The sequence below is a fragment of the Mus musculus genome, chromosome 6 (assembly GCF_000001635.26).
Source record: "Mus musculus strain C57BL/6J chromosome 6, GRCm38.p6 C57BL/6J".
In the NCBI taxonomy this organism is placed as follows: Eukaryota; Metazoa; Chordata; class Mammalia; order Rodentia; family Muridae; genus Mus; species Mus musculus.
In genome coordinates this window covers 49,623,856-49,695,944 of record NC_000072.6, presented here as the reverse complement: position 1 = coordinate 49,695,944, position 72,089 = coordinate 49,623,856, and the positions used below count along the sequence as shown (strand labels likewise).

Genomic DNA, 72,089 nt, shown 5'->3' with positions numbered 1-72,089 from the left:
ACACTCAGAGAAAACAAAGGAAAGTTGAAAAATGTTTATATAGATTGTCTCCAAGACTCAAACGGTCACGAAAGTCAGAAGAATAATATAAATTAGGAGTTGAAGAAATATAAGAGAATGAGGTTTGCTGTGATTATTAGAAAACAAGAGTGAAGTTCAGTAAAAGGTATTCAAATTATAGGGGGAGGGGCTGTGCTTAAAGTTATTGTAATAAAAGCTTGCTAACAATCTTCATCTATGTCCCCAAAAGATGCAGATTTTATCCAGTCATAATCAGGTTTTAATTAAACCACTAACAAAAAAACTCACATATTCAATAGCTCAGATAAAAATACGCATTATTTCCATGACAGATAAAAAGCAGGCAGATAGATGGAAGCAGACACAGCCCTGGTCCCTGCGAACTCCAGCTGTGGCAGAGCTCAGCCACCTCCTACACAAAAATCCTGCTCCATGTTGGGGACTCCATTGTCATGCCACCGTTTCCCAAAGCCAGACAAAGACATGTCACAGCATTATATACACGATAACCAGTCAGCTTCTTTCCTGAAACACTCACATACACTGCTAAAACCCACCTGGGCAATGGCAGCACCAGAAGACAGAAACAAACAAAACCTCCTGGGAGAGGGCAGCAGCCTCTGCCCCATGAAACTCAAGTAACTTTCCATAAACCCATGTCTCATCCTCTAAAGTGCCTTCATTGGTAAATCAGTTCTGAACCAATCGTTTTTTTCTTCCTATCTTTGACATTTAATTTCACACCATATTCACTCTCCAGGAATGAGGAGGACTGCCCACACACTCACGTGAGCACTAGAGTTGTAGAGAAGGCGAGAATAATGCAGCGCAGCCTGGGTGGTAATGAGCTTTAAGGGCCTCATTTAATAGGCGTAATGAAAGCAATCAACTACACTTATTGCCAATACATTACACACCATGGCAACAACTGCAGAAGAAGCAAGGTGTAGATGGGACAGATCAGAGGGAAAGAGGGAGTGCAAGGGCTCACTTATTCTTCATTCTCTAAGCTCTTGTCACTGCTGTTTTTTCACTCATCTTTCTCTAAGAAGAGAAAAACTAGAATGAAATGAAGGGAACCTAATGGGGATTTATTAAATATAAAAGGCAAGTGAGCCTAAACAAAGGCGTTGCTTAAGAAGAGGTGAAGAGCCAGCTGGCATGGCTTTGACTACATAGATTAGCTGGTGGCTGATGAGACCTCAGAAAAGACTAATGAGATAGAAAACCCACAGGCCTCCTAAGAGCCATTTCATCTGCTTCATACCCCCTAGCCTCAGCTCCCTGCATGGGTTTGTATTTCTCTGTGGTCATGACTGTCCCTGCTGTTGCCTCTGCCTGTGGTGCCTCCGATCCACCCCTCTCCTTCCCTTGTCTCAGGCCAGGAAGTTACTTCCTCTGGGTCTTCCCACATTCTGCCTTTCAGAGTTAGTGACATTCCCTCTTGCTCCCTCAGCCACAGCCCCTGTTACAGAAGCCATGCTGTTCATATAGGCTGGCTCACCACCCATTTTGGATTAGTATCCTTTTCAGTGAGCAGACACTCACTGAGGACAAGAACCACACCTCCTCTTTTGTTTACCTCTGTTTTTCACTCTTCCTATAGGAGTGTTATTCAGACAGGAAGTCTTCACTAAATGTTGCCACGCCTCCAAACAGAACGTTGTATTTCTAGCTACTCACCCTGGTCATCTATTTGTCCCCATCACTCAAAAATCTCACCATACCTGCCTCACAAACTATGCAGGAGAATCTTCTGTGAGAGTGTTTGAGTCACAGCTGTGAGAAAGCTAACACCCAGTTTGTCTATCAGGAAGGTCATATGGATGTAAACTGCTAATTCATATACTAATATGCTAGAGAGCTGTAAAATGAATGCACTAATCCACACTTAGAAATCAATTCTCAAAAAAGCACTAAAGAATCACAATAGGTAAGCTACAATGCGTTTGTGAAAACTGTATATCATTGTTTTCTTTCTTTGTATTTTTAATTAATGTATTTTTATGTGCACTGGTGTTTTGCCTGCATGCATATCTATGTGAGGGTACCAGATCTCTTAGAACTGGAGTTATAGACACTTGTGAGCTGCCATGTGGGAACTGGAAATTGAACCCAGGTCCTCTGGAAAAGCAACCAGTGCTCTTAACTGCTGAGTTATCTCTCTGGCCTCCATTAGTTTCTTTTATTTGCTTTTGAAAACTCTTGTTGTGTTGTTCAGCAGGGAGGTGGGGGTGAGAGAGCGGGTCATAACTCAACTAGCCTATCCCAACTATCTGGAATTACAGGCGAGTACCACCAAGCCTGACTTATATGTATTTTTATCATATTTGTCTGTTTGTGTGTTTGTTTGTTTGCTGTGTATTTGAATCTAGCATCTATTCAATGACACAGCATGTGTGTAGAGGTGAGAGGAAAGCTTGTGGGTATGGGTTCTTTCCTCTACTGTGTAAATTCTAGAGACCGAACCCGGGTCATCAGGCTTAGTGACAAGAGCCTTTACCCATGAGCCATCCTAGCCAGCATCTTATTATATGTATTTTCTTGTCAATTTAAAACAAAAACGTTTAAAACTTGTGTGTGTGTGTGTGTGTGTGTGTGTGTGTGTGTGTGTGCGCGCACGCGCCGCGAATGTGAGTACACACATTTGACGACAGCTCATGGAGGTCAGAAAACAATTTCTCAGAAGTTAACTTTCTTTTGTTCTTGCTGCCCCTTGCTAGCTTCAGGGCTTCCAGGTGCTGTCCCTCACCTAGTGTGATGTGATTCCAAATGTGAGCAAGGCATCTGCATCCTGCTTTTTATATTTCTGGGACTTGAACTCAAGCTTGCTGGACAAATGTTCTTACTTGTTAAACCCTCACATCAGCACCTACGCTTACATTTTTTTTTTTTGAAGAAAAAAATAAAATGATGAATAAGAATTTCTTCCTGGGGGTTCACTTGCCCTACAGATCTGTGTTTTATTTTTATAACCTGTCTTGTGACTGCATTTGGCTCCGATCCTTACAGTTATCAAGTTTCTTTCCTGGAGAAGAAGCTCAAATCTGACAATCTAGACTCCCCTGAAGACTCTCTGAGTAATTCTTCTTTGGCAAAGTGTGAGATGAAAAAGAAAAAGAGAAGGAGAAGCTGGAGAAGGATGCTAATAGCCTTTAGCCTCTAAGGAACTATTTAGAGTGCTCAGAGGAAATGGAATTTAAATGTATGGATTTAAAACCCTAGGCAGTTAACTATGGATTCATCCATCACTGAGTAAGGAAGTATCAGGAAGAAAGGCTAAAAATCTCAGTTCCTAAACAGGAGAGCTCACTGCCTCCTCCATTTGACACAGAACATTACATTCAACCCACCTATCCTGTACCCAGAGACTGGGGAGAAATGACACAGGAAGAATGTTAAACGAGAAAGCACGAAGCCTGAGCTTCTAACAACCCTCAGCTTGCTGAACCTCCGGATCCATTTTCTGACCTTTCCTGGCCGGTTCTAAGTGGAAAGGAGGTGAGCTTCCTGGGCTGTGTCTGCCAGCATTACCCTTGTTGTGTGGCTTCCAGCTGGCTTTGCTGGTAAGTGCCAGAGGGTGGGAGGAAGGGAAGCAGATATCTTCATCATTTCCTTCCGGTTTTGATGTCGTGGCTTTGGCTATCACTAAGCCCTGTACATCTAAGGGTTGGGCAGAGTCTCTGATGACTCTGGGTCTCAGGGGATTAATTTAAGAGGAGCTATCCCCCTCACTACTGCAGGCCTAGGGAAGTTGATGGCTTCCTGCTGATTCCTGCTGTTGTGACTCTCAGGATCCTTATGGGTTGCCTATTTCTGCCTATACCTCTACAAATAGCAAACTCTTTCAGGTCACTTCAATTAAACATTCAGATGCTGAGAACCTAGTGGGAGGAGCTTCAAGTGGAGACCACAACTGTCCCTAACAAAAGGAAGGCACCTACTCATGTTACTCCCTTGGGCCCTCAGCACACCATTGAGTGAGGAAAAGAATCGGATGACATTGAAAGTCATTGAGAGTCTACAGTTAGTCCCAAGTGAGTTTTTGCAGTTTGTTTAAACCTGCTCCTTTAGAGGAAAAGGCTAGGCGTTTGCCTTCCAGGTTTCATTGCTCCCAGAGAGAATATTTCAAGAGTGAATTTGAATCAAGCACAGGCTGTTCTGAATGCTTCCTTCAAATTTCTTTTCCCTCCCTGGCTCTGGGCATTTGCAAAAAGAGGCTAGAGTGTTCCATCTGGCACTGAACATCATTACAGGAAGAGGGGATACATCTCTGCCAAGACCTTCTAAGCACCAGGGCCACCAACCAGCTTCTAGAAGCCCTAAGCCAACTCTAAGTCTCCTGTCCAGCCTCCCGCCCCCTTTTCCAGTGTTTTCCTTCAGTTTGCCACACACATCGCTTGACTCATTATCTGTGTTTTTTAAGGACTACTTCTGAGGTCCATCATAGGCAAAATCATAGACGGTTGGCCCTACAGGCCTACTAGTTTATACAAGGAGCCCACCAGCTCTAGGGCTAATTGCTGACCCTTGAACCCAGTGTCTGGAACTCATTGGCCCTCTAGACTGGCAGCACATCTTCTGGATCAAGACCCCACACAAAGCATCCAAACATGCCCTACACTGTCCATCATGGCGCCTGTGGAATGGGTGTGCAGATGGCACAGATGTCATCTAGAGTGTTTCTAACAAGGCATAGGTGCAGGCTGCTATAACGAGTTGGGGTGACCTAAATGCTTGCTTCATTTCTGAGGGTCCATCAGAACTGCACAAAACTTGGTCCTGAGCTGGAGAGAAAGCACAGAAGTTAATTTTTCAGAGCACCAGAGTTTGGTTCCCAGTACACAGGTCAGGAAGTTCATAGCCTACAACTCCCATTTCAGGAGATCTGCTGCCATCTTCTTGCCTCCTCAGCTCCCTCAGGTGCACACACACGCATGCGCACACAAATAAATCTTTAGATAAAGCCTTGATCCTTCTTGACATCTTCCATCTCAATATTCAGAAGAGGATTAGGGGTACTAAAACCTTAGGAAACCTTCTGTTCATCAAGTTCCATTTCACAGCCTGGAATCTTAGATCTTAGCCTCTTTGCTTCTCCTGGGCTGTTCCTGAAACTCAAGATCCCAGGCATCCCTTTCCCAACACCCTGCCAGGAGGAGAGGTGCTGAGCACTTGTTTCAGGAACCCACAGCCTCCGCTGGTTCTAACCACTCCAGACAGAGAGGCATCTTCTGGAGGGGAGAAAATGCCTTTTATGTTCTGCCCAAGACATATGATGTGTGCCCTGAGTTGACTCCCTTCTCTGAGACTTAAGGCTTTTGCAAACAGAAGCATTGCTTTCTGCTCTCTGCTCCATCATATCCTCTGAGGCAAGCACAGGGCAAGTCTCCAGTGGGAAAAGGGCAGAGAACAAAGCAGGAACACAGACTAGTGACGTGAAGCACCAGAACAGCACTGTTCTTCCCCAAGAGCTGGTTTCCAGCCATTCCACACTGCTCAGTTCCATTCAGTCTCAGCCTCCAGACACCATAGGGGAGGGACCGCCTCTCATCTAGACAGACAGTTAGTGCCACTGGAGGGTAAATATGGTGGGAGCCCTCAGGCTTTAGATAAAGAGCACTGCCTTTGCTGAAGGCACACCCAGCATCTGAAGGCAAGCTGCAGCTCTACCAGATATGAACAATGGAACTTTAGACCTCAGTCCCCTCAGATATAAAATGGGTATAATAGAAGCCCCAGGTCTGTCACTAGAGACAAGAGAATTGTTCACAAGCATACACACACACACACACACACACACACACACACACACACACACACACCACCCTCCCTGGCATCCAAGAAACGCTCCAGTGACCCTGCCTTCATTATTATTCAGACTACCTGCTACCCATCCTCTAAATTCGAGTCTTCTAGAAGTGTTCTGGACACTTCTTTCCTGTGTGGATCTACAAAGACAAGTCACATTAGTGTGGCAAGGATAAAATGTGTCAACATGGTTCAGTGGTTTAGTCTCTAGAACCATGACATTCACACTGTGGTCTCCTGATGACATGCAGAATGACAAGTCACTCCTCGGCAAGCTGGTATCGAGCACCCAGTGCACTCCAGGCTCTGCAGCAAGAGGCTAGGGCTACAAGGACATACTCTCCTCAGCACTGACGGACTCCTACAACAGACAGACCCATAAAAATTATGCATCTTTCACAGCTCCAGCACTGCATTAAAGTCAAGGACAATGTGATTGATGGGTCAGTTTTAAACATATCCATATTTACCATTAAAATAAGCTCTAAAGGCAAATCCTCCAGGCAGAGAGGTTAGACCTTTGACGGGGGTGAATCCAACTATAGGCAGGGCTGATCCTGACTCCCACACAGAAGGTTGTGGAAGGCTCATAGAAAACAGGACTTTTAGACTGAAGCTTGGAGAATAAACTGAAGGCTTTCAGGAGGGCCTGAGGAGATAAGAAATGGAAAGATCCTCACACTGCAGAACACACAAGGAAGAAGAAAGTGAAAACGGAGTCGTGAGCAAAAATCAGGGCCTCGAGAGACGTTGAGGTCACATAGACAACTGCATTTGGTGCTGCTCTGAAGCCGTTGAAGGATACAATGAAATAAATGGTCACATTTCATTTAAAGTAATTCTGGAGAGAAAGAGGAAGAAGCTGCAGGTCACATGATAGAGAAAACTGGAAGATGACAGTCACAGTCTAGGTGAGAGGTGGCAAAGACCTAAAAGGAAGTAAGTGGAAGCCACCATAGGGTGCCTGAGATGCAAAAGTGATGTTGTTTTATTATTTCCTGTGTTCTAAGACCTTTAACTGACTTAAGGCATTCAAACCTTTAGAGGCCCTTTGTGTCAAATATAATTATTATTCCTATTCTTCTTGCTGTTGTTTTAAAAGATTTATTTCATTTTATGTATATGAATGTTTAGCCTGCCTATATGTATGTGTACCACCAGCATGCCTGGTATCTCCAGAAGCCAGAAGAGGATGTCAGATCTCTTGGAATGCAGTGACATATAGTGGTAAGCCAACATGTGAGGCCTGGCAACAAAACTTGAGTCCTCTGCAAGAGCAACAAGTACTCTTAACTGCTGAGTATCTCTTCAGCCATCTTTCTGTTTTTAAGATGGGAAAATGCAGCAGAGTGGCATGGGTAATAAACATTGAGAAACAAGGTTCAGACGCAGGCTAGGCTTGTTCCAAACTCAGGATCACCGCCATACGGGGATCCAGACTTCTAGGGGAGTCAGCACCCCGCCTAGGGGGCTTTGACAGAGGAAGAAAATAATTGCCTCTACACATGGATAACTGAATGAGCAAGGACGATGAATGTTGCAGGGAAGAGAAGCAAGCTTGCTTGGGTATGGACGTTCACATGCCCACTAAATGCCTGCAGAGATGGGTGGGGGCATTGGGAGGAGCTGGAGCCTTTGATTTCTCAGTGTAGCATGGTGGCTGGTGCATGCAGTAGGTATGTGCTCAATTGGAATTTCAGGCACCTTCAAAGGAAGCAGCCTACATGGAAGGAGAAATGTAGGAAGAGAAGTGGATTAGCTATGGAGTCCTAGAAAGATCCAACACAGCAGAAATACACTGAGGAAGGCCACCAACCGGGTGTTATGTCAACACAGTTAAGTCCTGCACATAGAAAAAAAAAAGAAAGCAAGGCTTCTTTTTTTATGTTATGATGTAGATATTAGCGTGGGACAGGAGTAGAAAATAAAACATGATCCACACTGATCACAGTTACCAACAGATAGTTATAATGTGCACCAAAGTGATTATAAAAAAAATTTCCCCAAAGAACCACTGACATAGACAATGAGGAATGCAGAAGAGGGAGGCACATCTTGCCCATAAGCAATGCGTCCATACCTAAAATGAATGTTGTTCTCAGATACTTGCAACACATCTGTCTGTCAGTCACCTCCCATGTCGTCTGTCAGCAGCTCCTGACATCTATTTGACAAACGAGGTACGACAGATGCAGCAGGTGCCATATGGAAAAACGATGGTGCTGGAGCCAGATTATCTGGGTCTACACAAACAGGCAGGGCTGGGGTACTTATTGCTGATTTCGAAATTCTCAGAACTTCCACAACAGAAACTATAAGGACCAGAGCACACATCCCCACTATAAGGACCAGAGCACACATCCCCACTATAAGGAACAGAGCACACATCCCCACTATAAGGAACAGAGCACACATCCCCACTATAAGGACCAGAGCGCACATCCCCACTATAAGGAACAGAGCACACATCCCCTGCATGAGACAGGGCTGCAGGTGCTCGTTCATGTCTAACGTTTTAACTAAGGCAGTATGCAAGATGGCGTTCTTCCCTTCTTTTTCATTTACTTCATGTAAATGCAGCCATGCATTGTCCATAGGGTTTATCATACCTCTGAAGCCAAATCCATAGGGTTTATTATGCCTGTGAAGCCAGAATCCATAGGGTTTTCTCATGCTTGTGAAATCAAATCTTATTCTGGCATCTTCTCCAGCTAAGTACTTGAAGTCTCCATTCTTAGATTTATTTAAAGAATTAATTTTTACCCCTGTAGCTGATGAGTTACCAGCACTGTATCTGCACTATTGCTGTAGTTAAACCTACTGTGATCATAACTTTCATCCCCATCTCTCGTAAGCATTGTGAAATCCACAAAGCTATGTGAGGCACAAAACCCAAGTTGTACAACAAAGACCCTAGTACTTCCCAGTGTCCCACGAATTAAAAAGCAGGAAGTGCCCCTTTCCCTGTAAGCGGGGGTTTCTAAGTTCCAGCAACAGTGAGGTTGGTAACTTTCATCCAGAGGAAGAGGGGAACATTTTCTCTGTTCCCTGGAGAGGAAAATGAATTATTTTCTGTTTGTAGCTTTCACACACCTGACAGCCAAGCTGGGCTTTGGGCCAGTGAATAACTCACTTGTTCAGTTAATGCCATGAGGAAAGGACCGGCTGCCAAATGAGGTGAGCTTTTTTGTCAAGACATCTTATAAAAGGATCGTAGATTAGAAATGTCATGGGCAGCGTAGTTTCCCTCTGGGTAATACTTGATGCTGGGCTCTGTGGTGCCTCAGAGGAACTAAGGAGGATTCAGTGTGAAGGGCATAAGGTTCCTGGCTAGGCTGACAAAAGCCTCTGGAAGTGGCCATGGTGCCATGTAGGTTGGGTTTGTGACCAGAACTGAAGCAAAGGCAGAACGGGGGACTGGGGGAAATCCCAGACATAAAACCCAACTTAGGCAGCAACTTGAACTGCTGTTTCAGTCAGAGAGCCTGGCCAAGCCATCTCTCTTTCCCATCTGTGGTACCAAGGGCTGGAGCTACAACGCTGAGCTGCTCTGGGGACTCAATCCTGTGCTCTTCAACTTTCTATTGCTCCGATGAAAATAGTTTAAAGGAAGAAAGATTTATGTTAGCTCTCGCCTTTAACTATCTCCAGTCTTGGTCACTCTGCTCTATGGCTTTGGACCTGTATTTCCTAGGTTCTATGACTAGTGCAGCAATTCAGATCGATGTGCAAGTCTCTATGGTAACTCTTGTCCTTTGAGGTACTCAAGCGAGGTCACAGAGGAATCCTATTTTCAGATGCCTCCAACTTGACCCCACAGGGTTGCATCAGCTTATCTTACCACAGCAAAGGTCCTCTTTCCCAACATCCTTAACAGCAGCTGCTCTCTCTTGCCTTCTTCATGATGTCCATTCTGATAGGAGAGAGATGCAATATCAAAGTGGTTTTAATTCCCATTTCCCTGACCATCAAGACTGCTGAATTCTTTTCCAAGTGTGTATTAGCCATTTGTCTTTCTTCCATTGAAAACTATCCATTCATTAGACTATAGACCAGAGAGGGAATTTTATGCATGTACATTTAATGTATGTCATTCTTACATATTCTAAATGTTAACCTGTCTTAGACATAGTTAGACTCTCTTTTCTTCCATTATGTGGATTATCTCCTCATTCTGGGGATTATTTTGCTGTGCAGAAGTTTTGGGGTTTGTTGTTATTTTTATGTAATCCCTTTGTCAGTTAATGGGATTATTTCTTGTACTATTTTCAGAAAGTTCTTGCCTCTACAGTTCTTTACCTGTATCTTGAAGTAGTTTTCTTATGTTCTCCATTAGCACTGTCAAAGGTCCAGGCCTTATGTTGATGTCTTGATTCATTTTGTGCAGTGTTAGAGATGCGGGTCTAGCATCATTCTTGTGATGTAGATGCCCAGTTTCTCCATCACCACCTCCTAGGAGACTTCCCCCTACTCCAGTTTATCTTTTGAATACTTTGTCAAAAATTAAGTGGCCATATCACTGTGGGTTGCTCTCTTGATCCTCCATTCCATTCCATTGCTCAATGTCTGCATTTATGACAGTTCAATGATACATCTGTTACTATAGCTCTACTTTGGATTCAGATACTATGAGACCTCCTGCTTTGCTCTTTCTTCTCAGATCGTGTTTGCTGTTTGGGAGTCTTCCCTGCTTCTATGTAACTTTTGGGATTGTTTTTTTTTTTCCAATTCTTAAACTTGAACTAGTGCCAATCTTCCTGCCTCAGTCTCCTGATTAATCCCAATTGGGATTAAGATCATTAAACCTTTGATAAAATTTAGCTTCCCTAATAAAAGTCCCAATGAAACCAGGAATAGAAGGAACGTATGTAAACATAAGCTACAAGACCACAGGCTGAGCCACTACACTATGCTCTGTGAGGTTTTAATGTAAAGACCTGTAGACATAAACTCCATCTTAGAACTGCTACTTAGAACTTAGCTATACCATAAGGGTTCTGTATTTTCCATTTGAGGCTATTGCTTTGATGAACCAGCATGACCGAGGCACCTTAGAGAAGGAAGGATATTTGGGCTTTATGGTTACAGAGGATGAGTCCATCACCATCATGGTGGGGAATTGTGGCAGCAGACAGGCATGGCAGCTGTAGCTGGGAGCTGAGAGCTGAGGGCTCACATCTAGAACCATAAACAGGAAGGAGAGACAACAAACTTGGAATGACATGTGACATTTGAAATCTCCAAGTGATGGACTTCCTCCCGTTGGGCCACACCTCCCAAAGCTACCCAAAAAGGACCAAGTATTCAAATGCCCCAAAAAATGGTGGCCATCTCATTTAAAGCACTGCAACGTGATGAAAGGCTATGCTGAGCACTGTTCTCCATGTACCCTGAATCTGAATTTGGCCTTCTGCCTTGATTTTGTACTTTCCCAGATAAAATCTATAGCATATGCCCAGTAATTGTGTTTAAATTCATCTGTCATGAGAAAGTTCTGAGAAAGGGCTGCTCTGTTAATATTTAGTATGTGCATACTGGCATTTGTATACATGTTTTTCTGATCATGTTTTTGTGAACTCAAACAACCCTCCTTGCACCATTTCTTTCTCTGTTACATTTATGTATAAAAGCACATTGAAACTGAAGTAAGGTTGTCTACAGCATTAGCCACCCCATTCTTTAAGGTCCTCAAATTCCAGGTCTTTGCAGGCAGATCTGCCTCGGTCAACAAAAGTCAACAGTTGCCCTCCCATGACTTAGACTAGACTTACCACATACTGTGCTTTAAGTGTTTGTAGGATTATGGGTTCTCAAGTCTGTCTGCTCCTAGAGAAGCCACAGGATACCGTTCTGGGGGTGGGAACAGCCAGAGCTTGTTTCCGGGTCCCCAGGCCTGCAAGGAGGCTGGGGCTGTCTGGTTCTCAGGCTCTCAGGCACCCAGGCGCTGCTGGAAGCTGAGGAAGAGCTGAGAATGGAAGTGGGGGCTTGTGGGCTGGATCTAGCCTGGGGCCAAGAGGGAAAAGGGGGAAGCTCCAGCTGGTCCTGAGGGGAGAGTCCTTAGCTTGACAGTGGCAGAAGGTTTGAGCTTGGTGGCGGCCATGGCTGGGAGCACAGAAAGGCCTTCTACAGGAGATCAGGCAGTGGCTCTGTAAGCAAAAGTCTTCTCCATGGCTCCCCATGGTGAATCTCGATGAAAAGAGGCAGTCCATGATTTTAAGGCATTTGTTGTCATGGCAGAAAGTGGATGTGTAAAACCGTACCCCACTTCTCAGGCCAGGCCTGAAGTTAAATACATTTTGCAGGGAGGTGTGTCTGGAAAGGAGAGTTTATTAGCTAAGTCCTGCTTGCCTTTAGGTACCTCATTAAAATGGAGAACTGTCTTGAGTCTACATGACTATAGGCCACATCTTCTACCTGTGGAGGGGTTTGAGGCATTGCCCTTACATGACTGAAGGCCACAAATCTATGGGGAGCTGAGGCTAGTGATACAAGCCTGGTGTCTGAGAACAGGCAAAATGCCTACCATCCCTTCAGGGTCACCGGGATTTCTAGCCTTAGCTCAACCAGACACCAGGCTGCCTTTCATGATCCTACAAATGTTGTTTGAACATTTGGTCCCTGGCTGCTGCTGCTGCTGCTGCTGCTGCTTGGGAGTTGGTGGAACCTTTATGAGGGCCTTTGCAGGAAGGATTAGTGGGGATAGGCCTGGATGTTTCTATTTCAGCTCTGTTCCCATCCTGTCTCTGCTCCTTGATCTGCCTAGGTGTGAGCAAACAGCCTCATGTTCCTGCCTGCAGAGCTGAGATCCACCCCACCACTAGGCTGCTCTACCTTCAAACTCAGAGACAAAATAAAGCCCATTCCCTTGTGTCAGGTCTTGTCACAGCAATGATAAGAGTAAGTAATAGACTATGCAACTCAGACAGGAGCCCCGTGAGTGTATCACAGCAAGTGCAAAGTTACTTTTCATCCAGAAACTTGTATGTGAATGCAAAGCAGCTTTTTTCATAATATTTGCAAACCTGGAAACTAACCAAATGTCCAGAATGGGTGAATTGTCAAGTAAACTGCATACTACATACCTATACTACAGTTTACCTGACATATGCCAGCTATATCATAACTCCTAGTCAATGTTAAAGGGAATAAGCTGTTGTTACATGCAACAACTAGAATAAAATTTAGAAGAAGAAACTAAGAACTCCATTCTCAAAAGGATGCATTCTGCATGACTACATCCACATAACCTTTATGGGACAATGGAATTATAGTGAAGGGAGATGAAGGCCCCCAGAGCTAGAGTTACAATGCAGGTGTTGTGATACTTCACATCGATGTGCCAAACCATGACATTCAGCCAAGACTCTTGATTTGCAGTGATGGTTATGTGGAGTTATACATGTGATCAAATTACACATTACATGTACACAAATATGCACACATGCACAACACACACATACATAACTAATGACATCAAGAAGAGCTCTGTGGACTACACCAATGTCTATTGCTCACACTGATATTGTACTATAGTTGCATGCAATCCTTAGGTTGGGAGAAGACATTGATCCACCCTGTAAGTTTCTGTGAATCTAGAGTCTATTAAAGAAGAAAGAAAGGCAACCCCTCCCCCAAGCCACATCATCTCTCTCATGCACAAAGAAGAAATCAAAGGCAACTTCTGCATTTAGATTTTAAAGATCAAACAATGCAAGCATGTTTTTCTTTTCTTACAGACTTCTAGTTGGATTAAATTATATACTTAATGAAAATATCCTATTAATATAGAAATGAGGGAGATAAATTAAGCCTATAAAATCATATGGCCCAAATTAAAATGCAAATGATTTACATAGACAAAGAAAGCCAAGAACACCATAAAACTGGTAGGCAAATTAAAATTCCTAATAGTTTAAGGAAAAAAAAAACCTTTGCATGACAATCAACAGCTTCATTAGTTCTGATGCTAATGAAGCATACATTAATATACTAAATGCATACACTTAAATGTTTAATCATTTAAATGTTAAATTGTTTCTCAGTTTAATTTGAACTAATTGTCCACAATTCAAATATGTTTTCCTGGATTTCAACCTTCTTCAAATATTAAGTCTTTTTGCCCTTCTGGATACATCATGAGTTAATTAAGATATCAGAAAAGGTTGTCCCCCTCCACCCTTACATCACAGAAGTTCAGATCCTTCTGAATTCACCTCAAACTTGGATGATTCAGGAAGCATGCCCTAGAGGATTGATTACAGAGAGAGCCTGGCAGAACTTCAGAAAGAACATCTTCCAGGGACCATGGGGTGGTCACGAATGGGTGCCTGGTTGTAGAAAGAACTGAGGAAATGAATCCAAGCTACAAGGCAGCTTAGGATAACAGGCCAGGGAAGGCCTTTTAAAGTCCAAGAGTAAATTACAAAGAGCAGTACATAACTCCCTAGAAGAGCTGTGAAAACAAACTGTCAAAGCAAGACTATTCGGAAGTGTTATTCTCTGCAGATGTCCCCTGAGGGCTTTCATTTCCACCATGGGAGAAAGCAGAGATGTTCGGAGATTAGTAGTGCTCTCTTACAATTTATTTGGCACAATTAATTTCACAAATCTTTTCAAGGTGTCAGTGCTGATGAGTTTTTTTCTGTTCATTTCTGTTTTCCATTCCAGTTCCTTAAAGCCTCAATTTCAAATTAGTTATATTCCTTGAGGAGAGACAGAGACATTTTGCTAGGTCGTTAAAGAAAGTCTCATCCTACTGTTTGTTTTATAATTCACTTTACATTCCAATCTCTGCCCCTACTCCTACCCCCACCCCAATACACAGTCCCTCCTCCCATCACCCTCCCCTTCTCCTCTAAGAGGGTGGAGCCCCCTTCCCCATATAATCCCCATTTTGGCACATCAAGTCTCTGCAAGGCTAGGCACATCCTCTCCCACTGAGGCCAGATAAGATAGCCCAGATAGGGGAACATATTCCAGACAAGCAGCAGCTTTGGTGATAGCCCCCAGTCCAATTGTTCAGGGCCCACATGAAGACCAAGCTGCTCATCTGCTACATATGTGCAGGGGGTGCATAGGTCCAGCCTTTGTATGTTCTTTGGTTAGTGGATCAGTCTCTGAGAGCTCCTAAGGGCCCAAGTTAGTTGACTCTGTTAGTCTTCCTATGGAGTTCCTGTCTCTTTCAGGGCCCTCTATTCTTCCCCCAATTCTTCCTATAAGACTCCCCAAGCTCCATCCTATATATTTGGCTGTAGGTGTCTGCATCTGTTTCAGTCAGCTGCTGGGTAGAGCTTCCTAAAGGACAGTTATGCTAGGCTTCTGTCATGCATGTCCTTTGGGGTCTGGGTTACCTCAAATAGGATGATATTCTCAAGTTCCATCTATTTGCCTGAAAAATTCATGATGTCTTTGTTTTTAATAGCTGAATAGAATTCCACTGTGTAGATGTACTACATTTTCTGTATTCATTCTTCAGTTGAAGGACATCTAGGTTGTTTCCAGTTTCTGGCTATTACAAATGTAGCTGCTATAAACATAGTTGAACAATTGTCCCTGTGGTATAATGGGGCATCTTTTGGGTATATGAACAGGGGTGGTATAGCTGGGTACCAGGGTAAAACTATTTCCAGTTTACTGAGAAACTGCCAAATTAATTTCCAAAGTAGTACAATTTGCCCTCCCACCATCAATGAGGGAGTGTTTCCCATGACCACATCCTCACCAGGATGAACTGTCATGTAAGTTTTTCGTCTTAGCCATTCTGTGGATAAAGGGGGAAAAGACCTTAAAAGAACAAAAAGAACTAAAACAATCCTGAACAAGAAAAGAACTTCCAAAAGTTTCACCATCTCTGACCTCAAGCTGTATTACAGAGCAATAGTATTAAAAACTGCGAGCTATTGGTATGGGAACAGATAGATTGATTAATGGGATCGACTCAAAGACCCAGAAGTACACCCACAAACCTATGGATACTTGATTTTTGACAAAGAAGTGAAAAAAAATCATATAATGGAAAAAAGAAAGCATCTTCAACAAATGAAGCTGGTCTAACTGGATGCCTGCATGTAGAAGAATGCAAATAGACCCATATCTATCACCCTGCACAAAACTCAAGCCCAAGTAGATCAAAGGCCTCAACTTAAGCCAGATACACTAAATCTAATTGAACAGAAAGTGGGGCATAGCTTTGAACCTTGGTACAGGAGACAACATCCTGAACAGAGCACCAGTGGCTCAGGCTCTAAGATCAACAATTGGTAAATGGGACCTCATGATACTGGAAAGTTTCTGTAAGGCGAAAGACACTGTCAATAGGACAAAACAGCAGCCTACACATTAGAAAAAGATCTTTATCAGTTCTACGTCTGACAGAGGGCTAATATCCAAAATAGATAAAGAACTCAAGAAGCTAGACATCAACAACCCAAATGACCCAATTTAAAAATGGGGTACAGAGCTAAACAGAGAATTCTCAACAGAGGAATCTTGAATAGCCAAGAACCACTTACAGAAATGCTCGACATCCTTAGTCATCAGGGAAATGCAAATCAAAATGACCCTGAGAGTCTTATCCTACTGTTAACCTAATCACAGAACCTTGTTTTCTATCTGGATTAAACCTAAAGCAGTGGCTCTCAACCTCTCTAATGCTGCAACACTGTACTATGGTGTCTCATGCTGTGGTGATCCCAACCATAAAATTACTTTTGTTGCTACTTCATAACTGTAATTTTGTTGCTGTTATGAATAGCTGATATACAGGATATCTGATGTCTGACCCCTGTGATAGAGTCACTCAACTCCCTGAAAAGGTAGCAACCCACAGGTTGAGAACCACTGATCTACAGAGCTCAAGGGACCAAATTTTCAATTTACAGCCCTGCCCAAGACAAGGCAGGAACACGGGGTTGAAATGTACACAAATCATCTAAGTGAAATAGCCGTCTGTTTTCTCCAGGAACCCACCTGTATTCCTATGGAACTTTTTCCCTCAAAAATCGTTTTAGGAGAACCACTCTTTAAAATTACCAATTAAGTTTCTGTCCTTGCCTTTATTAAAACAGTGAGAGACAGCGGTTGATTTGTGAGAGCCCCACCCCAGCCACTCTCTCTCAGTCTGTCTGTAAGGGCCTTCATATAACAGCAAAGTTCACAGGGTATCCTAAACTTGCCAAACCCAACCAATGGAGCATCTCAATGCATAATGATTAACAAAAGTATTATGAATTGAATATGTCTGCACTGTAATTTATTGATCAGGGTTTTTAAAATCCTTATTAAATGCTGGTTCACTTAATTCGAGGACTAATATTTACTTATTTGAGAGCAACCAATACACATAAATGTTGCTAGATCTCCTACAACAGGTTTTTACCTCAGTCCAGGTTGGAAATCACTGTTCCGAAGAGTGTCATGACACAATCTGGTAAGTGATTCAATTTGGTATTTCTTTTGTCTGTTTATATGGCTATGGATAGCACATTGTATTATGTGATGCTGTTCCCTGGAAGAGGGGAATAAACATCTACTGACTATAGATAGGGATATAACAACAAACTAAGGTGAAGATACCACCACAGTCCAGTGGGTCAACCAATGAGTTTTATTGAGGTTACTTGTAAGACTATGGTTGAAGGGTTACTTACAGGGGCAAAAATGACTCAAAAACAGTTGCATTGGCAAAGCCCACTCCAACATAGGTGACAACTCACAAAATCTGGGAACCTGGAACACACTGAGTAGCCTTTAGGCAGCTCAAGGGGATGAAGAATGTTCCTTCCATTCAGTTGGTCTGAGCATCTCCAGAAGGCTCAGCTGGTCTCTGTTTCTTCCAAGCAGGTTGGCTGGCCTGGGAATGTCTCTGGGCAGCCTTCTCAGATGACATGTGCCTGAGAAAGGAGGAGCCTAGTGAGTCAGGTTCAAGGACTTCCTGAAGCAGTTATTGTTGTTTATTTTCTGAGACTAAGGAGCTTCCCTGCTGGATTAAATGGTTCAGAGGAAACAGCTACACAACCATGGAAATTTTAAAATATCATTAAAAGAAAAGAGGAAAAATATCCAAAAGTATCTTAGAGGTTTGGCCAAGGTGCCCTGGGGGTCATTCAGTCTCACCTAGTCTGCATAGCTTGCTCAGATGCCACACATGCATGGAAACCTTATATCCAGGAAAGCTTCTGCCAGGTTCTGGAAAGAGTCCTGGGCCACAGTACCATCCTCAGTCTCACTGGCTCTATCTAGTGTTTCTGCTTTCTGTGTTTGTGTGTGTGTGTGTGTGTGTGTGTGTGTGGTGTTGTTGTTGTTTCTGAGTTAGACACTGATACCAGGCGTTCATTATGATTTTGCTTAGAAGTCAGGCTTTGATGATATAGTCCAACAGTGTGGTCTCTTATGGGTGGTAGGGACCTGACCAAGAACCTGGTATCTCTTTAAGGTAAGATGACAAGATATCTAGTTGTCTCTTTGTGTTGTTTATTCTCTGGTGTCTCTTATTCCCCCAGGGGTGCATCTGGTTTATGTATCATTACAGGAAAAAAACACTTGATTAAAAAAAAACTATTGCTCCCACTAGAACAGAGAGCCAATTATCAATCAAATAAATGGACAGGTGTGGCTGTGAAATCTACTCTGTACCACTAGCCAGCCTGTTACTCAGCCAACACCAACCAGTGAGCTGTGCTGACCCCTGTTGTATTTGTGAAATGGAGTCTGTTAGGTCTCTATGTGTCTCTATATGTGACAGGCCTGGCTTTGATTTCTTAAAAAATCTTTTTTCTATAACTGTACTTTTTATGTCTATGTCTAGAAACAGCAAATATACACAGAGAGAGGGCATGTATACACACACACATACATCTATGTATATGCATATCTATAATATGCACACACTCTAGAAGATAAAGTTCAAATATCATATAATCCTGTCACAAATAAAAAGAAAATGCACAAGGATTTAAATTAATGAGACTGGTCTGTATGCTGTTACTCTGGCCTCTGATAGGGCCTTTATAACACGAGCAGTTGTGATAACTTTGTGGGTGCTCAGCAAGTGGGTTGTGTGAGGCAGGGAAGGATCTCCAGGAGCCATCTGATACTCGTGGCCTCCAGAACAAAGAGGAGACTTCTGCATTGCCTTCCCTCGTTCCTTAAAAGAAACTAGATAATTAGAGAAATACTCAAATGGGTCAAGTCAAGGTATAAAGAAATAAGCCTTAGCAATAAGCCTTTAGCGTCACTTGATCTGACAACACAAATGCCACAGAAAGGCCCTGCTGGAACTCCAGCTTGTCCAGGAATTAATAAGACTCTTTAATTACATCAGTGTGAAAGCTTTTAGAGCAAACATATTGGCATGTGACACACCTGCACTGAAAATAAATAGATGAGAGTGTCGCTAATATTTAATGTTTAAAGATGTACTTATTATTAATTATGTGTTTATTGTGTGCATGAGTGTATGCAGGTGAAGACGAATGTGGAGGTCAGAGGAAGGTATAAGATCCCCTGAGCCAATCTGCTAGGGGCATTTTCTCAGTTGACGTTCTGTTTTCCCAAATGACTCTAACTCAAGTCAAGTTGACATAAAGACTACCCAGCACACCAAACACCACAGAACTAAATTAAAATTCTGTGACACCTCCCCCCCAAAAAAACCCCAAAAACCAAAAACTAAAAACTAAACAACAACAAAAAAAGCCTTCTTCTTTTTAAGTTGATGTCTCAGACATTTTGTTATAGTAACATAAAGCCAAGTATCAAAAGAAGAGTTCAACTTAAAAATGGGTTGTTAATTCTAAGAGAAAATGCAAAGGAAAGCAAGATATAGGGGCAGATTAATTCTAAAAGTATTTCAATATTAGACAAAGTTAAAGAGTTTAATGTGGATGTAAATATAAAGGAACCCTGACTTTACATCCTGATGGCCCACCTCCACAGCCTTCCTCTCACCCTTACAAATCCCTCCCCCTACTTACCTCTACCCCTTCTCCTCAGAAGAGGAAGGCCCCCTTGGGTACCACCACACTATTGGGTAGGTCTATGTATCCTCTCCCACCAGTTCTAACCCCCACTCTTTCTCAAGACTCCCTGAGCTCCTCCTGATGTTTGGCTATGGTCTCTGCATCTATTTCCATCCAATGCTGGGTGAAGCCTCTCAGGAGACAGTTATGGTAGGCTCCCGTGTGCAAGCATGGCATAGTACTATTAATAGTGTCAGGGTTTGCTTTCCCATAGGATGGGTCTCAAGTTGGGCCAGCTACTGGTTGGTCATTCCCTCAGTCTCTGCCTCACATCTTGTAGGCAGGACAAATTTTGGGTTGAAGCTTTTGTGGGTGGATTGATGTCCCCCTCCCTCCACTGGAAGTCCCACCTGGCTACAGAGGGTAACCATTTCGGTCTCCATATTCCCCGATGGTAGGAATCTCAGCTAGGGTCAACCCCATAGACTCCTGGGAATCTCCCCTATCTTTGGTGTTTCTAATCAAGAGTCAAAAAGAAAAAAACAAAACAAAACAAAACAAACAAACAAACAAACAAAAAACAAACATCATGAAATTATTACTTCAAATAAAGGTTGTGGTTTTTTTTTTCATCAAAAGTGTAAGCTATTTTAAGCCTACCTTGTCCACAATGCATTTCTTCTGTAGAGGCAATCACTGCTCGCTTCATTTAAAATTCCATACAGCAAGAAAGGGGTTTGCCATTCTTTTCTGATATCAGAACATGTTGCAATAAACTTACCCAAGCCATTCAGTCATTTTGACAGCTCTTTTCTGCTTTTCCTTCAAGCATGCTACAAACTAAAGAACAGAAATCGAGTCAGGGCCTGAGAACCTCAGGGAGGGGCTTAGAGAAGAGATGGGAGGGGCTTAGGGAAGAGTCGGGAAACACAATAGAAGACAGGGGATACTAAAGAGGAAGTGGCTATTATAAATAAAGCTGCTATGAACACAGTGGAGCATGTGTCCTTATTACAAGTTGGAGCATCTTTTGGGTATATGCCCAGGAGTGGTATTGCTGGATCTTCTGGTAGTACTATGTCCAATTTTCTGAGGAACCGACAAAATGATTTCCAGAGTGGTTGTAACAGCTTGCAATCCTACCAGTAGTGGAGGAGTGTTCCTCTTTCTCCACATCCTCACCAGCATCTGCTGTCAGCATCTGAGTTTTTTATCTTAGCCATTCTGACTGGTGTGAGGTGGAATCTCAGGGTTGTTTTGATTTGCATTTCCCTGATGATTAAGGATGTTGAACATTTTTTAGGTGCTTCTCAGCCATTCAGTATTCCTTAGTTGAGAATTCTTTGTTTAGCTTATTTATAATAGCCAGAAGCTGGAACGAACCCAGATATCCCTCAACAGAGGAATGGATACAGAAAATGTGGTACATTTACACAATGGAGTACTATGCAGCTAATAAAAACAATAAATTTATGAAATTCATAGACAAATGGATGGATCTGGAGGATATCATCCTAAGTGAGGTAGCCCAATCATAAAAGAACACACATGATATGGACTCACTGATAAGTGGATATTAGCCCAGAAGCTCAGAATACCCAAGATACAATTCATAAACCACATGAAACTCAAGAAGGAAGACCAAAGTGTGAATACTTCAATCCTTCTTAGAAGGGGAACAAAATACCCATGGAAGGAGTCACAGAAACAAAGTTCTGAGCAGAGACTGAAGGAATGACCATCCAGAGACTGCCCTACCTGGAGATCCACCCCATAAACAACCACCAAACCCAGGCACTATTGTAGATGCCAACAAGAGCTAGCTGACAGGAGCTAGCTTTATCAGAACTAGCTGATAAAGCTGTCTCTTGAAAGGCTCTTCCAGTGCCTGACAAATACAGAAGTAGATGCTCACAGCCATCTATTGAACAGAGCACAGGGTCCCCAATGAAGGAGCTAGAGAAAGAACCCAAGGAGCTGAAGAGGTTTGCAGCCCCCTAGGAGGAACAACAATATGAACTAACCAGTACCCCCAGAGTTCCCTGCGACTAAAACACCAAGCAAAGAAAACACATGGAGGGACTTGTGGATCTAGCTGCATATTTAGCAGAGAAAATGGCCTAGTCGGTCATCAATGGGAAGAGAGGCCCTTGGACCTGTGAAGGGTCTATGCCCCAGTATAGGGGATTGCCAGGACTAGAAAGCAGTAGTGGGTGGGTTGTGGAGTAGAGGGAGGTGGTGGGGATAGGGAATTTTCAGAGGAGAAGCTAGGAAAGGGGATATTTGAAATGTAAATAAAGAAAATATCTAATAAAAATACTAAAAAGGGGGGAGTGGAAATCTGGGGGAATAAAGGGATACAGAAGTGTGGCAGAGAGATGGGGGTGCTGAAGGGGTGTTCGATCAAATGAAATATGCATGAACTTGTCATAAGGAAATTTGTTACTTAGTACAGAAATTTTTTAAAAAGGGTTTTGAAAAACAGGTTGAGTCTCACAGGCAAAGCGTGGGCAGAGCCACAGTGAGTTTTGTGTTCTGTCTAGTGGTCACTGAGGCAATGGGCCCACGGGGCAAGGGTGGGGCTGACACGGAAAGTACAATAGACATCTGTAAGTCAGTATGAAGGGCTGAGCTCAGTGATTCACAAACCTACTCCAAAAGCAGGGGGATTCATAGAGCAGGTGCTTGCTACTGCCCGTGAAGCAGGGGCTAGCTGCCCCGATAATGCCAAACAGGAATCTGTCACCCAGGAGCAAGGGGGACCAATTCAGCTGTGCTTAGTGGTGTAGCTTTGGTTGGTTGGTTGGTTGGTTGGTTGGTTGGTTGGTTTAGGGTTTTTTGTTTTTGTTTTGGGGTTTTGTTTTGTTTTGTTTTTGAGACAGGATCTGCCTCTGTAGCCCTGGCTGGCCTGGAACTTGGTATGTAGACCAAGCTAGCCTCAAACTCACAGATATCATCTGCCTCTGCTTTCTGAATTCTGGCACAGCAGCTGAGTGCTGGCTAGTAGTGCTGTTTTGATGGGCATCTGAGAAAGCCCTTTTATATTTCTTCCTAATCCACCTCTAAAGGTCAAGGAAATAGGCTGTCCATATATTAAACTAGAATAAACCAATCTTCAGATGGTAGCTTAAAACTTAGAAAATGTTTCTCTAAGGATCTTCAAATCATAAGCTAAAAGACAATTTAAAAAATCCAAGATTAAGAATTAACCTAAAACAATTGGCCTTTTCTATGAAACAATTCAAAATGTGGGTGATAATGGTGAATGAAATATTATGCAACTTTCTGAGAGTGTTACACTTTCCAAGTTCATGCTGATGTATATATGTTTAATGTGTCCTTTTCCCCTCAACTGTAGTTGGGAAATTTAAATTTGTAAACAAAAGCACACCAGAAATGTGACATAGCAGAACACATTTTAATGGGTGTGATAAGCCCATCAGTAAGGAATAGACACCGTACATCACATGTGAAAGTGATGCCTATAAATTTTTTTCTGCAAAGAAATTGGCCTGGCATCTCTTTTATAGCTATGAAACCCTAGAGGGATGGATGGTGAGGACACCGCATTCTGTCTGGCCAGGAATAACAAGGGACTGTAGATTATAGACACTGCAGCTGAAACCTGGGAGAAAAGAACTGAATAATTATTGGTTCCTGCTCTCAGTAGACAAGCTAATAAGGACAATAAAAATACTTCTAGCACATAAGAGGAATAAAAGTCCACCCCTGAAGGCTCTATAAAGCTTTCAGACAGAAATGGACTCCCATGGCTCTGTGTCTTATGGTCCTACTTGTGTTACCACATCACAAAGGGGCACCTGTGTATTCATCAACATCCTTTGTGACACCTGTGTGAGTAAAACCAACCGAATAAAAGAAAGCATCAGATCAATGATGTGAATGAGATAGCTAAGCAAACCCATGAGAACAAATGGACACCCTTGTGGGAATTAAGGAGGAAGATGGTCTTATGTGCCTCCTTCATGAGTAACTACTAGCTAGGCTGGTTCCAAAGCCAGAAATTGTGAGACACCCACTCGAGATGGAAAATAACAGAGAAAGCAAGGTTGAGGGGGAGGGTGATGTGGGCAGCTAGACTTATCTTGTAGACTCCAAAATATGTGAACCTTGAATCATAAGCCATAGACTCCCTTTAAAACTAATGAGCTAGGGAAATGGTTTAATGGGTAAGAGTAAACCTGGAGTTCAAATCCCCTATACACATGTTAAAGGCTGGTCAAAGCTGTGTGTACCTGTAACCATAGATAGCACAGTAGGAGGGGGAAGGTGTAGGAGGGAGTGTCCAGAGACAGGCAGACCCCAAGAGTTTGCTGGTCACCCTAGCCAAATCGGTGACCTCCAGATTCCATGAGAAACCCTCACCTCAAGGCACTAGAATGAAGAGCAACGAAGGCATACACACCCAATGTCCTCTGCTGGCTCTCTTCATCTGTGCTCATGCAGGCTTATACCTCGGCACACTCATGTCTATGCAGCACACATGTACAACCTACTATGCATTAAAAGAAAAAAAGCAATGTTATTTTTGACTTCTGAAATGATGATGTCATCAGATAGATGAACACCTTTGAGAATAAGCCAATCAAGTGAGAAGATTGCTAGGAAGATGCAACAGCAACCTTGAGTATCTTGACTTCTGGTCTTTCAGTAGCTAATTGCTTTGTTTGAGCCATCTTCATAAACCTAGACTTCCTTGCAAGCTATTTTTTCTGTTCTAAATTAGTTTTGTTTCTGTGGCTTCCTTCCATGTTTTAAACCTCTCCATCTAAGAAATAGCTCCCGGCAAAAAGGCTTAGGCAAGTTTCTTGCGGACCTGCCCCAGATTCTCTGACCCTGGCTTAGTTCCATGTACAGGTAGTTGGCAGCCACCACCTTATATAATGCGGATCCCCAAGGGCTTGGCAGCCTTGGACAGCTCTGAGCCTCCACTGTTGGCATCTGGCTGTGGCAGGCAGCCATGTGTCTGGCACCACCAGGTTATGTCATCCCCTTTTTAGCCTTGTAGACCCTTTTAACCTTCAGAAATGGTCCTAAGAGGAGCCAAGAGCAAGAGGGTGAGCGGAGGCCTTTGGATGCGGTCAGCCCAAGTGTGAAGAAAGTCCTGGGATCTAATCTGCTTTCTCCATGAGGCTGTCTGTGAATGAATGGAGTCGGCCTGCCTCCCAGCCGTTATCTGCTTATTTTAAAAGTCTCCATGGCTTCCTATTAGATCTCCCTTCCCTCTCCTGTTAAACTGGGTCTGGAAAGCAGCCTGCTGCCCTTCATCTGCTGTCTCAATTAGCCAGCCCTGCGCTGATTACCGTCTTGTCCATTCACTCTCCAGACACTCCCGCATTTCCTGAATCAAGTCAGTTTCTCCCTTCCTCTCTCCCTCTGAAGCACTCACTAAGCCTGCAGCCCACATGACTCCAGCTGCCTCCTGCCTCTGTTGAATAGGGGTTGGGAGGTGGGGCGTCCTGCTCACATCTCTGGGTGCTTTTGGGAGTTTACATGGGATTAAGGATAACCCAAACTCTTTGGTTTTGCCTTAGTCTCGATAACTAAGGACTCTTGGTTGAACCCAATTGTCATGAAATCACATCTCAGAAGTTAAATCAGCCAAGTCCTTCCTGCTCCCCTCCCCAACCCCTCTCCCACTCCATTCCCTCCCTCTATTCACCCCTAATGTCCACTCTATCTCTCCTTCTCAGTGAGATTCAAGCCCAGCCTTTCTTGTAACTTAACTTCCTCAGGTCTGCGGATTGTAGCATGGTTACCCTGTACTTTGGAGAGAGTATGGGCAGGGAGAACTGGAATTGGGGGTGGGGTGGGGCGGGGGCATCTCTTGGATGAGCTAGAAACCTAGGATAATGGAGGCTCCTGGAAATCTATAAGGGTGGCTCTGGCTGGGACTCCTAGCCGTGAGGGATATGGAGCCTAAAATGGCCACCTCCTGTGGCCAGAAAAGACCAATGGGGGGACTGGGACACCAGCCCAGCCACAAAATCTTAGACCCATAATTTCTCCTGCCAACAGGATCTGTAGGGGTAAAGATGAAGCAGAGATTGAAGAAATAGTCAACCAATGACTGGCCCAGCTTAAGACCCATGCCATGATAGAGAGCCCACCCCGACACGATTAATGATATTCTGCTATGCTTCCAGAAAGGTGCATGGCACAGCTGTCATCTGGGCCATTGCTCCAACCCCCAGCTTGCAGAGTCTCACACCCTATGTGTCCATATGAAGTATCTGCTAGTCCTTTCCCAAATGATGAAAGCTAACAAGCACCAGGCAGATGCTGAAAATGGATCTCTCATATACTTAAAAAGGAACACAGGATAAGCATGGGATCCCTGTTCTGAGTACACAAAGGACATGAAGTCAGGATGCTGAGGGGAGATCCCCACACTTGTATTCGGTGCAGCGATATTCACAGCAGGAAAGATGTGGAAGCTTAGTTGTCCAGTGAAGGGAGGAAGGGATTTAAGTGTGTACATAAAGAGGTGAACTGCTCTGTTCACTTAAAAATAGGGAAACCTGTCACCATAACAAAATGGATGAACATGAAAGATATGCTAGTGGAGATGAGCCAGACACAGAAGGGCAAGTGACACACAGAGATCTCACTTACTGGGGATGGGGTGGGAGTCTAATAAAGTGGAACTCAAGTTGTGAGAAGAAGCTACCAGAAGCTGGGCACAGAGAGGGACTTGCTGGGAGTTCCTGACCTCAGAGCACCAAGGTTCAAAGAGCTCTGAGCCCCATCACACAGTTGAGAACTATAGTCAACTGTAATGTGCATTTCAGAATAACTAACAGCAACTTTCAAATGTCTTAGAAGAATGATAGGTGAGCAAGGTGATGGCTGTGTTAGCTGGCTTTATTTGATCATTCCGTGTGGGGAGTGGAGGAAGCCTGCAGTGTAGGAAGTCCTGGGTAAATGTCTGTGGTTGACATGAGCCATCCGTGTCAAGGACCCTGGCCTCAGACCCATGGAAAAACCGCAAAGCCCTACCTCATCCTCCAACCAGGGAGAGGCTCAGAAGGATGACAAAGCCTTCTTCCTGTCTGCGTGCAGATGTTGAAAATGCTACAGAAAATGCCCACTGTAGCTTTCTTCCCATGGATGCTTACAGCCGTAAGTCTGCTCCACTACAGAAACTGCTCCTATGAAGATTATCTGTATCTGCCTCCTTGTTCAGTGGTATAACAATCCCACCTCCCTGTTCAACTGTTTACAATAAACACACTGAGATTTCAGGGTACCGAGGTTTCTCTGCCATACAGACAAGACCACACCTGACCCTAGTTTCTCTGTCTGTCTGTCTGTCTGTCTGTCTGTCTGTCTGTCATTTCTTCATTCCCTCATCACCCCAGTTCAGTCTATCCCTGGAATGCATGCTGGACATTGCAATGCCACATTAATTGCACCCAGTATCAAGCCAGCCATGGTGGTTTGAATGAGCAATGCCCCCTACAGTCTGTGTAATGGGAAATGTAGCCCCCAGCTGATGGTGCTGTTGGGAAGGCTACTGGGAGCCTTGCTGTAAGAGGAGGTAAACCACTGCAGGTATTTTTAGGTTGGCCCTGCTTGATATTCTCTCTCTCTCTCTCTCTCTCTCTCCCTCTCTCTCTCTCTCTTTCTCTCTCTCTCTCTGTGTCTGTCTCTCTGTCTCTCTGTCTCTCTGTCTCTCTCTCCATTCCTCCTTCCTTTTCTTCCTCCTTCCCTCCTCCTTCCTTGGGGTTGAAATGTGATCTGCTTCCTGACAGCCAGGCTAGCCTCACGATCTGCTACCATGTTTTCCTCAGCATGAAGGACTCTGTCCCCTCTGGACCTGAAAGTAAAGTAAACCTCTTCTTCCCTATCTTGCTTTTTTTGTCATTGTTTTTTATCACAGCAGTGAAAAGTAAGTGATGCACCATTACACTGGACCCAATAGGTCTAAAGGTTTACAAGTTAATCAAAACAATGTCAATAATTATGCTAAAGCAATGATCTATAAGTATTGAGTATCTGGGTCTCCCAAAGAGATAGTTAATCAGTCATATGATTACCACTCACACACACAGAGACACAGACACAGACACAGACACAGACACACACACACACACACACACACACACACGGCATATGCATCTTTAAATAACATTTTCTGCTTTCTCTTAGTTACTGTGATGGTTTGTTATGCTCAGTCCAGGGAGTGGCACTATTAAAAGGTATGGCTCTGTTCCTGGAATAGGTGTGGCCTTGCCATAGTAGATATGTCACTGTGGATTTGGGAAATAAGACCCTCATCCTGGCTGCATGGAAGCCAGTATTCTGTAGCAGCCTTCAGATGAAAATGTAGAACTCTCAGCTCCTCCTGCACCATGCCTACCTAGATGCTGCCATGTTTCTGCCATGATGTAATGGACTGAACCTCTGAACCTATAATCCAGCCCCAATTAAATGTTTTCCTTACAAGAGTTGCCTTGGTCATGGTATCTGTTCACAGCAGTAAAACCCTAACTAAGACAGTTACCAAGTGCTACTTTTAGTTAGGAATCACAGCTGTAAAACTAAATTCAGTTCCTTACACTTCTCCATGATGCTACCCTTTAATTTTGCACAATATATTATTGTATATTGTTTTAAATAAAATAATAAAAATATTTATCTCAGAAAAATAGACCCAAAATCCAGAAAAGAAAATGCAATGTATAGAAAGGATTTTCCACCCATGACTAAATCTGACTTATGATCCAAAAAGAGAAAGTAGAGAATGCAAGAAATCACTAATTGATAAATAGTACAGGAAAGAACTTAACATAATGGATGTCAGTGAAAGGTCCCTGTAGCCTAGTGGGTTTCAGAACCGCAAATAGGAAAGAGCAGGCCTCTGAGACCAGTCAAGACACAGAAGCCCTGAGCTACCCTCAAGGACAGACACACTAAAGACAGGGTTGCTAATGCTGTGACGAATCACCTTGACCAAAAAGCAAGTTGGGGAGGAAGGGTTTATTTAGCTTGCTCTTCCAAATCACCATTCCGTAATGAAGGAAGTCAGGACAGGAACTCAAGCAGGAATCTGGAGGCAGCAGAAGCTGCTGCAGAAGCCTGGAAAGGGTGCTACTTACTGGCTTGCTCCTTGTGGCTTGCTCAGCCTGTTTGCTTTGCTTTGCTTTGCTTTGCTTTGCTTTGCTTTGCTTTGCTTTGCTTTGCTTTGCTTTGCTTTGCTTTGCTTTGCTTTGCTTTGCTTGTTTTTTGATAGAACCCAGGACATCAGCTCAGATATGGCCCATAGTGGGCTGGATTCTTCCACATTAACCACTAATTAAGAAAATGTTCTACAGGCTTGCTTAAAGACCGATCTTCTGTTGGCATTTTCTTGATTGGTATTCACTCCCCTCAGATGACACAACTGTAGTGAGCACACCATGCCTGCAGAAGGCTGGCAGAAAGTGATTTCCAAACTGCTTTTTGTTCAAGCTGCCAGTCAGCCTTCCTGTGGGAAATAGAAACATTTCAGACATGCAGTGTCTTCTGTATGCTACCATCATGCTTTCTTTCTGGGCAAGCAGTTTTATCAGTAGGAAGTCTGTAAGTACAGAGCCAATTAAATGCACTGAGATCTCTCTCAAGGCCTCTACATCTCCCCCATCTTTTCCTCTCCTCTTCTCATGTGAAAGTCTAGAGAACAGAACAGAATCAATATGTAACTCCAAGAAGCCTTCGGGCATGTACGTCATTCTTTCTGATTGCTACCGTTAGTATCCGCATCCTCACTCCATGCCTGTCAGGGGTCCAGCCATCCATATATGTGTCAGAGGAAGAAAACTAAAAAAAACACACAGAGGAAAGATCTCGGAAATCTGACTCACTTACATCTCTTCACCACATCCATTCCATAAGGCCAAAGGTCATCATGGGTGAATACATTAGTGATCACATAAGATTCTCCCAAATAGCAAGCATTAAATATTGGTTTGGCAACTAGAAATATAATAAAATATATCCTCCACTCCAAACAGAAGACAGTTAAAAGATCTAAAGATTGAAATGTGGTTGGAGAGACGGCTCAGCAGTTAAAAGCACCTGCTGAGCCTCCAGATGACCCAAGTTCAATTCCCAGCACCCACATTAGGTGACTCAGAACCTACCAAAATCTAGCTCCAAATCTAAATAGACATCCTCTTCTGGCCTCTATGGGTGCCTGCACATGCACGCATGCATGCATTCACATGCACACATACAAATAAATAAATCTCAAAAAAAGAATTGAGACAGTTCATTTAGTGGGAGAAGGAGAAGATGAATGGGATACTGGCTGCAGGTTTAAAGCAGCCCAAGAGATCCTTCATCCTGCAGAGGCCTCTGAGAGCTCTGGCTGACTGAGGTGCGTGGTGTGTTATGGGGAGCCTGAGGGTTGCAAGGTGGCTTTCAATTCTGTTTTATAACATGATAGAATGGCAAGCAAAGAAAAGAACCGTGTGCAGGAAGGGAAACGCAGTCATAGCACAGGCTGTGGTTCATCTACAAACAGCTCACGAAGTGATTTCGCACTTTTCATAAGAAAGTGAACATTCAATTTATTTTACCAAAAAAAATCATAGTTATATTTGTAGAATGGGAAGAGAGGTGGTAGAGGGGTTTGGAAATGGAAAAGTCTAACTGTTCATCTTCTATAACAGAAATGCATTATGTACATCTTAGAGTGACAAATTAAGAAATTGTATGAGTGTAAGCATAACACTTAAAGGATAATTACCAAGAGCAACAGCTACATGTTTAGAGATGGGGTCAGACCTGGAGGACTGGTATTACTTCTTCCAATCTTAATGTTTTGTACTACTTAGATGGAAAGTTTAGACAAGGTTTTACAATTTAATGATTACGGTAAATGTTTAACTTAGCAAACAATGTGAACAGTGTAAGCCCATTTCCAGAGTCTGGGTGAGAAAAGCACACTGCCTTAAGCAGGTGTTGTTCCACACAAAGGAAGATGAGTTTACCAGAAGACATCTGCAAAGGCATCCTCCTGACTCCTCACCCCTCTACCCTACCCCCAACCCACCCCACCCCCAGCCTCCATCAGTCAGGAGGCTCCTTGCTGCTGGGAGGACCTTCATGCTGCTGATGATGATAAATTCAGACTGAAAATTGTTCATTGTGTCTGAATTGTTGTGAGATTTATGTTTTAAACAGACATTTTAGGGACTGGAGAGGTGGCTCAGCAGTTAAGAGCACTTGCTGCTCTTCTAGAGGAAGCAGGTTCAATTTCTGGCACCCACACAGGTACCAGTCATCCCCACATACATGGTGCCCAGATGACGAACATTCGGGCAAAACACCCACACACATAAAACATTTTAAAATTGTGAATATTTTTAATTTAAAAAATAAAGTAAAATACATTTTAAATCAGATATTTTAAAGGAAGGACCATCGCTCCAGACCCACACTGCCTTTGTTATTTTATTAGCTCTGTTTCCTTTCCTTCCCTCAAGTACAAATTCCCAACAGGAAACATTCTCTCCCTTCTCGTCCTCCCCCTCTTCTTTCTCCTCTTCCTTCTCTTCTTCCTCTCCTCCAGTTCTCAAACCTATGTTCACCTATCAGCTTTGTGTGCTCATCCTGGGTGTGCGACTCCAATCAAGAAGGAAGGCCTCACCTCTGCGTTCATCCAGTGTGCTGGGCTTGTGTGAGACTTGGCAGCCACTTTGTCAGGAGAAATATGTATGCAGCCACAGTTGGCACATAGCACCCCTTGGCTTTCCAGCACTGTGGCCAAACTTGTAGAGGATGGAGCTCATTTGTGCTCACAGTTTGGAGGCTCCTGTCCATAGTCTGCTGGCTGTTGCTTGGAGAGCTGTGGTCAGGCAAATCTATCATGACTGTATGTGGCAGCAGAAACTGCCAACCACACAGCACTGAAGAAGAGAGAAGAAGTTGAGGAGCCTGCCTCACAGTCCCCTCTGGGGGCAAGCCCCTGAGACAGAAACCTCACACTAAACCACACTCATAAACACTCCTGCTGTCTTCCAATAATGCCAAGCTAGAAACCAAGCTTTTGACACATAGGCTTTTGGGAGATGCTCTAACCCACTATAGTACATACTGTATAGTACATACAGGTGTGTATTCAGAAGAGATACATAGATAGATAGATAGATAGATAGATAGATAGATAGATAGATAGATAGATAGATAGATAGATAGATAGAAGTTGGGGCTTCATTTGCCCCTCTGTGCTTTCTCTCTGTCTATTACAGGGGGCTTTGGGGTTAGTTCATCCACACATTCCATCAGGGACTAGATTTTCTCTCCTGCTACCATCTCCTCCCTCCTGGGTTGACCAGCTACCCTGCAAAACACTGTAGCTGCAGTCAAATTTCTACCCAGAAATGGGTGTGTCCACCTCCTCCATCTTTGTTGGCACCACACAGAAGGCCTTTGCTTTGAGCTGCCCTTAACATGCTTGGCAAGATTCTGCCTCAGTGACCTGTCATCTGCCTACAATGGCACAGGTGGAGCTGTCAGTCTTGGAGGACTCCATGTGGACCAGGACACCATCAGTCATTCATTCACTTTCTGACCTGCCCCCACCCAATACTTACACTGGGTTTGCCTCAAGCCTAGACTCTTGCCTGGATCATACAGAAGACAGGATAACTGGAGGAGAGCCAGAGAATGGCACCTGATTCTCCTGCACAAACCTTTCTTTCTCTTCCAGAATCTTACCCCTTTCCTCTGTCTGTCCACACTGGTGAGTGAATCTATAAACTATCTCTAGTGCCAACAGCCTCAGGTTGTACTTAGCTTCAGCTGTCAATTTGACAAAAAGTTAGTGTCACCTGGGAAGAGGGCACTTCAACTGAATAATTCCACCATCAGTTTGGCCTGTGAGCATGTCTTGGAAGGCATTTTACTGACTAACAACTGATGTAAGAGGGTCCAGCCCACTGTGTGCAGTGCTATGCCTGGGCAGGTGGGTTTGGACTATATATCCAAAGTAGCTGAACAAGAACCTCAAAGCAAGTCAGTATCCCATGTTCCTACAGGTTCCTTCAGTTCTTGCCTTAGCTTCCCTCCATAATGGACCATTACTTGTAAGATGAAATAAACTTCTCTCCAATTTGCTTTTGGTCATGGTGTTTGTCACAGTAATAGGAAGCAGACTAAGACAGCTTCCAGCAAAAGGATGCTGAGGATGCGTTCTCAAGACTGAACAAGTTAAGTTCATTGAGTATTTTCAAAAAGAAAAAGAAAGGCATGATGGGGAATTTCAGTGGATCCCAAAGAGAAGGGAAGAGGGGGCTTACCATGGAAGTAGAGCTGTCAGGTAACAGAGAGACAGTGATAGGAGTGGGAAATCCCACTCACTTTGATGGAGTGAAGTGGAAGTAGGGTAGTTCTGTATTTGGTACCTTAATAAGCTTCCTTTAATGTGAAGCAGTCAAGACCAAGCTAAGCTGTCGTTGGTGAAGAACAGGTACTCACAGTGGCCAAGGAGGGGCATGATTTGGACCATATCTTCATTTATGAGGTTGGGTTCATTTCCATCTCCATTCCCCATGACTACAGCGGCACGGGATGTTGAAGCTCAGAAGCTCCACAGTTCTTGTTCAGTGGGAGCAATTCCAGTCTAACTTGGGGAACGGCCAGCACTCAATGTCTGGGAAACTTCTTTGTGCTTGCACTCTGCAGCTGCCCAGTAAGAAAGCTCTGCTCTCCTTTTACCACATCAAACACAGGGTGGCATACCTATGATCTGGAAGGGGCTGGCCATGCCAGGCTGGCTAGTCTCATTGGCTCTGGTGAGTTTGTTTCTTGTCTATGATCTCAGTTAAAGTGAAAAGCTGGAAGTGCTGTGACTGGCAGCCTAGAACCCAGCATATGGAGTCGACCTTGCAACAAACACTCATGGATCCCCATTTATAATATTTCAACTCACATTAATTTTTCAATTTTCTGATGATGCAGTTGTGTGTCCTCACAGCCATTCTGCCTAAACCTTTCAGCACATACTCAAACACTTCAATAAATTACAAGCGACATAATTTGAATAAACTTCATAGTATACAATTCTCCCTACTGTAGGTCAATATAAGAGTTCTGATCACATTTAAGATAAGCTATACTGAGCTATTATGTTCCATAAGTCATGTGTATTCATGCATCTCTTGGGATATTTTCAACTTATGCTGGTCTTGTAACACTACTGCAAGTCAAGAACTATTTGAGATCATAAGCACAAACAGTAGCTATAGCAGCAGGCTAGAGTACCTGTGAGCCTTTGGCCAGGGATAGAACAGTAGCCAAACATGGTTGTGGATATAGCGAGCTCTGCCAAACAGGTATTAAATCCCTGGGGAAAGAAGCTCACTCCCAAACAAAGTTATAGAATTTTAGATACAGGTATATGGGATAAATTTTTGCATCAAGGACCTGTTTGCTATCTTTGAAGAATGTCTTTTCTATGGCTACTGCTGGGGACAAGATGAAGAGCTGGACTATTCTCCAAGAGTGCACAACGCAAACCTCCCATGTTGGGCACCATATGAAGCATTTGAGCAGCATCTTAAATTGTCCCTCTATTTTTGACCTTTAGGAACTAGACGTGAGCTGTGGAAAGCTGGTTCTGAGAAACTAGAGTCAGCTGTGCAAAGCCACCACCATCAGGGCAGGCTTGGGGGTTCTGAGCAGTGGACTCTACCACAGCAGTGGCAGGTTCTATCAAGTGAGTAAAACCAGAGAAACTGATTGGCTGCCAGGAGAGGGATGGTTAACACAGAAGAAATAAGACTTAGGACCAAATTGGAGGAGGGGCATTGTCAAGTCCATGGAATTTGTTTTAAACCCAGAATCTTAGAAAGGAATTAAAAAGACTAGCAGGAACATGCGGCCTCTGAAAATTAGGTTTACTTGGTGAGTCAAGGAAGAATTGAATCAGCTTAAGAAACAAGAGTCAGTCTTTTCTGTCAAAGCACTGGCTACAGAAAAGAAAAGGGAAAGGCAAAAAACAGTAAATAAAAGACATACTGAATAAACTCCGGGGAGGAAAGACTGTACAGGGAGAAAAGCCAGGAGCCTCTAAGGCCGAGCTAGCAGATCAGAAAGGAAAGAAGCTGTACGTGGACCCCATGGCAATAAGCCATGATGGGGTGAACGAGATCATGGTTATTACCAGATCAGAGGGAGCTATGAGAGCCAATGTGGTCTGCACAGCAGGTAAGTAGGGACAGCAAGGACTCACTGCAGTGAGAACCTGGGGACATGGAAGCTCAGGAGGCTCTGATGGTTTAGCCTGTTTGAGTGGCAGATACCAGATCAACAAGAGCAATAGAGGAGAGCTCTGAGATGGCTGGACACTTACAGGACAGATATGTAAGATCACACTGAGGTGGGGGTGGGGGTGGGGGGAGGAAGACCCAGAAATCCAGAATGAGAAATTCCAGGAATTAAGAAATGAGCTTCAACATCAGAAGGCAGCCTGGGTTTGTACACAGAGAAAACATGCCTAAAATATATATAGGATTAGGTGTGGGAAGGAAGATATGGCTGACTGACCCAGGCCTGAGTTAACACCAGGGCCATCCTGGGTGTGTTACCTGAGGGAAGATGCTGGGGGACCTTATAGTTGCCTAGGAACACAGCCAACAAGGAAGAAACAAGTCCTAATGGTTAGAAAACTTTGGGCTTCATTGTGATTTCTTAGCAGGACAAGCTTAGCTGGTACCTAAGGACCCAGCTGGTTCCATTGTTCACTCATGAGAAAGGTTCTTTGAAGAGGCTGAGGTCACCCTGGCATTGCCCAGAGACTACAGGGTTATAGAACCCCCCCCCACCTGACACCTGAGAACAAAACAGGACAGGAAATAGTGGGTATTTATCTTCAAGTTTCATCTAAGACGCCAAAGCTTTTCATTCCAGACTTTCTTCAGACTCAGGAATGGAGAAAAAAAATTTCATGGTGAGACTGGAGATATGTGTGTGCTCTTGGCATCAACAGCCTAAACTGTTCAGATTGTCATTTGAGTTCCTCAAGTCATAACTGAGTTTAAGAGAGAAAAGAGAATGAATGGGGTACAGTAATAATTGTCTTGGAGGGGCTTCAACTAAATTCCCTCCCCGTCCCCATTTCAAGGTGCAATCAAGGTTGACCCCAGGTTTATTGAGCAGTAGACTGAGGGGTCAGACCCTCCCTTATGATGCTAAAAAGTGAGACTGTTTCTGCCATGAGACGCAGGAAGGGTTCTGCCAAACACGCAGCATCATGGAGAATTAAGGTTGTGGCTGCCTCATGGCAGTACTGTGACTCTCCTTGGTGCCAGAAAGCACCTTGAGGCTGGCTGGTGATACAATACAATAAATATGACTACATAATCCAAGGCCAGCAAGGGCAATGTGACTGTGTATACTGACCCCACAAATGGAGGGCAGGATCTCACCGCTAGTTATGAGGCCAGATCATCTGGACACCCAGGATGGGGGGCTTAGGTTGAGGACAGTGGGGAGAAGGTGAGTGTGGCTAGTCTTGGCCTGCTGCTGAAGTAGAGGTATAGATGTCTCACTGCATTCACGTTACAGCTCTCTCCTTTTGGACTCTCAGTAGCGACCACTTTGAAGTATCTACAATGGAATATGTGAGATGCTAGGTGGAGGAAAGATGGACAGTCTCTGCTTCTCTTGGTACCTCAACCGCAACTATCAGGGACAGTGATCTGAATGCCAACTGCCGGTACATTTCTGGTCTTCACCAAAAACTCTGTGGCTTCCAGAGACAATCACCAAGACAGAGGAAGCAGGGTGTCACCAAGTAGCACAGCAGCATCTTTACCAGGCCCCAGAGTCTTCAAAGCAGCCTGCGCAGCAATCATCCTGTGCAAACTTTATATAGTGTGCCCTGCCTGGGCTGCCTTCCTTCCCACGCCCCTCCTCCACAACCCTTGCTGGTATTTTCAACACCTTCAAATTCTGGGTTCCAAGCCGACTTTCTGGTCTTAGCAGAAGGCTACCTAAGACTACCATCTTTGGAGATTGCTAGAGAACCAGTTTATTCATTTAAACTTTGTAAATAAAGAGAAAGAAACTACTATTTATCCTCCCTGACATATAAGAGATGACGTCTCAATGACTTTTACCAAAGACAATACCTTTATAGAAGCCCTCTGGCTAATAAGCGAGAGGAGAACAAATTAAAATATCGTTTGTAATTAGTAAGGAATCACTACTGGAAGCTATAGCCATTGATTTCTAACCTTGAAGCAGACAACCAATCCCCATAATGTATCTTCCTTAGAAACACATGATTCCACCACCTGTGTATGGTGTACGGTCATGTATCCCCCCCAAGTCTGAGCAAATCTGTAATTATGGTATAGAAGAGATACAAGGAACTCAGGAAGACTGAACTCCAACCTGCCAAGTCCAAATTGAGAACTCCGCACCCCGATCAATTCTTCTGTCAGCAATAGCAATAAGTGTGAGAAAGAAATCAGAGATGAAGGGCTGTTCAGGAGATTTAAGTGACTTATCAGCCACCTGCAATGATGGCCCCTGGGGACCCTCTCTGAGGCAACAGCAAGAAGGGAGGTGGAGAGGGGACAGGAGCTGTAGAACGCAGGAGAGAGAAAAGGCTGTTTCTTCAGTAAAATTTACATACTAATTGGGTACATGTCTAGCAAGACTGCCTTTTCCCATCAGAGAAGGAAAAATAGCTGTGAATTCTAAGTGGAGAGGGAGATGACTTTGGAAATGAGACAGCAACATGGAGATCACGGGCACTCTACTATAGAGTGTGCCCGCTTTTAGTCTTAGGGCCCCTCAAGTTTATGCCAAGGGGGAAGGGCTAAGCCATTTCCCATCAAAGCCTGCTACGTCTTCCTGCCCTCTCTCCTGCGTTTCTCATTTCCTTCTTGCTTTCCACGTGAGCTGAGCACCCATTCATCTCTACAGAAAGCGCCCCTGCGCCCTAACATGCATCATGAGTCAAGGTGCAAAGAGCTCTTTTGACTTCGTGAGGAACTTGAACAGGAAATGCTTAATGCACTTACTTAAGGGGCGGTCCCTCTGAGCTGCAAACCTTTTTTTGCAGACATGGAAGGAGACTAAGGTATTAGTTAGCATAAGTATGTGCTTCAGCGTCTCTCCCATTCACTCACCTGAGCAGGTGCAGAGTCCCTTAATCATAACTGTCAAGAAAGGAAAGCTTGCAATTTCTACCATTTAAAGGGGGAAATGACAAAATGGGGGAGGAGGGAGGAGAGGAAGGGAGAGAATTGCATGAAATGGATGTAAATGTATATTGGAAGGCAGGTGGGGAGAAGGTGGAGGGAGGGTGGTGGGAATGGTGAATGAGTTCATCGATTTCCCTGTGATGTGTGAATAGTGAAAACTCCTTTGAATAGAGAAAAATAGGAACATTTGATCTTACAATGGAATGGGAGACTAAAGGCCTTTCAAAATATTCAAAAATGCATCAGATAAATATTTAGAAGGAAATGCTTAGGTTACAGATTGTGTACACTCATCCGTACCTCCTCAGATTCTGAGGGACGGTGGTGTTAGGAGGACTGATCGCTTGTTCCTGAATTTTAGGCTGAGCATGTATATGTCTGCATTTTGGGGAAGCCCAGGGAGGCCTTACTTCTACTGGAAAAAGCAGAATAGAGGGGTTTAGAGACGAGGGCCGCAAGGAAGTTCCTGGAAAGGCACCAACAGGTAAGGAAGAAGGCATGAAGAAAAGGTGGACACAGTGGCAGTCATGGGACATCTGCTCTCCAGGGGCAAGCATCAAGGGGAAACAGCACCATGGCTACTTAAGGCTTTATTCATGCCATGCTGGGGACAATTTCTCTGCACCCTGAGCCCATCTCCTCCAAACTCTGGTAAAATACTTATCATTCAACACACTCGCAGAGCAAGAGAGTGAGAGTCTGAGGATGAGACAAAGCAAGAATAAATGAGGGGGAGGGAGACAGAGTGCAAGAAGCGGACACTGTGAGCAACCTGAAACCCAGGGCGAACTTGGGTGAGTCTGGGATGATGTGAATGGGAGAACAGGCATTTGCAAGGACAGAAGTATTGTGTAAGAACCCGAGAGGAAGAACTGTGAAGACCTTTGCAGTTTCACCGCTGGGGGTTGTGGGGATATGACATGCCAAAGTCCCTTGTCTCCTTGCCCATGGAGGGAAGCAGACTTCTGCAGATAAGTGGGGAGGAGGCCTCTGGTGAGAGATCTGCTCTGTTGGTGCAGACTGGAGAGAGTGCCTGCTAGACTCTTTCAACCCTGGAGGCAGCTGACTGGCTGGTTTGTCAGTTCAGTTTACCAAGGATCAACACCAAAATGACAAAGTCGCAATCAGCATATGAGTCACCAGAGGGCTCTGCAGCTGCCTCTGTGCACTGGGCTTCACTTCCTGTAGTGTGGCAGGGAGGCGTTGATGCATGAGTCATCAAACACCTGAACAATCAGAGCTGAACTAGTCGATGGATAGCACAAGGCACAGCATCAAAATGTACAAAACCAGCATATCTTCGTGTCACCTGTAATAGAAATGTATTACATCGTTTACCCCGGGTAGTACTTACATGGCTGACAGGACACGTAAGCTGTATTACAGCCCAGTTGCATGACTCAGCCTGCCAAAACCTTGTCTGATGCCTTCCATGACCACTAATATGTCCTTAATATTATTTTCTGTAACTTATAATACTAAATCAAATGGAGTGAGTTCTTTAAAGTTTCTATGACTAATGCCCGTATCAAATAATCTATGGAGAAACATAGTCACAAATAATTCAACTACAGTTCAGAAGGAGTCATGCATGCTACAGATAAGAGAACTCGGAGAGAGCAAATAGCAAGCATAACCAATGGGTACTGGCCTGAGACATTAGAAAATAAACCAAATCCCATAGAAAAATCCCATCTAGAGGACAGAGATCTGAACACAATGTATATTTTCCCAAAGAGAGAAAGACAGAGTCAGATACAGGCAGGCAAGCAGGCAGGCAGATACAAAGGCAGGCAGACAGACAGACAGACAGACATATGCATGTGAGTAGGAATAGGGACCCACTGTATAGAAGAGATAATTAATCTACTAAGTGTCTGTACCGTTGCCAAATCTCTGTTAATGTTACAAATGGAGGGGCTGGAGACTCAGCTCGGTGGTTAAGAGCACTGGCTGCTCTTGCAGAAGAGCTAGGTTTGATACCCAGCACCCACATGGAAGTCCATAGCTGTCTGTAGCCCAATTCCAAGGGCCCCATCACCTTCTTCTGGCCTCCTCAAGCACCAGACAGCACCTGCTGCAGAAATACACATGCAGGTATAACACTCATACACATTAAGTTAATTACAATCTAAAAGTTATTAAAGCATTGCAAGCAACACTTCCAACAAAATCAAAGAATACGATGAATCACTAGTTAATTATTTCTTATTATCAAAACAGTAAATGGCTGTACAAATAAGGTCTTTACAGAGATAAAGGAAATTTCTCAGGAAAGGAGAGCAATTTCCTTCTTGAGTATTCTAGAAGATCTTAACCCCATAGGTCCCCATACAAGGGAATCAAAACAACAAGGGATCATCAGCATCAGAGACCAGAGGGAATGTTGTTTAACAATATAAATGCCACAGCTTGGCACCCCAACTTTCGGACAATTATGTTAAGTATTCCTTTTGGCACGGAGGTTAATTGCTCACAGGTTTCAAAACCAGCTGATGTCAATTCAGCTTTCCCTCACTTTCCATGGGAGGATCCCAGTCGGGAGTGACATACCACACAAATGGGAGGAGGGAAGGTAACAGACAGAAGCACCAGGAAATGTTAATATTGTAAATACTAAAATCCATGCCAGTGAAGTGAACAATGACCTGAATGGGCACACACGGGAAGTGTCGAGTCTCAGAAAACTGTACTCTGCAAATAACGGAGTGCAAGTGTTAGAACTCATTTTCTAAAACTTAGCTTTATCGTGGAAGTTCACTGAGGGAGAGGCATCCCTTTCCTTCTTATTCAGATACTATATGATTAGGTTAATAAATACATTTAAAGTCTAGATCATCTTTTAATTCAGCCGCACAAACAGGGACAGTTGGGATTTGATTGTGGAAAGAATGATTCGGTCATTTGAGAAAGCCCTTCCTTTATTTGCTCAGAACATGGTTTTGGCATCCTATTAACATTTCCAAATTGAATGAGCCTGTCTCTTTGTGTTAGGCAATAGTCTAAGAATAGGGAGAGACCAACGATCATTAGCAATTTATTGTCCTTGCTGAAAAATTAGAAACTGGCCTGGCCGGAACATTAAGTTACAAGGGCAACAGGGATGTCTGAAGGATCAGTGATGCAGATGAGTAACACAGGCCATTCTGGCTCCTGCCAGTGCAGTCAGCAGACGAGACCTTTCCTCGCACGCACTGAATGCTGCTGAAGTGAACAAGCATGCGCAGTTCCCACACAGCGTCCACAGGTTGGAGCCTTCCATGAGCCACACAAAGGAAGGCAAACACACATGCTCACATGTGCCTGCAATGCACGGCTCACACAGACACAATACTAAACAAGCTCCACTCCCTTCCCAGGAAAGGGGAAACTCCATGCCAGAACCCTGGAGACTCACATCATGGTAATTTTCCTCTAAGTCATATCTAACATCCAGTCTAGAACAATCTAGACCCAGAAGTGGGCCATGGGTCTTCTTTCAAAATGTGATGTCAGAATGTCAGTGAGCTGAAAACATAGGACGACAGCCCAGAGCCCCTGCACAGCCTCGTCATTCACTGCGCACAAACCCCCAGCAAATGTACCAGGAAATGTTAATATTGTAACTCATGTTAATGTTAATTAAATTAATTAAATGTCAATATTGTTAATGATGTAACTCAGTCTGTCTCAGAAGAGGAGGAAAGGCACCTACCTGGTTGAGAAAATTGTTTGTCACCAAATGATACAAACAATGAGGGTTCCATCTGCTCTGGTCAATGTAAGTGACTTCATTCTACCAAAGAGGATTTCTAGTAAAAGACTTGCCTATCAAAACTGTGAACTGCGCCTACCATCGCCAACTCCTCTTGACAGACTGTTCACTTCAATGCACACAACCAAAGTGGCAAGCAGCCACTTACTGAAAGTGCCACTGTATCAGTGCCACTGCAGTCAGGACAATGAATAGGATCAATCCACTCCAAGCTTAGTCCACTGGAAACCTGTCCTCACCCAGCAGCAGAAGGATGAGGAAGCTGGAAAGAGGAGTGGTAGGGATGAGGTGGGCAATGACCCTGTAACCTCCTGACATCAAACTGCATCCCTTGTGATCCTCATGGAAAACATTGAGTTTGAAGAATAAAATGTGCCTAGGACCCTCACCGTGTGAAATGCAATATGTTGTTGATATGTGTCATAGTCAAGCTAGGAGATGGGGTCAACTTCACAACTGTTTGACTATGGGGCAGTGGGCTGTGCACAGACAGCCTGGTCTCCACTCGAGCAAAGATCTAGAACTCCGGGGGATCCAGTGGGTGGCGATTTCCACCTACGTGGGACAGAAGATGTTCGATCATATCTCCTGGACCCCTGGCTCCTGTCAAAGTTACCACCCCCACATCCCCTGCAGAAGAGGTATGTGACTATCAGTCACGCAGACAATGTCCCAAGCTCCTGGCATTCTGGATAGACTCCACCCCCACAGTTATCTGACTATAGCCAGGTATGCTCCTACCCACAGTTACCTGATAGCCCAGCCCACTATAAAAGGGACTGCTTGGCCCCTCCTCGCTCTCTTTAAGCCCCCATCTTTCTTACTCTCCTCTCTAGCCCTCCTTCTCTCTCTTCCTCCCCCCCCCCCATCTCCACATGGCCATGGCCAGACTCTCTCTCTCTTTCTACTTTCTCTCTTTCTCTCTGCCTTTCTACAATAAAGCTCTAAAACCATAGAACGTCTCTGCCCATCAAGGCCCGCCGTGCTTTAACAATGGGATAGGCTTTCCCCTAATGAGCCATGTCTAACCTCCCACCAGAAGGTCTTCTTGCATTCCAGCCACAGACTGGACCAAGAACTCTTGCCTGTGTGGGAACCACCCAGTACCTCCCTCTTTCCCTGCCCTCTCCTCCCTTTGGCCCCAGGGATGACCGAGCTGCCCCTGGCGCCCCCATTCCATTCTCAGCTCTTCTGTGGTGTCCATCGGTGTATGGGATGCCCGAAGCTGGGAACCTGGTGCCTAGGACTGCCCCTTGTCCACCCCCCTCCGAGCTGGGGTACATGGCTTCCCACAGCCAGACACCCACCCGGGGCCGCATTGAAAGCGTGCGGCAGTCCTTCCACTTCTGCCCACCCAGAGCACCGGAACTCTGGTGGGACTCAGGGTTTTCTCCCACTCTCTTTATTCCCCTGCGCCCTTTGCCCCTCACTTGGCCATCTAAAAGCTTCAATAATTTAATATTTTTTCCAAAGCAGACACTTTGCTAGGTACGCATTCCAATAAAGCAACAGTGGCACGTGTGCTTGTTATCTATTGCAAAACTACTTTGTATTAGGGGCTTGAAATAATTTATTATTATATTCTACACAGTTTGAATATCCCCTCCAAAACACTTCTGAAATTCAATTCCTATTGACAATTATTCAATCATACTATTATTCAAAGGTGGGACTGTAGGAAGAGACTGGGTGTTGCAGGAGGGGCCGCCACAGTAGGCGTGTCTTGTTGCAAGAACAAGCTGACTCCCTGCACGTTCTCTTGCTCCCACCCTCTCTCTTGGGCACACGCTCTCTGGCCTTGTGACACCAAGTTATGATGCAGCAAGAAGGAAGAAGGGCCGCAGATTCAATCCTGTGATCTCGGACTCCTCGGCTTCAGTTCCTCTAAGACATCAGTTTCGTCTCTTTCTGAATTACCCAATCTATGGTATTCTGTTACAGCAGCAGAACAAAGGCTAAGACACGATATTTCATGGTTCTGAAGGTTTTCTGGGCTCTGTTGAGCACTTCTTTACTGGAGATCTTGTATTAGTCAGGATTCTCCAGTCAAATAGAACACGTTTGTGTGGGAGCATATGTGAACATTAGGTGTCCTGCGATGGTTATTATAGATCAACGTGGATGAGTCATGACCAGATTCCAAAATCAAAGCGTCAGCAAGGTGTCTTGTTCCTTACAGAGGCAGGACCTTCTGGTAGCTGTTGGCATTCTGTAGTGTGGTCACCTGTCCCCACAGTTACATCACTGTCTCTTCTGCACGTGTTTTATCTCAGTTATTAAACATAAGCCCGGGAGCATCTTCCCATATTAAAACCATTATTACGTTACTGTCGTAGCTAGGTTTCCATTGCAGTGATAAAAGGCCGTGACCAGAACAACGTCAAGAGGAGAGGATCTGCTTCAGCTCACATGTCTTGATCACAGTTCTTCACGAGGAGAAGCTGGGATAGAAAGCTGGATACCGGAACCAAAGCAGAGGATGCACGCGTGCTTACTGCCTGCTTGCTTAGAGAACCCAGGGCCGCCAGGCCAGAGGTGACACCACCCACATGGGGCTGGGCCCTTCCCCATCAACCACTAAGTAAGGAAAATGCCCTACAGGCTCGCCTACATCCCCATGTTATGTTTGCATTTTCTCAAATGAAGTTTCCTCCTCTCAGATGACTCGAGCTGTGTCAAAGTGACATAAAACTAGCCAGCACAATTACACTTGCAAGGGACTGGGATGTCTCTACCATGGGGGTAGAGTCATCTTAGCCGAATACACTAAGTGTAACACAAATTTGTTTATTCTAACTACCATCACATTAAGACATTATGCTATCTCTAGGCATGATTCTCATTTTCTATGTTTTTTCTCTAGTATACTTATTCATAATTTCTCTTTACTACATTCCAGTTTTCTATCGGTGAGATCAAATTTTCTCTTGCTAATGTAATGTTTACAAATGCTATCTGTGGTGGTTTTACAGTGCTTGCCCTTGGGTCTCTCATCATTAGAGCTAATAAGAACTCAGGGTCTCAGGAACAGGCTCACCCTAAGCACAATGATAGCTCATAGTCTGCAGCAGTCCTGCCTGTCAGAGTCCCCCAACCCCCTTCCTACCAGCTTTCGTCCTGGAGTAAATCCCATTTGAGCTGTGTTAAGCAGCAGTCATTTTACTAGGCTTTAACCTCATAAATCCCTGCCTAGATTTGAATGTCCTCTGTCTTTAAGTGAGGAAATGAAGGATTCAAAAAGATTGAACTTGGCCCAGATTACACAATTCTTAAATTGCAGTGTTGGATTTCCAGCTGTTTAGCCCTCAGCTTTTTTTTTTCAAATGTGTTGCTGTGACAGTGTGAGATGGGACTGTACACAAAGCCACTCTGAAGAGCTGCTTACTTCTTTCACTCATGTCTCTTCTCTTCAAACAACAACATGCACCTTGTTCAAAGATGCCTGAAACAGTCTAATTGACTTTTTCAAACTTACTGACAATAGTTTATTACTTAGTGTTCTCAAGAGGAGCAGAACAAAATGAATGAATGAATACACACACACACACACACACACACACACACACACATACACACACACATATATAGTATTATTAAAGTGCCTCAGAGTCTGTGGTCTGTCTAGTCTAACAATGGCTATGTCTTAACAGAAAGGCCAAGAATGTGGTAGTTGTTCAGTCCACAAAGCTGGGTGTCTCAGATGGTCTTCAATCTGTTTTGGGATCCCAGTGAAGCCAAAGCTTCCTTTCCCACACCCTTCATGAAGGCTGCCACCAGAAGGTGTGACCCAGATTTAGAGTGGACCTTCTTATCCTCAAGATCCAAATGTATGGTGGGTTCCCACTTCCTATGATCTGATCAAGAAAATCCCCACAAGTGTGCCCAGCTGCTTGAGTTTCAGTTGATTCCAGATGTGGTCACATTGGCCAGATCAGCCACCACAAGTAGAGATGTCATACATATAAGAATCAAATACCTAATTTAATCTCAGCTCTACCACTTCCTAGAGAACTAATTTAATACTAGTCACATGATTCTCCTGAGCCTTATTTTCTGTCCTGTAAAATGAGGATAGCAAGAGCATATCAGTTACTTTGTGTCTCTGTGATAAAATATCTTCCAGGAACAACTTAAGAGAAGGAGAATTTACTTCACCTCACCATTTTGGAGAATTCAGTACATAATCTCATGCATGTGGGTATGACAACTGGTGGCAGGAATACGTGGTGGGAGAAATCTGTTTACTTCCTGGCTAAGCAGGAAGAGACTAGGGATATGTCTTAATTAGGGTTCATTGCTGTGAGGAGACACCATGACCACAGCAACTGTTACAAAGGAAAACATTTAATTTGGGGCTTATTCACAGTGTTAGAAGTTTAGTCCAATATCATCATGGTGGGAAGCATGGCAGTGTGCAGTCAGATTTAGTGCTGAAGGAGTCAGAGTCAAGAGTTCTAAGACTTAATCTGCAGGCAGCAGAAGGAGACTTTGTGCCACGCTGGGTATAGCTTGATCATAGGAGATCTCAAAGCCCACCCCCTTAGTGACACACTTCCTCCAACAAGGCTACACCTCCTAATAGTCCCACTTCCTGTGGGCTAAGCATTCAAACACATAAGTCTGTGGAGACATTCCTATTCAAGCTACCACAGGATAGTTTATCCCCAAAGCCCTGCCCAGGGTGACCTGCTTTTTCTAGCTGGTACTTGGTTCCTGAAGTAAAGACAAACTCCCAAAATAGCCTCCCCAACTAGAACCAAGCATTTAAACTCAAAGCCTGTGTCAGATACCTCAGACTTAAAGTTGTTTCTGCCTCACAGAGTTTTAATGGAACATATTTATGGCCACGCTTTCAAAACTGGATATATATATATATATATATATATATATATATATGTATGTATGTATATTTAAAATTTGATTGTCTGTTAATAAGCACAGTGAAGCATCGCTGATATGCATGGTAATCCCTGGAAACATTGTCATGATGTCCACCTCATTCAAAGAGGGGAGACTAAAATGATTTATATGGCCCCTTCCTGCTCTCACCTTGGTGTCTATTCGCATGGACCACCTTGAAGTAGGGCCAGCATTGCAGGCCCTGTTTTGCTTTAGTGCTGCAAAAGAGAGAATATTTATGAAGACGAATAAAAGCAGGGATAGACTGTGTTTTTCATGTTCTTCTTAATATTGGAATAGTGCCCAGAGTGAGATCTTATATTAAGCTTTATTGTCAGGACGCTGCCCATTGATCAGAAAGCAGCTCCCAGAGACAGCCCTGAGCTTACATCTGTTGAAACATTAGCTGTAGCTCAGCTAAACAAGGCAAGTGAAATATCTTATTAAGTTTTCATTGGAGTAGACTGTGTGCCCCTGTCCATTCTGCTGCACTGAGACCCACAGTTAAGGGCCCAAATCAGAATCTTCAGAACTGGGTCAAGAAGTGCATTCAGTATTTCAACATAACTGAAGTCTAACAAAACGGTTTCTACTCTTATGGTACAAAAAAAATTCTGTGTGTCTGGTAAACGGTGATTCATATGTCATTCAGAGATGTAGGAAGGAGTGAATCTTATGGTTATTAAGGGACACAAATTTATAGGGTTGAGGAATACTGCTCTGGAGAAATAAAATAAGCAATTCATTAAGTGTTTTGACTTGGTGAGATTTCAACCAACTACTGATCCAAAACAATAAAAATTAGTATGCGCTGAATGTGCACAGTATTCAAGAGGGGCACTTCAAGCCAGAAACATTACTCAAAACTCAGGAATTGACCAATGAATCAAAGGACCTCAGCACTAACAATCCCTACTGGTTCCAGAACCATGATAGCAAGCACATTTGTGATTTCCTGGGTGGAAAAAAATATTTTCATTGTTCCCTTCCTTCTGACATTCTGAAGAACATTGCCTAAAAACAGCCATTTATAAAATCTATGACAAAAAAAAAAGAAAAAGAAGAAGAAGAAGAAGAATCAACCATTAAAACAAAAGATGCCCCTGGCTCTCAGAAAATTCCAAAAGATTTAAGAGCATTGGGTAGATGCTATCACTTATCACCCAAGAAATTTCAGAAGTTTTGAGACCTGTATTTTAAGAATGGGGTGAACAAAAACCAAATTCATGTTCCTTAAAGGTGGGGCATACAGACTGGCTCACAACATAACTCTACACTGACTCTAACTTCTCTGGAAATGACGAAGCCACTGCAATCAGCAGCTGTGGTTACATGCACAGGTCCTATCAACAATCAGACAGATGGGAGAGGGACCTTGAAGCCCACCCTCCCTGCTGATCTACCTAAAGAGTCTGGGAGAGGGGGAAACATTGTTATCAGATGTGTACCCCCTGGAGTGTCCACAAAACCCTAATGGACAGCTCTGAGCCCATAGTTTCACAGATGGCCCTGGTTAAATTCAGTGGGCCAGAAAATAAAAGAAGCTATTAATGGGGAAAGGACCTGTAAGGAAGAAGAGGGCTGGACAGGAGTGGGAGGGAGATGAAAGAGGGTGAGCATGAGAGTAATTAGAATGTATTATGTGCATCTATGAAATTGTCAAAGTACATTTAACTAAAAAGAGCAGAATGGGAGGGGTCTGTGCAATTAGTTGCAGATGCAATTGTAAAAATACGTTTTAACCAGCCATAGTTGGTTGACTCCTCAGGCTCAGGAACCAGCAGTTAGAGAAGATTCACTGTATTTCCTCTTAAAAGTGTTTTGTATTCTCTAAAGGTAGCAACCTTCCCCGTTACTTGACAGCATCTATAAAAAGTAGTCCTTGAAGGGACTCTGGCCAGCTTGAACATGGCAAGCATGGTCTGGCAGGCCTTGCCCTTCTCCCCCACTCCCTCTGCCTTGCTAAAACCCATTAGATTGCATTCCTAAAGCTAGCCACCAGGGTCTGTTCCCTTATTTGGCCATTTTCTCTTCCTAAGGTTGACTACCAAATCCAGTTATCAAAGTATCGGAGTCCTGCAATCAAAAGCTCCTTTAGCTCACCTAATTAACACGCTCAATCAAAGCAAACCAACTCATCCTAGCAAGGGCTCCCCATCTCCCTTTATAAACTGCCATTTTCCTATGGGCCACATCTGTCTCCTCTATCCAGAGGCAATCCTGGGTCCCCCTCCAGGACAAATACCCCCTCCCCCTCTTCCCTGTTCCCTTCCCATCTTCCCTGTTCCCTTCCCCTCTCCCTCTTCCTCTACCTCCTGGTTTTGTCTGTTATTCTCCAGCCTTTCTCCTCCTGGACCAAATACGTCTCCTTTGTGCTGAGAACTTGGTCTTGGGTGTCTTCTGCCAACATTGGTCCTTTCGCCTGGGTCTTTTAGTTTAACACCAGTCTGTCCTACACAGCCCAGAAGTTCCTCAAGGATATGTATCGTATCTGTTTATCCACGGCTATCTAATGCCTGCCACAATGCTGAGCCCTCAGTAACCGTCTGTGGAATGAATAGATGAGCTAGGGATATAGAAGCTGCTGTGTTTGTAATACTCTTTCATCCAGGAGTCACATAAACCATGTCTCTAGGTACCCAATCTGTATAAAGTAGCTCAAACAGCAAAGTTCTATCCAACCATCTGGATTCAAACTAACTGAATGTGGCTGATGACTTATTTAATCTTAGTTTCAGTGTGTTAAACTGTAAAAAAAAAATAATGTGTTCTGTTTGAGTCTTCATTGCAAAATAAAAATAAATATAAAGGCCTAGTACTACTAGAATAGCAAAGGCTATTTTTCTATTTTATTCTTAAATCCTATGTCTGGATCCGGTCAGTTGACTACTTTCCTGAAGTGCTAGCCTGACGATGGTAGGGTCCTACTCAGGTTCACTGAAAGCTTGTCATGAGTGATTAGTAACATCTGCCAAGGGCAAAGAAAAGAAAGCAGGGAGGCGTGTGTTCTGTATGTAACAGTTGGGGACAGACATGATGGACATTTAATGATTGTTAGTTATGTTTCTTCACTGCTGTAAGTTCTAAGTAAACCTGAAGTGATTATTAACATAAAATATTTCAAAATCTAAAGCAAAGAGAAAAGTGCTTAGGTATTATTATTATTAGTTGTTGTTGTGTTTATAAAAAAATAGAGAGGGATTATGTTCTTGGAGGTGTGGTGAGGTGTGGGGGCAGGGGGTACCTCGGCAGGCCCATGCTGAGGCATCTTTTCCTCCTGAGGGACCAGCCACACAATGGTAAAGAATAGAATAGAGTTTATTCAGGGCATGGGGAAGGGAGTTAAGAGGGTAGTAGAGACAGAGAGAGGGAGAGAAGTAGAGGAGTAGAGGCCAGCCATGAGCAAGTGGAGAGAGAGGGGAAAAGGAATGTGGACAGAGGAGAGAAAGGGATGTGGAGAGAGGGGAGAAGGAAGAGCAAGAGCAAGAAAGGAGCAAGGGAACGAGGAGGGGGCAAACAGCTCCTTTTATAGTGGGTCAGGCCTACCTGACTGTTGCCAGGTAACTGTGGGGCAGAGCTTAGACAGAATGCCAACAGTAGTAGTAGTAGTAGTAGTAGTAGTAGTAGTAGTAGTGATAGTATTTCTTACTACTACTATCATTAAGGCAAAATGAAAAAGTGCTTTGTGGAAGACAGAACTGCTAGTGAGTTCAAACGCCATGAATTTGTAGAAGTCTAGGTACAGTTCAGCCCAGGATGCTTGAATCCCTGGGAGTCAGGCTCTCTCACACTGTGGACTGGTACAAATGACTCACAAGCATCAGCACCCTCATTGTAAGCAGCATCAATCTGGGCAGATGTCTTGTGACAAATAGAGCACAAAATCCCAAGGCTTTTAGGGATTCTGCTTCCATGAAAATAAGCGATGGGTTTTCTCAGGTAGGTTAGTAAGCAGCACATCTGAGCGTGGCGTGGGTGTTCTCATGCAAGGATAGTGATGAGCCGATGGTAAGGTCAAGAGAAAGGTATCCTTAGAAGCGTTCTCAGCTTCTCCAACAAGAGCAATGTAACACTAAGGTAGCATGAAGAGTAAAAGCTCAACGGGAGCCACACTGCTATGGCTTTCAAGGTATTCCAGAGGGTTCTCAAAGGACACCGAACTGGGCCAAGTTTCAATGTGTTTAACACTTTTACTAAGTATGCACTTCTAAAACTTAAGTGTGAAAGTAGAGGATTTTGTCTCCCGGAATCTTTCTGAGTATTCCCCTAGTAGATGACTAGGAAGCTGTAAGGAGACTGAGTAAGAACAATCGCTGGGTCGTTTCACTCAGCAGGGAGAACAGTGCACATCCACCCGAGGACTCAGTCCACCCCACCATGTTCAGGTAGCCTTGCCACCCCTGTCTCTGTCCCAACACCAACCACCCTCTAGGAAGCTGTTCTGGTGAATTGGTGCTGCCCTTGACAACAGGGCCAACATGGCAGTTCAGTGCTATTTGTAACATTCTTACAGTGGAAAGTATAAGACATGATCTGAGGGAGAGTTAGGGAATGGCGCCCCTGCAGTAAGCTGCTGACCTCCACTTGGTGAGTGCACTAGGTCCCCATTAAGAAAACTCCAACCTTTTCTCCATACCAAAGGTCTAGCTAGCTACCACTGAGTTTCTTGTTACATTAACATTACCTGGGGAGATGTAAGCCAGCATGTGTTCACCCTGCAGAAAGCACCTATGACAGACTGAAGAAATGATCCCACCAGCTTGGCTTGGTAGACCAATGAGTTTATTGAACTTAGTTACCGGAAGGGATCACCTTATTGAAGCCACAAATGGGCAGCTACCCCATGGAAGAAAATGTGTCTTTCCAGAAATGGTGCAAGCTTGTGTATGCTCGGGGAGGGATGGTCTCACATGATACATTGTGACTCCTGTTCCCTCCACAGAAGAGTATTCATGGGCCATTCTTGTGAGGCTGTTCTTGGGGCGGGCAGGGCCACTGTTATTTCAAGATAGCATTAGCCATACCATGCCAGTGACAGAGTCCCACAGCAGACCCCAGCACAAGAGAGGCCCCACCCCTTCTCCCCGCCTGCCAAGATTGAGTTAGGAGGAGCAGGGAGCCTGGGGCTTCTCAGGAGCTACCTGCCATTCCAGCCCAGTGCTGACAGTGTCTAGACTGTGCTCACTAGCCGATTCATCTCTCTGGTTAATGAAAAGGTTAGGGCAAGTTGATGTCCTAATGTCCCCGTGAAATGAGACACTCTCTATTCTATGAAGATGGATCCAGGTCTTCTGTTTCTTCCTTAACCTTTGAAGAGATTCCCAGCTTTCAGGAACTCTGTATTCTGCTATATCTGTTTCTTTCTCTCTCTTTTTTTAATTGAATATTTTATTTATTTACATTTCAAGTGTTATCCCCTTTTCTGGTTTCCCCTCTGCCACCTCCTATCCCATCTCCCCTTACTCTGCTTCTATGAGGGTGCTCCCCCACCCACACACTCACTCTCACCTCACTATCCTAGCATTCCTCTACACTGGGGCATCAGGCCTTCACAGGACCAAGGGCCTCCTCTCCCACTGATGCCAGATAAGGCCCCTTCAGCTTCTTCAGTTCTTCCCCTAACTCCTCCATTGGGATCCCAATGGTTGACTGTAAGCATCCACATCTCTATTGGTCAGGATCTTGCAGAGCCTCTCAGGAGACAGCTGTATCAGGCTCCTGTCAGCAAGTACTTCTTGGCATCCTCAATAGTGTCTGGGTTTGGTGACTGCATATGGGGTGGATCCCCAGGTGGGGCAGTCTCTGGATGGTCTTTCCTTCTGTCTCTGTCCCTCTCTGTCCCTGTATTTCCTTTAAACAGGAGAAATTCTGGGTTAAATTTTTGGAGATGGGTGGGTGGCCCCATCCCTCAACCAGGGGGCCATGCCTAACCTCTGGATATGGTTTCAACAGTTTCTCCCTCCCCTTTGTGGGGTATTTCAGCCAGTGTCATCCCCATGGGGTCCTAGGAGGCTCTTGCTTTCCTGGCATCTGGGACTTTCTGGTTACTATCCCCAGTTCCCCATCCCCCATTGCTAAACACCTCTGTTCAATTTCCTGACCCTCTGTACATCTCCTCCATCTCCTCCCATACCTGATTCTGCCCCTCTTTTCCCTTCCCCCTCTTTTCTTCCTCTCACGTCCCTCTCACCTCTACTTCTTTTAATTATTTTGTTCCCCCTTCTAAGTAGGATGAAGCATCCACTCTTTGGTCTTCCTTCTTCTTGAGCTTCATGTGACCCATGAGTTGTATCGTGGGTATTCCACGTTCTTTGTTTAATATCCACTTATCAGTGAGTACATACCATGTGTATATATCTGTTTCCTAAAGGCCACCCTGACATGCCCCTAACCGGGCCCCTTGGGAGAAACAACTCTGGTTTGTTTGTTTGTTTGTTTGTTTGTTTGTTTGTTTGTTTGTTTGTTTTTGGTTTGGATTCACATCACTATAACATGTCAGCTTCTTCCAGAACCTTATGGAACTGATCAATAAAGCATGGAGAGTGCCTCACAGTGCCTGATCTGCAGCACACATACCAGGGTCCCTGGCTTTGCACCTGTACAGTATTCGGTCTTCACATCTGAAGTGCCCTTTAAGTTCCTAAACATGCAGGGTTGCTGTCTTATTTAATAATGTTACTGAAAGGTCTTTGTAAGTGTCCCTTTGGGTTCAGGACACTCAATATACTTTATGAAGGGTCCTACATTGCATCAATGACCCAAGGTAGAGCAATCTTAGTCCCAAACAAAGCTATGGTTTTAATGAATGTGTGATCCACAGTCCTGCCCATTAACTAAAATCTTTCTTAATAGAAAGCCACAATGAGGAAACTTTATGTGCTGTGTCCAGTTCCTAAGCAGCATCATGTTCATACAATGTATGTGTCAAGTATACTTTGATATAACTTTGCACCACATATACAACACACAGTAAGCAAATTAGAGGATCCTTCAATTCCAAGATGGACAGAATTAGAAATTAGTACATTTCACTTGCAATTGTGGCTAAGCACGGAGAGCTGCTTAAAATTTGATGCCATTCCTATTTCCATAAAGATAATGCACTAAGAAATGCTTTCACATCCTATCCCCAAAAGTCCCAAGGCATATGAACACTGAATCCCCACATCTGCCTGTAGGCAGAGGAGGCACAACACAACCCTGAGCTAGAGGAAGTCAGCAGCCCCCAGCAGCTGTGAGCCCAGTGGTATAACCACCTTGAAGAAGGAAAGACGGTGGTGAGTCGGTAGTCATTCACAAGACTTGGATGGGTCATCCAAGTCATTCCTTGGATGGGACCAGGTTACAGCATGTGTATTATATGATGTCCTCATTCAATGGAAGCTAAAGATTTTCTCAACTGCTGAAGGGCTGTGCTGACTTCATCTTGGGCTTTGTTGAATCTGCACACAGACAAGGGTCTGGCTTCATTGTCGTGGCTGAACATGCCATTTTCAGGGTCTCTAGCAAGAGAAGTAGCAGTTGATGAGAATGAAGACCTATGAGCCCAAACACCATCATGATCTGGTGATGAAAGTTTTCACCTTGGCTGTTGGTTGAACTCCCTTTACTCAGATGACTCCTCTTTGTTGTGTCCCCATTTGTCGTGTTCTAAGTCATTATTTCCACTGCTTACTGGGCTTTGCCACATGCCCTACAGTCACACTGAAGCAGAAGCCTCTCTCTTAACCTCACTCTACCCTCTCTACTGATCGTCATGACTTGTGGCATCGTGACTAGACAACTCAGTCAGCTCCCCCTCACTATTGCTGTCACATCCAGTGAGTCACTAAACCTGCAATCTGTCTCCAGTGTCTCATCCAGCCACTCTGCCCAGCCATCCCTTCGGAAGCTGTACTCATCCAAATCATGTTCTTGCCTCTGATATTATCTTCCTGCTTCTTAGTTCATCTCTATTCCAGGATGACCTTTCTGAAATTCAGGTCTAATTCAGCACTGCCTCGCTAGAAAATCCTCCCTGGTGGTCCATGTTGGATTAGCTCAACAATATTGATCTTGTCTATTACTGACTCCTTGTGACATCTCCTCCTCCCACAAACTCTGTTAGTCTGGACAGTGAATGGCTTCACTTGACATATCCTCCACAAACAAGTGAAAGAATTGATCCAGAGTTGCAATGTTTCAGTGAATCTAAGAGGCTGGGTTTCAAAGCCCCAGATAGAATGTTTCAAGCTCTTCTTCTACCACTGGTCACCCTGCCACTGGCCAGTGACGCTTAATCAGTCTTCAGCTCTGTGAACCAAGGTCATTCTGTCCTGTCCTCGGTGAAATTTCCACCTGAGGAAGAGCAGAATAAATGGAGCTGGGCTTGGAGGTCCCAGGCTGAGAAGGGTAGAAAGCTCTTATTACTGTGCGTGCTCATGCTATTGTCTCAGATATTGGCAGCTAAACAGGAGGGGTTTGCTTAAAGCTTACTCTTTAATGCTAAACTTCATTGGTCTCATGCCCACTTGCCCCTGTCTTACCAATGTAGTTCCTGCTTCCCCACTCTAGTCTCCAAAAGATATATCTGGAATCTCCAGGTTTGGGTTCATCCTATACAATTAAAAATTGTTCACGTGTTGACACTTAGAGAAAAGAAGGATATATATTTCAGGGGACCAGATGGATGCCTCTGAGTCCTTGGGGAAAGTGCAGCCTGCATGCTGTAGGCTAGGCAAGTCTTCCAGTGCCCATTCTGAATCTGAGACTTGTGCAACTGCTGGTTAGAAGAGGGGCTTAGGAAGGCCAGAGTAGCCTGGTGGTCTCTCCCCAGTCAGTAACTGATTGTTCACTTCATTTCAAAAACTACAAATGGAGGCTAGGCTCAGGGTCAGCCCTTGTGGCTGTGCACATTGCCAGACCTGACAGGGTCCATTTGCTAATATCACACAGCTACTATTTTGTTTCATCAGAGTTTGAACTCGAGAATCAAAAGCCAGGCCATTAGTCATCTGGGAATATAAATGGAATTTCATGTTCCTATGACTGATTGGTCTTAATTTATGAAAAAATAAGGACTCTGTAAGGACAAACAACAAGAATCGAATATATACCCTTGCCAGGGCTCATAAAATGGCCTGTAATTGGTCTGGGCCTCTGCTCTTTCGGTGCTCTGGGCAATCTTAATATCTTTAAGAAACTAAAAGCTTCTTTTCTAACCTGTTTGGCCTTAATTGATGATCTCAAGGTCAAAGACAACGTATTTATGTTTCATTTTTCCCCTTTGCAGACCAAACAGCAGTGTGAGCCCAAGTGCTCACACATATATCAAATGCCAGATATAAAAACAGCATATAACTGGGCAGAAGTCAAGTCCTCTGACATGCACGTGCTTGGCAAAATGGGTCTAGGGCATTCGCACATAGAAACATGCATTTTCAACACCTGTATTATTAAAATTGTCCTTAAACAAAATGCATCACAGAATATGGTGTATCTCCACTAACTCTGTAAAGGGTATTTTCAAAATATAAAATTAATATTGGCACTAGACAGTATCACATGTACCAGGAAGACCATGTATATAAAAATAGTCAACCTTGAGAAAAATTATAGTTCCTTTCTACTCACTTAAATGGCTCCTCTGTACTGCTTAGGAAATTGCTATTGAGTCCTATTATACACGGAGCATCAGTCAGGAAAACAGCAGACAAAACAGACAAAACGATGCATCCATTCAAGTGAATACAATTTAAAAAAAAAAAAAAACTTAAAAGAAGCAAACAGTCTCAAGTTATGACCTGTGCCTCAAAGAAGGTAGAGATGGCTCAGAAATCAGAAGCAACCTGAACATCAGCCAGCCCTTTCCTAATGTCCTATGGATAAAGAAACAGCTCTCTACTGCTGAGATGACTCTCCCAAGGACACACAGTGACCATCAATCCCCTCGTTTCCCAGATAAGAAAATGTGTTAAAGCTACATTCCAGACAAAGGCAGAATTTCAGCACAAACCAAGTGACTCCTAGGCTTGATTTCCACACTCTGCATTGACATTCTCCCGTGAGTGTGACTACAGGACCAGAAGCAGTGGGAGTCCTGTGCACTGGCATCGACTGCCTTTTTTAGGCTAGTAGGCAGCTCCAGGCTTCTGCTCGTGGAGTGGAGTTAAAAATCTGGTCTCCATAGAGACCATCCAAGGTGTCAGCCCTGACCAGGTGTGGTGGGCATATCTATACTCCCAGCATTTAGAAGAATTGGCAAGTGTAAGGCCAGTCTGAGCTACAAAGAAACTCTCAAAAAATAAACAAGAGCAAAAGGACCCTGTGATGGCTCCAGCTGGTATGTGCCAGCACAGACAGACCACTACTCCTGTTGAGGATTTGAAAACATCATTTTCAAGCCCAGAGTGTCAACAAAAGGATGTGTATCAGCCACAGCTCATACGATGTTTCCGTACATCACCTCCCTTAGGCGGCAGCAGCAGCCCACTTTGCAGAGGAGTGAACATCAGAATTGTTAACTAACCTACCCAAGTCACTGAATGAACAAGAGTCAGGGCCAGGACTAGAACCTAGAACTTCAGACTTTAAGATCTGTGTTTTCTCAGTACAAGTTACCCCTTAACAGTGGTTGTTTGGAGAAATGCCTCAAATATGGGCTTAAATAATAAAATCATTACCATTAACTAGAGGTTGGGCTTTAACCTACACTATCTTGTCCATGGGTGACTGGCTTAAAAAGTCAAAATGCGATAGAGCAGCTGAAAAGAGAAATAGAAGTTAGAAGCAAACTCCATCACATGTCCAATATGGTGGCCACATGGTATGGTAGGGATAGAATGCATCCAGTATAAATATCCATAATAATGGGCTACTAAAAAGCACCTTTTTGTTACCCCCCCACACACACACACACACCTCATTTCACATATAGCAATTCAAGTCTCTAGTATACATACTTTACAGATGGAGAATGAGAAGAACAGACAGTTATCGGTACTTGGATATAGATAATTAAAGTGGGTTTTCTGTTTCCAGGGTCCTGATGTCAGTGGCTATCCTACTCTGCTGTGGTTCCACTGTCCTCTTAAGCTCACTCCTCTGTAGCCATCCAGCTTTTAAGAATGGTGTTGCTTTGAGAAAAGTCACCTCTCTCATATCACAAGTAGGCTTCATGAGCAGTCTATCATGTCCTTTAAAGCTTAGTCCATCTACCTCTTTCTGCCAAGAACTGAGTGGGGGAAACAACAGGAGTAGATGGCTCACTTGGCCCCGGTGGGCCCTGAGGGCAGTGCTTCCTGCCAGCTGGATCCTGAGCACCACTAGTCCAGCTTTCTCAGGATGGTTCTTCAGATTACCCCTGCCTCCAAGACTCTGTACCTAGTATACTCTCTGAGTTAAATGAGTCAGAGCCCACTTCTATTGCTCACCAGCAAACTCTTAACATACTGTCATCAGTCCCTGGTCTGCTGCCAACTCCTGAATGACTCCACTCTGCCCCCTCAGAGTCTCAACTGTCTGAGCTTAGTAACTAAATTAGAAAGATTCCCCACTTTATAATGGTTCTAAAAGTCTTGAATTTTATTCTATGATTCACGGGTCTCCCTGATTCTCACTAGGTCTATAATGCCTAATCCTGTGGGTAGGCAGAGAACCTTCTGCTTTCTCATTCAGGCTACAGAATGCTTTCCATGAAGACCTGATTCATCTGTGCTCATTTCTCTGGAGTCCAGGCTCACTCTCCACAATAGCTACTCAGACTTGCTTCTTTCTCTCCACAGTCTCACCTTTGCCCAAGGGATGTTCCGATGCCCTGCTTTAGTAAGAATATTGAAACCATTCATCACTCAGCCCACAGCCCAGTGTGATTCTCATCCTCACAGCCTTAGCTTCCTTTCACTGCTTATATTAGTTTCCTTCCTGAGATAGAGCACCATGACCAAGGCATCTCATAGAAAGAAGGGTTTAATGTGGGCTTTCCATTGCAGAGGTTTAGTGTCCACAAACCAAAGCATGGTGGCCGGAGCAGAAAGCTGAGGGTTCACATCTTGAACCACATGGACGAACCGACCAGAAAAAGTGACCTGGGAACGGTTCGTGGCTTGGAAACCTCAAAGCTTGCCTGCAGTGACATAACTCCTCCAGCCAGCCCCACTTCTTAAAGCTTCCCAAACATGCTACCAGGTAGGGACTAAGTATTCAAATGCCCGAGACTATAGGGAACGTCTCCTTCAAACCACCAGGCAGTCTGACTTTCCCCTTCTCAAGCATACCTCTTCCTGAGGATGCAAAACATAATTCAACAAACCAGTGGCTTTCTTCTAAAACAAAAATAGCATCCTTTATTAAGGCATAATTAACAAAGACTCACACATTTGGTGGGTGCAGTTTGTTTTGAACATATGCAAACAATTGTGATACCCATCAAGGTGACATAGATATGCAACACCTTCCTAAGTTACCTTGTACTATTTTGATTTTGAGTTTTTTAATTCTATCTACCTACCTACCTATCTATATCTCACTTTACCCACCTCTCTCTCTCTCCCTCTCCCTCTCCCTCTCTCTCTCTCTCTCTCTCTCTCTCTCTCTCTCTCTCCCTCCCTCCCTCTCTCTCTCCTTCTCTCTCTCTCTCTCTCTCTCTCTCTCTCTCTCTCTCTGTGTGTGTGAAGGTATGTGTTTGTGTATGTGTGCATGGGAGTGGGGTATGTGCACCTCTGTGATCTGAAAGCAGAAAAGGGAGGATGGGAACCCGCAAAGTGGGGTCAAGGAAGATGGGGAGGTTAGTGGGTCAGGAGGAGGAATACAAAATATATTGACATGTATACATGAAATGTTATAATTTAAGCCCATCACTTTGTATGTTAACTTAACTTAAAAATTTTAGTTACATTATAAAATTGATCTCCTCTATGCTGAGCTGGTCCATGCTATGTGACCACACACGTGCTTCTCAGCATGGTCTCCCCCTCCCACTGGTGCTCCTTACTCCTCTTCACTCCTGTCACTGCTCACTCACCTTCATCCTCATCTCTTTGCTAAGCATCCTTTTCTCCTTGGCGTACCCTTCATCCCTGGGTTGCAATGGCTGTTTCTGCCCTGGGACTTCCAAATCTAGCTTGTCCCATCTTGTCTTCTTTCCTTTACACTCATGAAGTTTCTTCACCGGTCTGTGGTTCTCATCAACATCTGTCTCCAGCTCCTAATCCACAGCCTGCTGAGGATTCAGCAACTTACAAACATCCCACGTGTGTCCAGCAGTCCATCCATCTCTGTTTTGTGAAAATTAAACTATGAGAGAACCATTATTGATAGGTTGGAATCATAACAATTTAAATTCTCCTTTAAGATTTTGGTGTGGTGTAAGTATTTACAATCAATGTATTTGCTTTCAATATTTGTTCAGGAGCTATTTTTATTTTTTCAAAGAAATGACTGCCTAGCATATACTCAAAGAACTGTTTTTGCCTGGACTACTCACCCCTCACCTCTGGTGTATCAGTCAAGCTGGCCTGCATTCTGCCAGAGCAGACAACACAAAATCCCAACGGCACTCAGCGGCAACAGCCTTTCTCTGCTCTCACATTATGGTTAGGGTCTGTGCCCCCTCTCCATACACTCCAGAAGCTACTAAGGCTGATGGCAACGCCAAATCTGAGCATTTTAGCCTCAGGGCAGGGGAATCAGAGCTGCAGAGGATTGGGACAGATAAGTAGTCACCTCTACCTGCAAGTGATGTCCATCTTGCTCATCATTGGCCAGAATGACCCCCTCAGCTGCCTTCACTACACAGCAAGCAGGAGTGGAGTCTTGCTGTGTTGATTGGTAATGTTAGAAACTGGAAACACTTGGTAACAAGAACTAATATGTTGCAAGCTATCCAGGCTTCTCAAACCACTGGAATTAGTGTCACAAAAATTGGGCCATGTCCTTGCTCTCATCTATTAGTTCAGTGGCCAAAGTCATTTGACCCCCTCAGTCTCATTTTTAAACACTTCTGTTCCCAAGAACATATGCAGTACTGCAAAGGGACCATTGCACTTGTCTATAGTAATGAGAGGACTGAGTCTAATGTGACACTAATTTGGTGGCTGGTTTATGAAGCTGGGGGCATTTGTAATGTCACTTATGAAGACACGTAAGATGAGCAGATGTGGCAGCTGGGGGGGGGGGCGAGAGGGTCTCCCCTGGGAACTCTGCAGAGCCATCACACTCTTCCTGCGCTCTGATGCAGGGTGTCACTCCATTCCTGGCTTGGATCTCTTCCTATACCAGCCAGCTTTGTGCCTCCTCTGTACAGTGAACGCCTCAGTATATCCTTTAAGGAAACACCCCAGTAGCTAATGATCTTCTATGCACCTCTGCTCTCTCCCAATAATGTCACAATTTGGCAATCAAGCCTTTGCCAGGAGGAAATTTATCCACGCTGAACCAATTCCAAACCTACCTTTTACCTTTCAAGTTCCTCCCCTCTATACTTTTCTTGGCCATTGCAATCTGTGCAAAGAAGCTGATTTTTCTCCCGGCATGGAGGCATTTTTTTCTTCCTTTCAGATCATTACACACGTGACTATTTTGTATCTCTAACAATTTTGGTAGCAGTTCCTAGCACATTCCATTCCTAAAGGCTGCTTTAGTCTCCCCTCAGATAGATTTATGCATGGTCTGAGAAAGGAATAATTACTTCAATCCCTGAGCACAAAAAAAAAAATTATTCAGGGGACCAGGCTGCCCACCCTATAAGCAAGGGCATTTTAAGTATCACATGTCATCCTGAAACTTAACCCAACAGTCACATCTGATGAGTCATCCTTGAAATTCAAAGGAAACAGCAGTTACAGGATGCCAAGACCTTTTATGGCCCCCACTCCTCCCCCACCCCACCCCACCCCCAAAATGTTTCCTGAAGGTCAGGCCTGGGAGAAATAGCTGTTCCTCACATTTCAAAGTTAGGCTTAAGGAGTTTTGCATGTAGCCCATTGGCAGAGTGTGTATTCAACCTGTATGAGGCCCCAAGTCCAACCCCCTAAATAACTTAGCAAATAAACAAGACTATCTAACACCTGCTTTGGTATCCCAGACCAGTATGAATACAAACTACTGCCCTTGACTGCCTCTGTGATATGTGACTAAAGCAGAAAGAAGAATTCTCATCTCAGCTGGAACTTGTTCCAGAGGGAGGCGACCATTACCACCATTACTGAAGGCACTGCAGGGACAGACAGACCAACCCCAGGGCTGAGCTCCCAATGCAATCTGCTCAGCTGGAGGAGCCACAAAGAGTCAAACCTGGCAACACACCATAACATAACAAACACCAGAACGTTGGTGGTGGGGGTGGCTACAGACACCCTAAATGAACAGAAGGAATGTGACGGAGGCATTTGGCAGCACCTCAGAGACACAGGAGCATACAGACCTTGCAAAGGGAGCATTTGCTGACTACTTTAGAGCCACTGCATCCTCCACCAGGTGGAGAAGCCTACTGCACTCAAGGGAAAAGCAGAAACACACTCTGGTGACAGCCAGGTTTTGGGGGGTGGGGGTGTATGGCCCTTCCTTTGCTCCTTCCTGCCTAATTCCCACTTACCATCTGTGAGGATCTCTTGTGTCAGACAGGAGAAGAACGCCGGCATCAGCTGTGTGCTTTCTGAGCTGACAGCCTCATCAGGGAACCACACACAGACACATCTTCCCAACAGCTGCTGCTTGGCTCCAAGGACGATATCTTGAACCTGACTCAACACAATTTCTTGTCTTCATGTTTTCATTGTGTTTGGGAACATATTAGCAGTTCAGATTTTATTGAATTATAATTATTTTAAGATAAATTTATTTTAGAAAGATTCCAACTGAGAGAAATTAAGACTCCCCGGCAAGCACACACATAACCGGTTTATGGTATTCTTTGTTATTTATTTTTTATTTTAATTTCTGGCTTGATAATTCTACTTGAATTTTCTTTTATCTTTTAATGTGCTGAAGTGAATCTCGAGTTGTACACAAATCACTTAACAAAAACGTACTGCGTTTGGTTGGTAGCTCACTAAGGAGGAATCATCAGAGAATAGAATGGGGAAAACCTAATGGGGTAAATTCACACTTTCAATTTTTAATTTTTCTTAAAGCAAAGGTTTAAAAATAGAATCATAACGAGCTTTTGTTTCATGAATCCATCTTTCTGGTTCTGGCCTTCCAATCGTTTCCTTAGTTAGGGTTCCATTGTTGTGATGAAACACCATGATCAGAAGCAGGTTGACAATGAGAAGGGTATGTCTGTCTTACACTTCCACACTGCAGTCCATCTTTAATGAAGCCAGTACAGGAACTCAAATGGGCAGGAATCTGGAGGCAGGAGCTGATGCAGAAGCCATGGAGGGATGTTGCTTACTGGCTTTCTCAGCCCGATGTTTTATAGAACCCAGGACCTCCAGCCCAGGAGTAGTCCCACCCACAATGGCCTGGGCCCTCCCCCATCAAATACTAGTTGAGAAAAATGCCTTAAGGTCTCGCCTACAACCTGGTCTTATAGAGGCATTTTCTTATTGAGGTACCCTTCTTTCAGATAAGTTTGTGTCAAGTTGACCTTTAAACTGTCCAGCACACATCTCAACTTGCCAGTCATAAGCACCAGATACATTTGACAATGACAATTTCTTATTTATGTGCATTATGAAGGAAATTTATAGGTACCAACTGGGCCTCTCTCCCAGGAGCCACAGAAATACATGCAATATGCACAATCCCAGCAAGCCCCTCAACACTGAGGTGCTGTCTAAAAGGCAAAGATGTTTCAGATACAGCCCACCTGGCTCCACTCTCAGCTTTTAATCCTGTCAGTCTGAGACAGGGAGGCAGATGGCGGCATAGGTAGCTTTCCAACATTGTGAATCTTCTTAATTAAATTAAAATTTTACAGGAGAAATTTTAAAACTTAATGTAATGGCATACAATTACCTTAGGAACTGCATGCTTGTAATGCTACCTGATGCTCATTTTCGTGTTCTTCTGCGATACAAAGTTATTAACTGAGACCATGGGTACAACCATATACTTGATAATGGTAACAGAATGTGAATTATCTATTGTATAATTATAATATAGAGGAAAGGCAAGTGTAATCAAAATTTCCTATGCTAGGCCATCAGCATTTATATGATATGTGTAGATGCATATTTAAGCATAGAAAAGAGTGCTTAAAGAAGGTAATTTTCATTTAAGGGAAGAAATTCAAAGCCTGGTGCTCCGGGTCATTTGAGGTTCAAGACTCTATCAACCCTCTATGCCTTCATTCTTAGTGTTTGGCTCTGTGCTCAAAGATGGATGTATGTGTGTTCCTCCATTCCCGGCCAGAGGATGACAAGCAATGGAAAGTGACACACCTCCCCTCTAGGTCAGTGCCCTTCACAAGCCCCAGCCTTACCCCATTAGCCGTCCTTGACAGCAGGGAAAACTGGCAACTTCATTCATTTCACTCAAAGGCATTTTCCCCTTCCAAAAACAAACCAGCAACCAGAGCACAAGGGTTCAGTTAGTAAGAAATATAAGGAACAAAGATGATTGGGGGAAACTAAAGGTTTCTGCCACAAAGTGAGAGAATCTTATCCAGAGATGCACACAGGAGGTAGGGACCAGGATGGCAGCCTGGCAGAATCATTAGCACAAAGCAAGGGAAGACCTCAACAGGAGGGCACAGGACTCCGAAGCTTCAGGGCTACAAGATGTTTCAGAAGCAATACAGGGTCCATTTCTTGGTTGCCTGTGGTTACCTTACCTTTAAACATCTAAACAAACAAACAATCCCATGATTGTGGATTCTTACTCCACATCAGTATACAAAACCAGTCTCTGCATCAAGTTAGAAATGTCAGTCAAGCAGGGTATCTGCTGCTTCTGATCTCTGTATCTTCTCAAGAAGGCAAACCTTACAGGGCATGTGAAGGCATCTAGAATAGTCTAGAGCAGAACCTGCTAGGACATCCTTTGTCTTCTGTACAGGACAATTGTCAGGCCTGCAGAGCTCTGTCTAGAAGGAAGAGCCCAATAGTCTTCTGGTCTCCTCTGACTGGCTAGCAGACTCCAATAGGTGGGCTTCCACCTCAAGACTGTGTACCTGAGGGGCTGGGAGAGGTAAGGTGGGCAGAGTGGGAGGGGGTAAGTTCTTTCTCCCACAGAAACAGTTAAGTTCTTCCCCAGAGTTGCCTGGTGCCCTGAGGACATGGGTTAAATTCAGAGACAAATGCCCTGAAGAGATGTGAATCCAGACTCTCCTAGCCTAAATCCAGGCAGTGATAAAGGGACGCCTAGAGTTGTCAGGACTCAAGGTGGGGTCCATCATTCCAACATGCTCATTCAGACTTGGAGGGGGAGCCTGCAGGTGTCAGTTCATGCAGTGATCCTTGAATAAACCAGAATGAAAACCCAGTACATCAGACTCTGGGGAGTCTAATGTCCAGCATCTCACTGTCAGCATATTTAAAACACAATACAATTTGGGAAAAAGTTTCTAGGCAACAACCAGTCCAATTCCAGGTACACCACAATGCTCAGAGTGTGACTACATAGAAACTCCTTTACAAAGTACATGTGACCATGAGGGTGGGTTCTACAGCTAAAGGGCCGAGAATCAGTCTCTGACTGATAGAAAATATAGCATAGAAGTCAGGCTATAAAGTACATCTGACATCTCCCCTAAAGTTAGGGTCTATTAACTTTGGGAGCTAAAGATAACGGTCTAAATAATAGGAGGTCTAAATAAAGATGATGGGAGGGAGAGTCTGGGATAATCATTCTGTGGAATTTGGTAAGGCCTGTATCTATAGCAAACGGTGGTTGAGGTCTGCCTCCACAGAGAGCAAAATGATGACCAGGTCATTAACAAAATCCACTCCAAGTCTTCCAGGTGGGAAAACAGGTATTTTCTCTCTTCCATTGAGAAGAGGCCTCAGTGTGTTTAACATCCCTGGTTTCCCTAGTGATTTGTGAGTGCAAGGACCTTTGTCCACAATACTTTTTGTTCTTTGTTTGTCTTTGATATGGCCTTGTGTGGCTCAGCCTAGCCTCAAATTCCTAATCCTTCTTCCTGCATCTCTGAAGTTCTGAGATTACAGCCATTCAGAGCAGAAAACTGGCTGGTCACATTTTATCTGCACACAGGAAGCAGAGAGCCATGACAGGAAGAAGAACAAGACAATAAACTCTCAAAGCTTGAGCCTACCATGACTTAAGTCCTCTAGCCAGGCTTCACCTCCCAAAGGCTCCATCACCTCCCTAAACAGCACCACCAACTGGAGACCAAGAGCTCAAATACTGAGCCTGTGGGGAATTTCTCATTCAAATCACCACACCACAGCTGGAGTCTAGCCAAGTCAAAATGAGCAACTCAAAAATGAATTTGTTTAAATGGAGTTTTTTCTTACAAAGTTGAAACATATTAAACAGTTGTGACTAAACGTTAGTAAGTATTCTATCTACTGGAATTAATGAAACTTTTTTTTTAATGAAGCCTATAAGCAAGTATGTGGACAGGCAGGATATGGGGGTTTGAATAAAAATGAACTCCAAAAGTTCATAAGGAAGGGTACTCTTATGAGGTCTGGCCTTGTGGGAGTGGGTGTGGCTGTGTTAGAGGAGATGTGTCACTAGGGGATGGACTTTGAGGTTTCAGAGCTCCAGCAAGGTCTAGTGTCCCAGTTCATTTCATGCTGCCTGTGGATCAAGATGTAGACTTCTCAGCTCCTTCTCCAGCACCTTGTCTGGCTGTGTGCCCCCATGCTTCCTCCCATGACAACAATGGACTAAACCTCTGGAACTGTAAGCCAGGCCCAGTTAAATGTTCTTCTTTATAAGAGTTGCGGTGGTCATGGTGTCTCTTCACGGCAATAGAAACCCTAAGACACAGGGGGAAATAGATAAATACAATTGTGATGAAAAATTTACACATCAATCTCACCTTCAACAAACCAGATCAATTTTTATTTATTTTTTATAAGCATAGAAGAATCAAATAATTAAAATCTTTCAATGGATAAATACTAAACTTAAAACCTATAGAGTGCTAGCAATTTCTTCAAGAGTAAATTAAATATTCTTTAAAAGCATATACCTCAAATACTGGGTTCTAAGGGTTACCTCCTTAAATGCCAGAATACAGAACATTTAAGTCACCTTTTCTTGTCACAATAAAAGAACACTATAAATTATTCTTCAGAAATCAAAACAAAGACTGACTTCTACAGAGCCCTGACTTCTACAAAACTACTTTTGAACACTGTGTATTCAACTGTTGATTCAAATAAAGGAAATCAAGCCTGTCATAGCAAAGTATGATCCTCTGGAGTTGGAGGCACCGGCCTTCAGCCTCTCTGTTTTCATGGCGGGAAAACAGAAGCTTGGAAACTGGACCTGAGAGGATCCAACCGATGGATCACTGAGCACAGACCAATCCCACCCACGTGTGCCCAGAGTGTTAGAGGGTCCACAGAGGTGGAGAATAGTGGAGAGGGAGGGATCTCTGAATACGGACCACTAAGTAGCAGTTACAGAGCAGTGTCATGAGTGTTTTGAAGGTGCACGGGGGAGGGGATGAGGATTCATCCTGCACTTGGGAGGCAGAGGAATTCATCCAAGATCCGAGGAAACCGGATCAGCTAAAAACAGGTAGTGCCAGAAAGTGTTCAGCAGACAGACTAGCAAACCAGAAAAAAAACCAGACACAATAGCAGACTGAAAGACAGAGGGATGTGACACTTAAATCTAAAAGTAGTCCAGCGCCAACCAAAGAGCAGCATCCATAGGAATGCCTAGGAACTGTATCCCCGGGGAATGGCAATGAGGCACATTCCCAAGTTAGCAGGACCAGTACATAAGATCACTGTCCCTTTTCCCTCTCTCTTCTCACTCAGTAGACTTCTTCTCAAAGACACTACTCCATGGGTAATTGCTTCATTGTCCATAATAAAAGCAAGGACAAGGCTGGGCAAATGGCTCAGTGGTTAACAGCACTTAGCTGTTGTTGGACAGGACCTGGGATTAGCTCTCAGCACTTCTATGGCAGCTCACAACCATCTGTAACTCCAGTTCTAAGGGATCAGTTGCCCTCGTCTGGCTCCTGCAGGCACCTGACATGCAGACGGTACATGTGTATGAATGCCGGCAAAACATTCATATGCATAAAATAAAAATAAATAAATCGTTTTTAGTCCCCCCCCCCCACACACACACACAATGTAAATAAGAGGAGGGAAATGATTGTGAGGCACAAATCTGGTGTTGACTTTGTAAGGAACTAGACAGTTCTCTACAAGATCAGGCAGCCCTTTGCTTTTCACTGAAGAATGCAAAGAGAAGCATTTTATGTTTAAGACCTGGTGGACTGCTTTCTTAAACAGAAACTGGAACTAAACAGCCTGAGTCCCCATAAAGATTGCCCATTATTGATATCACCACACCAGAAGGCTTTTAAAGAGAGTGTTTATTTATCAAAATAAACAACTCACATGAATACCTTTAGAGACTGTAGATATTTTTTGTTTTCTCCTTTGAGATGATTTTCCTTAGTAGAATATGGCTGGGCATTTCTCTCTATTATTTACTCAACATGAAGCCATGGACTCCTGGCACATCATTAGCATCTAGACTAACAAAACTGCCCTTGTTTCCCCTTCACCGTTCTCTGTTCTGGGTTGCAGTGAAGACTGCAGCATCTGACACAAGCTTGTTTAAGCAATCCTCTCTACTGCATTTCAGTCTTTTTAAATCATCAGATGAAGCAACCTGAAACAGTGGTTCTATATCCTAAGTGTGAGCCTCCCATTTCTTTATGGCAGAGGAAGCAGAAGCAGTGAGCAGGGTTCAGAAAGCCACAGGTATGATAGAGAGAACTTCCAGGAGTCAGCTTTAGAGAGACAGCTCATTTTATTGTTCTGAGGTAGGGTGTATGAGGGCTCTTAGAGTTATGGGAAGAAAGGCCTGATTGGCCATAACACAGCACCTAATTATCATATGGGCAGGAAGGGCTGATTGGCCATAACACGGCACCTAATTAACATACAGTTGGGAGGAAAGATCAGGACTTGCGCTGAATCTCGAAGTTTTCAAGAAGCTCTATGCAGGGTTATCCTCTAAATAGGGTCAGGCATCTGTGCTCAAAGACGCGCTACAAGACCAGGCAGGGAAAGGGAAGCCCTGCTGAGAAAGGGAGTCCTCCATTTTGTACCAAGCTATCCAGACATAGTGGACTTCAACTTTATTAGCAGGGTTCTCCAACACCTAAGAAGACTCTCTTGAGTACTGTTGCTCCAGCCACCAGATTGTAATTATGACACAGAGTGTCTCATATCTGGTGCCAGTTGTTCATGACACTGTTTGCAGTTCTTCCAGATCCATACATTTAGCTGCTAGCCTTATCCTTTGTGTGTTGAGGGTATGTGTATGTACATGTCATGTGTATGTGCATGTCATGTATATGTGCATATCATGTATTTATGCACATCATGTGTATGGGTATATCATGTGTATGTGCATGTGTGTGCATGCCATTTGCATGTGTATGTTATGTGTATATGCATGTCATGTGTGTGACATGTGTATGTGCATATCATGTGCACATTTTTCCCATGCTGCATCAAACCTGGATGACTGCAGTTACTTGCTAAATTATTTGCTTTCCTAACTATTTGGTGCATCTTTAACAAACATCCTTTATTCCTTCAACTGTCCCTCTGTTTTGAGTGTATTTGGTGTATTTCATTTAGCAACTGGATAAACTTCAACCTCATTACCTTCTGTTATGTGAGAGACTTTTCCTTGAGAGACACAACACACACACACACACACACACACACACACACACACACACACACACCACACCTCTGCTCACCCCACAAAGGGAGTCCATGACAGACCAAAGTAAAATTGCACCAAAGTCCAACTTGATGAGCCAATTTTTAGGTCTCAAACCTAGGACAAACCACTGAGGTACCTATTTAATATATTAAAGTGATCTGACCACTAGGTTCTCCTGGCATCCATTTCTCAGTCCCTACCTGTTACACAGTATGACTAGCATAACCTGCTCCCTACCGTAAACTTAACCTATCCTGGGAATGTGACCCCTTGAACAGGGGCCAATTAAAGATGGTGGCATCTTGGAGACTCTCAGCCTTTGCTTGCTCCTGTCTATATGGGTAGGAGTGATGGTGTTGATAGAAAAGGATGGCCTATAAGAAAGAGTATGAGGAAGAAAATGAGTCCGTAGTAAAATATCTGTGCCTGAGTCAGGTTTAACTCAGAACACTGCTGGATTCCACAGCTCACAGTTGACTACATAGTCAATGAAAGTTGTTATGAGCCTGCCAAGCAATTTTGTCCCCCTGTATTTTGTGCATCATAGGACCTCAGAGGCCATGTGTATAGGTATACTTTATGAGACTAGAAAAAAAGATGTTCTACTAGCTGAAAAGTGAGTTCAGAAATATAGCTGAAGAGTGTTTCTGAAGCTGATGCCCATCCCAGGTGCAGTCCATGAATCTCCTTTCACAGGTTCTGTAACTTTATAGCTCTTTTCCTGGCATCCTGTGACACATGACAGATTTGCTGATAATGAGATGGAAATCCCACTTTGTGGCTTCTTGACCCGAGGAACTGTGTGAGCCCTCCATGTTGTCTTTTTTTGGGTAGAATTTCTTCCATCCTCCTTGCAAACAGCTGCCTCATCTGGAAACCTCTTAAGGATATTTATTTCTTATAGACACACCCAAGTCATTAGAATGCACAGAAGCTGCAAACAAAGTCAATGTGACTTGTACCTTTTGGAGGAACAAGAACAAATCACCCAGCACTCAACTGGAAAACACTCAGGAGAACCACTTCCAGAACTACTGTTCTGTTTCCCAGTGCCTTGAGCTGTCACTGGGATGTCCTGGGGCTGACCCCTGAGGTACAGCACGATACCAAGGTGTCACTTCTGTGTCTGTCCTCCCACACACTGGAGGTTGCCCTGAGAGCTGCCCATCTCTGAAGAACAGAGTGGAAAGCAACCAGGCACTCTTGGAGTGTTGGTCTCCTCATCTGAAGTGACAGTAAAAGTGGAGAGAGGAAAAGCTAGCAGACCCTTGTCTCTCACACACACAACTTAAAAAAAAAAAGGCCTAATCCTGAACTAGTTAAATATTGAATAGTCTGGACTGGGAGCTGCATTCCTGAGCAGTTATATAAAATTCCATGACAGTTTTCATCTGCTGGTGGTGCTGCTGTAATGTGTCCCTGATACCTATTGGTACATGTGTTTTTTTTATCTCTTTGTGCTTCTTCCTTATTAGAAGGGTCCAGGATGATTCGTTACTATTTGGTTGTACTGTATAGTGTCAAATGCTTGGGTCAATACTTTGACCATGCCTTTGTAAACATCCTAGCTGCCTTGCCCCCAGCTGTCTTCATTTAACCCCTCCCCCATAAGTATGACAATACAGATGAATCCAGAGGACGATATAATAAGCAAAATGAGCCAGCACCGGGGCAGGTGCTGTGTGGCTACCCGCATGAGGTATCTGCAATAGTGAAACTCACAGATGCAGAGAGCAAATGGGGATTAGCAGGAGAGGAGGGGACAGGGGATGTAAAAATCTCAATAATCATAAAGGTTGACAGTATTGTGCCTGTAACTAACAATACGAATCCATACATTTAATAATCAGCTGAGGATAGATTTCCTGTCAATTTTTCTTATCACATATTTTTTTAAAGGTAGCAGCCTCCAGGCACAAAGCTCTAACTATAATAACCACATACTCTCCCTTTCTGCCTGTCACTGTGGATAAACTGTCTGGATCATCATTGAGGGTACCCCTTCCCTCTGTGCCTTGGTCCCATCACTTCCAGACATCATCTTCTTTTGTCTTTGGGACTGTCAGCTGCTTCTTCTCTGTTGCTTAGCTATTGCCAGCATGCATGCGCTCTGCTGTGGTATGTGTGCCTGTGGTCAAAGTATATCCCCAGGTGCTGGACCCTCTGTGTAGCAGTGTTGAGCTCATGGAACTTCTGAGGAGCAGAGCATGCTAGGACATTGTTATGTCACTGAAGAGAGAGTGTCACCCCAATTAAGACATACAAAAGTAAATTCTTTTAAAAAAAAATTTTAAGGAACCAGCCTGAAGCCTGGCCCCAGAATCCCTAGCCACGTGATCTCTTTCACATGTGTTCCCAACATCATGACTCCATATAATGTGTGGCTCTCACCAGAGGTCAAACTGATGAAGCCAGACAGCCCCTGGCTCTGAAACCATGAACTAAATGAACTTCTGTCCTTTGTAATGTACCAGACTTGGTTATTTCTATAGGAGAAGAAAACAGACTAAAACATTTCCCTCCTGGCATTCATTCTGCACATCTTGAGAAAACTCTCCCTCAGCCCCACCACATTCTCCAACTATGACCCTGGGG

The 72,089-nt window shown here is 44.0% G+C and overlaps 1 long non-coding RNA gene across 1 annotated transcript; it reads right to left on the bottom strand.

Moving 5' to 3' along the window:
* Positions 1–17,489: 17,489 nt before the first annotated feature.
* Positions 17,490–62,314, bottom strand: Gm31226. Its single transcript, XR_377650.2, has 5 exons — positions 62,239–62,314; positions 59,668–59,920; positions 24,217–24,303; positions 20,572–20,630; positions 17,490–17,723 (listed from the first exon to the last, which is right to left on the bottom strand). It is a non-coding gene; the product is annotated as a predicted gene, 31226 (long non-coding RNA).
* Between the last annotated feature and the right edge of the window lie 9,775 nt (positions 62,315–72,089).